The sequence below is a fragment of the Sparus aurata genome, chromosome 5 (genome assembly GCF_900880675.1).
Source record: "Sparus aurata chromosome 5, fSpaAur1.1, whole genome shotgun sequence".
In the NCBI taxonomy this organism is placed as follows: Eukaryota; Metazoa; Chordata; class Actinopteri; order Spariformes; family Sparidae; genus Sparus; species Sparus aurata.
This window is the reverse complement of record NC_044191.1, coordinates 30912910-30964714: the sequence shown is the minus strand read 5'-3', so window position 1 is coordinate 30964714 and position 51805 is coordinate 30912910. Positions and strand designations below refer to the sequence as shown.

Sequence of the window (51805 nt, the reverse complement as noted above, 5' to 3'; positions counted from 1 at the left end):
AACGCTGAAGCAAAAAATCAAAATTAAAAACAAACCGATCCATTTTGTAGCCTATTTTTCCGCCGTTTCCTACTCCAGCTCTGACCGTTACAATGTTGCCATGGAGATGGATACACAGACTTGGCGGAGTAATATTTTGAGTAATGAGTCAGGCGTGCTGTCATGCTGATTTGAGCACGGTCTAAATTTCTTGTTGACCAATCAGATTGCTTGGTCGGAACTACTTGTTGTGTAATTTCCCTATTCATTCCAGTCAGATCTGCTGCATACAGAATCACAGGTAGGAGGAAGTTTTTAACATGTTCTGTTGTTCAGGTAAACCAGAGTTAAAAAAAAAAAAAGTTTGTGTATCTTTATTTGATTTTTGCCAAAATAGTCTTGACTCCATTAAATTGCTAGATTTGTCTTGACCTCAAGCGAAGGTATTTAAGTATCTTGTGTGTACTTGATGTTAAAACAGAGCCCGACACAGAGAGGCAGATGAGGGCAGTGTACCAGAACGGTGTGGTGAAGAGGGAGTTAGGAAACAACGACTTTGCTCTGCGTTTCCTGAAAGATTAGAGATCACATTTCTTTTTTAAAGTCAGTGCTGCTCTCATCAGTTTGTGTACGCACTCAAAATGGATGAAGTTATTTTGAGAAAGAAGGGAAGGGACTGCTGACTGCAAAATGGACAGGAAGTTAACTGAAAGGAAAAGATTGCTTACAGTTGCTTTTAAAAACTTAAATGCATAAATTGGATTCTGGACGGAAAGATCTGGGAGTCAAAGTCAACATCAGAATAAGACAGAATATTACTGAAATTAACTAATTTTTTTGCAGCTGACCAGGTTTTTTCTTCATCACAAGGACTAAGGTGCTTTTTGGACAATTTCCTTTCTATGAGGGTTAAATGATGACCAGATAAACCAGTGATCATATCTAAGTTTTAAAAATACTCTGATTTATCGTATTTTTGTCCCAGTGAACAGTTACAGTTGTCACATGCCTAAAAAATACATATTGTAATCAATCAGTCAAATACTCAAAGTGAAAAATGTATCATTCATATTATTATGACCACTCATCCAACATTTACCAATAGACAATATGCAAAGCCATCAAATTATAATGAAAGAAGATGATTTAATACGGAAGCCCTAAACGGCCATGCATTCATACATTTTATTTCCTCCGTTTTCCCGAGATCATTTTCTCGAGATCTCGAGGTAACGAAACTTTGTTTTCTCGTGATAACGTGTTAATTTCATTTGTTTTCCCGAGATATCTGGATAATTTTGGTCGAGATCTCGAGATAACGAAACTTTGTTTTCCCGAGATAACGATATAATGTGTGTGTGTATGTGTGTGTGTGTGTGTGTGTGTGTGAATGAGTCATTCAGTTAGTCTAACGACTGTAAAAGACCTTTAATGTGATAACTGTAAGAACATCTTGTTTTCATTTAGTTAACTGATATTCTTTGAAGCCAGGTTATTATTTCATCAATTAATTAGACACTAAATGCGGGACTTTTATTTTGAAAGCGTCTCGCTGTTAACCGAGAACATCTGTGTTCCTGTGAATCGTTTGTGTGCGTGTTTGAAGTGTGCCTGCATGATTTTTGCTGAATGTGGTGAAATTATTTACTGTGCACCTGGCTGATAAAGGGTACAAGCTCTTACGGTGTGTCCGAAGGTGTGTACAAGGTTCCTGTAATAAACACTTTGCACCATCAGTTAGAGAGTCTGACCATCATTCAGCGGGGACACTACAACGACATCAGGCCCACTTAGATTGCGCCACCGATTTAGCTGAAGCCTTGCTAAACGTCTTCTTAGATTATGCACATCAATGTGAATATTATCTATAATAGCAGGGCATAATGCAATGTCAGCCTGTGTTAGGCCTTGATTGAAATATATGTGACGCAGTGATCGATATGCTCCTGCTCCTCTGACATTGCTACACTGAATGATGTTTCCTGCAATGATATGTAATATACTACACTATCGTTTTGTTTTCTGGAGATCTCGATTTGATTATATCTCGGGAAACAAAGTTTCCTTATCATGAGATCTCAAGAAAATGATCCCGTTATCTTGGGAAAACGGAGGAAATTAACTCGTTATCACGGGAAAACGGAGGAAATAAATATATGAATGCATGGCCGTTTAGGGCTTCCGTAGTAGACACAACCTTAAATGTGTAAAAAAAAAAAAAAAGAAAAAAAGTTTAATTTTGAGTTTAAGGACATCATTCCCATCAACAAACCAAGCTTCACAGTCTATCTACTGGTACACACATTTAAATGGTGCATTCTGTAAGAATTTTAGTTTCAAACATTACCTACAATTATCAACAGAATCTAATGAAATAACTGTTTAAACTAGTGTTGCATGGTAAACCGATACTAGAAAATTACGGCTGTACCCAGCCGTTAAAAAAAATACTTTTTCACTTTTTATTAGTATCGGTACTTTATAAACTTAGTGCGACAGCGGGGCAGTGTGTCTGTGCAGCTTCTCTCTGCTTCCTCACTGCCTGCAGCCAGAGTGGGCGTGGTTTTCACAGTATTTCCATATTTCGCGCCATGCGTCTGCTTTTTCAACAAGCTAGGACGGTCGGCAGGAGCACTCATGCCACTTTCAGCTGACAGACATGCAGACTTGTTCAAAGAGTTCAAAGAGCTGCAGGTTAGCGATAGATAACATAAACATCCCCCGGATGGAAGTCAAGCGAGGTTTTTGTTGTGACAAGCGAACTATTTTCACCATCAGAGGTGCAGGAGGCCAGTGGTGGTCCTAGCTTTCATTACGCCCTGGGCGATCCTCACCTCCCCACTAACCAATGACTTCCTGAAGTACTGATGGTGGCAACTTCTTCCATCACTGTCGTTTCTAGGGAATACAAAGTCAGATGTTACCTGACTTGGTCTCCTGGAAACCAGTTGTGTCTGAATTCTCACAGTCAGAACTGAAGGCCAGTTAGCAGGTCAGTGCACAGAGGCTCATCCTCAAGAGACGATTCTGCTCCAGGCGTTTCTAATGGAGAGCACAAGGGCATTAGTATAACATTATTCACAGCGTTTATAGTGCAGAACATGACAATAACATTAAAACTGTAAAATGCTTTGCAGGGATGCACACACACACACACACACACACACACACACACACACACACAGACAGACATGTGTGCACACAAACTCACCTGAGTTTTGCTGGGGAGAAGTAGAGGTAAATGGGTCTTCATCCTCAGGATCAGACAGCATTTGTGGAGACGTGTGTGGCTGCGGAGGTAGATGGCTCCTCATCCCGGCTAGTGGCAGAGGGTGCTCCAAAATATTTAAAAAGTCCCCTGGATTTGCATTAAAATACAAATTATGATCAATGCAGGAATAGCACAATTAAATAAACCTGTTATTAAGCATAATGTATCCAACTTTTAGAATAGGAAACAAATGAATAGAATACAAAACACAACCACCTTGGTTGATGGCTTATTATATACATGACACTCCAAATGACTCAAAAAGTCTTTTGAATTAGCTTACAGAATTGATAATTCATTTTACTGAGCAGCACAGGACCTAACGTGATGTTGTGAACAATATGTGAGCTAGTCGTGTTGTGTTTCATACACATTATCAGGGTGAAAATAATTAGATATAATGTTTGCTAGTCAGTTGGACTGAAAACGGATGCTGTCGTCATCTACTATTATGGCCCGCAGTGTAGCAAGAGGCTAACAAACATACGAGTTAGCCTAACTTATACTAATTAACGTCATTTCATCTCATTACATGCATGGTCACACTTATGAAGAGTAATTGACATGGCTCCATACCTTTATCTTTTGCTCGTTTCTCCTCTTATTCTTTTCTCTTTTTCCTGAACTGAGCACCTGATGGCTGTGTCCTCTTCTTATCCATTTGTTTATTTGACACACTTGACCCCTCCCAACACCGTCAACCAAGAGTTAAGACTAAACCAATTCACCTCGTTTTGTAATATATTTCATTATTTGATCAAACCCCCAAAACATATGTGAAACTATAGGCTTTTATTCACAATATTATTATGACTGAAATGTCCTTAATGTGGAAGAAATTCGTGATGTGATTGACTTTATCCTACTAACTGCATTAGTTATGCACTATTAGATGAATTCCCCGCTCCCCCCCCCCAGTAGGTGAGCCTGTCCCCGCCCCGCTACCTTCCCCACAGACTCTGTGTGAGACTCTCAAGAAGCAGCTGCACCTTGATAAAACAGAGGGCGGCCAGCCTGCTCCCCACACTGCGTCATGACATCATTGACTTGACTGTAAATTAGCAATACAAAAACCGGAGGACATGAATGCAAACAAAAATAATAAACAAGTATAATGTATTATTATTATTATTATTTATTTATTTATTTGCAACGCTCATGCCGCACCTCCACGAATGCCGCCCTGGGCGGCTGCCCTGCCCATATGAAAAACCGCCCCTGCAGGAGGCAGTCAGAGGTAAAGCAAACTGTTTAACAGTCCGATGTGGTTCCACACATCTCTGTATGCAAACACAGCGTTCACACTGGTAAAATGAACTTTACCAGAACATGCGCTGGAGTTCACAAGTATGCTAATCAACAACGCCACTTATAATTTATCTATTTTAAGTCAATCAGTACTAGTAATATGATCATAGCATGTACATTTTTTATCGATAATTTGTAATAAATATTGTAATTTATATTATTAGAAAATGGTCTGATTAGAGCACAGACCTTCACCAGGTCTGGGTCATTTGTATTGTACTTTAGTGCACTAATGTAGTTTGCAGGCTATTAATCCAGGGTTTGAATTTTATCAACATGAAATGCAAATTGCAAATTTCCCCTTTGTGGATGAATATAAGTATACAAGAATTATCTTATTTTATGAATTGCCAGACTTACAGTTATGTCATTTATGTTCATTATTTTTATGCTGAATAAAATTGTAGTTAATGTGCTGATAATTTTTTTCTACTACAAGCACTGAGCTTTTAATGAAAAATCAGGTTATTTAATAATCTCTGAGAGCAAAAAAGACAAATGAACAAAACAAGAAGACACTTGTCTTCTTGGATACAGATACAGATAATTTTAAGTTCCACATTCTGTCAACTAAAATTTATGCTATTACTTTTGATGATGTTTTAGTTTTCCGCCGTGGTATTGTTTCAGTATCGGTATCGAAATATTTTAGGCAGGTATCGTACCGAAGTCATAATTTTGGTATCGTGACAACACTAGTTTAAACATTATGTCAAACACGTCTATGGATTGTATTAAAGATTCTTGTAATGATGGCAGCATGCTAACCAGCGAGCTCCCGGCTTGAAAACCCCTCACAAAGGCTGGAAACATGACTAGTTTATATTTCACGGCTGCCTAGATGGCCCTTGTATGAAACTGTGCTTTCTTTGCAAGTAGAAATAAGTTACTATTTTTTAAATTGGTGCTCAGGAACATTAAAAAAACTGACTCAGATGTGTCAATTTATTTAAAAGGTAGAAAGACTACAACAACCAGAATGCACTGTCCCCAGTGGACTAATAGACCAAATCACAAAATTGCGATGTCCTGGGAAAATCCTGGGATGTGGGAAGGATAGCAGCGATGCATCCTCCAAAAAGAGGTAAAAGAAGGCTGCATTTTGGAGAAGCCTTCAAATTAGGACAGCCTTTGTGCGGCGTTGTGATGTAATTGGCCTTCAAAAAGCGGCATCCCTGAAGTGAGGACACAGCAATAGACTGGGAGTGACCTTCATCACTCCCCTAAGACCAATTGGCAGAGCCGTAATGCAGCGGACACGTATCTTGTGGAATTTCGGTGTTAGTGTTGATGTCCCGTTGTGTTGGTCAGTAATGTAACGCCTGACTCTGGTGTAGATGGCGTGCTCCCTTGCTCTTTGTATCAGCTTCTGGGATTAAAACATGGTCAAGTGTGCCAAAAAAACTTTGGTCTGATATGTAAACTAATTTATTTTCATATGATACGAAAAAACAACACCTCTCAAAATAAACACCAACTTCAGGTCTCATGATCAAACACCATAAACCGTCAGTGTGCGACAAAACCTGTTACAATAGGTCAACGCTTAAGTTAGACTATCATGATTCCACACCGTGCCACCCTGGTCATCAATTAAAATGTTCCAACACTGTTTTCACTCATGAGTGTTTTGTAACAGAACGGCTAAAATCTGGTCTATATGCAGTTAAAATGGAGAGAAAGTTTTCCAATTTTCATCTGCAGCACTAAATACAAAAACTGGTTGAAAATGGGCAGATTTGCTGTTTAAGTCACACTCTCTACATCGAAATTTGAACTTTGCATTATGATAACCTCTGTATTTTATCGTTGGTTATGTTTTATAGTTTAGTTACAGAATGATGCTTGTATATCACTCTTCTTTTCTTGTTTCCAGAAGCAATAAACATAACTCAACATTGTACAAACATCTCAGTTGAAATCCTGTCTCAGAGAATGAGGCTAGTGAAAACGACGCTTCCTGAAGTTGTTGCTGCTCAGTGTTTGTACTGGGCTCACTATGGATGCTTCGGGTCAGTCGCCCCAAAATGAGCTGGAATCCGAGCTACATTATGGGATATAGCTGGTTTGGAGTACACAAATGATGATGGGGGCCCAGAGAAAGTGTGTAACTGTTCTGCTATCCTGCTGGGAGAGACGGGAGCACTTGAGCAGGCCAAACTACTGACCATCACTAAAGACTTCAGAAGAGTGTTTCAGATCCCTGATGAGTATTATATCAATGCAACTCAAGACTGCAGGTGTGTTGCTTTAAACCGTGTCATATTTTATGGAGTAAACATATGTGATTTACAGAGTGTACTCTTTGCAGCTAGTTAGCCTCAGTTAGCAGCTACATATAGCTGGACTAGGATCTTAAAGACTCCACTCTGACTGGGACTAGCACAGCAGCTTTGGACCTCTAGGAGTAGCAAGTTTCAGGCTTGGGGTCCAGTAGGGGAGAGTTGGGTAACATCTGCACAGCCAACTCAGCTAATGGCAGCTACTGTTACAGTAAGCAGTTAGTTTTGCACCCAGTTGAGCTTTTTTGTACATAAGGAAACTCCATAAATCACAGAGTTTAGGCAGATCTGACAAAATTGAGGAAGAATGTGGATTTCAACATGACAAAACTATATAGATAACAGAAAATAAAGAAAGCATAATAGGTCCCCTTAATGTGCTGAATCTAACTGAAATCTTGGCAGAATACATTCCCTGTAATATTTCTTCAATATTTGTATTTGCAGTCAATTCAAGATAAGCAGGAAATACTTACCATACCCATTGAGCCCGGAGGAAGAGGAACTTCCCTCTGGCTTAGTCTATGGTTGTCCATCATAAGGTATGCAAATTCTAAAGCCCAAATCTGAATTCAAATCAACATTTAAATCTGCTTGGGTTTTGGATGAATAAATTAGAAAGCCTGCATTTCTGAATGCAGTTTGTTTGCAGTTTGAAAGAAGCATTTTGGAGGCAGGCTAGTCTATCGAAAGTTGCCGGAGAGCCCCTTTAAATATTTCCAAAAATAAAACTAACTCATGTAACATATACAAAAAAGATTTTAACTCATTGTTTTTTTCATACATTCTAGGTGCAGAACTTTGGAGCGACTGCTTCGAGCCATCTATTCACCTCAAAATATTTATTGTGGCCATGTGACAAAAAATCAGACATCTCAGTTTTCTCTGCTATCATGGGCATTACTTCCTGTTTCCCAAATGTCTTCATGGTCAGCAAGTCTGTGAGCGTGGTCTATGCTGCCTGGCCACGAGTCCAGGCTGACCTTAACTGTATGGCTGATCTTTATAACGCCAGCAACAACATGGAAATACTTCATCAACCTTTGTGGTCAGGATTTCCCACTGAAAACCAACTTGGAGATTGTACGGATGTTGCGTTCATTGAGAGGGCGGGGTAACAGCTTGGAGTCAGAGCAGATAGGAGGAAAGAAGTGGAGGGTGACAAATGCTTACCAGATAGTTGATGGACAAATCCAGGTTCTTCCTTTTGGAGATTTTCATAATTTTGCTACATTTGCACAGTAATTTTGTCACTGCAAAAACCTTGTTTTGAGATTGACATTAATGTCTGTCACCATCATATTAATTAGTTCTTTTCAACTGTGTCAGGCATCAGGAAAGGTGAAGGACCCACCTCCATTCAACCTGCCTATTATGTCAGGAAATGCCTACATTGTGGTGAGCAGAGGCTACGTCCACAGCGTGCTGGAGGACAACCGAATACAGGCTCTAATTGAGTGGTTCAAAGATACCTACAGTCCTGATGAGTTTCTCTGGGCAACTATTCAACGGATCCCTGGTGTCCCTGGATCAACTTGGCCCAACTCCAAATATGACATGACAGACATGAATGCTATTGCACGGCTGGTGAAGTGGTGGTTGCATGAGGGGTCACAGGGGACACTGGAGGCAGTGTACCCAGAGTGTCATGGCAACCATGTCAGGGAGATATGTGTGTATGGTGCTGGAGACCTACCGTGGCTGCTTGAGCAACATCATCTCTTTGCCAATAAGTTTGACATAGACACAGATCCCATTGCTGTCTACTGCTTGGAGAAGTACCTGAGACAAAAGGCACTGGCTGAGTTACATTGGATTTATGATTAATCTGCTTATAATGCTTAAAATAATTTAAACAGATCTATGTATACATTATCTTACTGTTATGCATATTTGCAGTGTAATAAAAGCCTATTGCTGTTAATCCAGCAGTACAATCTGTTACTTCATTGTTTTTTATCAATAAGTCAATTCAATCAATCTGTTAAAAAAGCTATGCTCCTTTGAGTTTTTCCTGTGAAAATGGCTTCTTGTCAGCCCTCTTTAGTTTTTTTTTAGCAAAATCCAGGAAAAGCATGTAGCAAAACTAACTGCAGTGAGCAGGAGAGCTGTGAAGATATTCAACCCCAAACATAAAGCAAAAAAACACACAGGAAGGACTTCAAACTATCAGTGTCAGTCATACCAACCATTCTGCAAAAAGCCATGTGGGGCGAGGGTTAAAGCTGTTGATACTGTGCTTTTATATGTGATTACATTGTATTCACCTTGACATCAAAGGGCGGTGTCTTCTATAAGTAATCAGTGTAAAAAAAAAGAAAGAAAAAAGATTCTACATTTGGTAGTGCATAACATATGCATCCTGGTGTGATGAAAAATGTCCTCTTGATCATAGCGGATTCATGCAGGTGAGTGAAATTAAAATGACCCAGTGCAGCCTCTCCAATCGTCAAAGCAGAGCAGCTTTAACCTGCAGGCTGAGTGGTAAAGTGAAACTAGCAGCAACATTTGAATTTATGGAAATTTTAGGTACATGCTGTCTATAACTACTTGATTAAAAGATTACAGTAGCTTACCACGTGATCTTACCATTAAGTTTGTTGTACACGTTCTGTTGTTCAGACACCTGCATGCTGAATGGTGCACAGGTGCAAATATGCCTCACCTGGAGGGACCGAGCCTTTATAATGAAGACAAGGAAGACACATTTGATAAGATGTGGGACCCAGTACTGCAACTGTTTCAAGGAAAGGACTAATGTGTGGATCACTGTGAAACACCTTGCTGTGTGTATCTCTCACCTTACCCTTCGCTTTGCACATTTAAATTTTTTTTAAATCTGTATGTTTATCTTATTGTCATGACTGTGGCTCCTGTTGTTAATATTACTATTATGTCTTACTTATGATGTGCTGATCCTGTTCAAGTTTTGAGGTGGGGGGAGGGAAGGTCATTTTTTTGTTTTCTGTTTTTTTTTCCTCATTCTAAAAAGCAATAAACATATCTTTTAAAAAAAACAAAAAAAACATTTGGGCAGACTACCTTTTGGTCATTGTAGCAGCCCCTTGGATTCATTGATCAAGATGCAGAGAGTGTCAAGCAGGTGTTGATTTATTTCTTCCTGTCAACGAGCACCATAAGCAGAAGAAATATTAAATGGCTCTCTGTAGTTTGACAAATAATTCACACACAAATCATGTTCACATATTAATCATGTTTACACCCAATACAAATCAATGTATCCAACTAATAACGATGAAATATTAAATATTTGTAATATTTCAATATACGCTCTATTATGACAAGTGCATCACATGCTTCTTTTAAATGAAATACAATATATTGTAATTGTTCACAGAAAGAATATATTGCTGATGACATGTGCGATTAACTCATAAACAAATGAAGTAATGACATTCTCCTTTTTCTTTAACAATCCCATCTGATAATAATACACACTCCACATACTCGACACACACCTCACAGTTCGGTGCTCTTAGAAATAAAAGGCACGAACAATACAAAAATAATAAAAAGAGGTAAATCACAATGTAAACTCTTCACTTGCAGAAACAAAACAGATGAACATGATAAATAACTAGTGTGTTTACAAGTTGTTACCGTTCCTCCATGCGTGAGCAGAACATTGTAAAGAGAGAGTAGCAGGAAGTTCAGCGTCACAAAAAACATCAGAAGAAGAAAATGGCGCATTTCAAAATAAAAGCAGAAAAGATCACAAGGTGGCACTGTAGGACTACAATGTCCTGTTAACACCAAAAAAACATACTGTGTAGGAGAATATCAATGCAATTTATCAGACATTTACAGTCATATCAAGCTGTGCCTGTATTTCAAGTGTATGAGTGTGGTTCCAGTCAGATCTGCTGCTTGTAAGGTCACAGCTAGGCCGAATTTTTACAGGTTAACCAGAGTTAAAAAGATGCAGAACAAACAAAATAAAACCCCCAAACAACTTAACTAAAAACGAGTTTCCTCTGTGTTTCCTAAAAGATCATAAATCTAATTTTTAGACAGTTTACAGTTACAGGGACTTTTCACATTTCTGTGCTGCAGAGCTGCATCAGTGCTGCTCTCATCAGTTTGTTTACGTGATCTCTTAACCGTGGGGCCAGATTTAGTTTTCCTTTAAGCTGCACTAAGTTATATTTTTGTTTTAATGCAGTAATGCTGATGCCGTAAAAGAGAAAATAAATTCCCTGCCCACTTTATTCAATGAGGGCAGAGAACTCCAGAAAGAGGTAGCCCTCTCTGCTCATGACGGCTCACGGAGCAGGAAATCCTCTGTCTGCTGCTGTCTGGCAATAACCTCTGCACATTCATGGGTGCTGTAGAAGAAGGGAGGGGGTTGCTGACTGCAAACAGGGGGTGGTCGTGCCGTTGGGAAATCTGACAAGATTGAGGAAGAATGGGATTCAACATGACAAAACTATATAGATAACTGTTGGGACCCTAGATGTCATAAATGTTTGCATTGTTTGCCTGTTTTTAATACCCTCTTTTACCTGAGTGAGAGTATGAGTGTGTGTAAGATTGGTTTGCAGGTGTGTTTTGATTGCAGGCTGTTCCTGGGAGCTGATTGGTTCCTGCCTGACAGACAAGCGTTTAAAAGGCCAGCTCTTCCCAGTTCCCTGCGGGCTCTCTCCTCCATTGACCAGACTGCCAGCATGCATGATTAATTGATTGTTGAAATTGTGTTTGTTTTGAATAAAACTATTTAAAAATGGTATTGGTGCTTGGAGGATGGGGGAAGGGGGAGAGTCTCACACACTTGTTGCACCAGGGTTTCCCCTAGGCCCTGGTCGGAACAATGACCCAAAGTAAGTGTGTCGCTATCTATAGGGTCTATATGCAAACATTTTACAGATGTTATCACAGAGCAACACTGACACATTTGTGGCTGTTTCAATCACTTCTTCTGGACTTCTTTTATTGCACAGAGAAGTCAACAAGTTACAGAGCGCAGGTGCCACCTACTGGTGACTATTCCCAAGTTTCATGGACAAAACACAATATTGGGCCCTTAAACCCAGATACCAAAATTGTTGAAGCCACAGATCTGGCCTACATCAGACACGTCCTCATACTTTGTTTTTTTTATATTACATTTCATATATCCTTTTTTTGTGTTTTTTGTACTGTTTTTATTCTATATCCTGTGATGTTGCACCAAATAGAGTGGCTCTCTTAATTCTGTGTATGCTGAGTTTACAATGACAATAAAGCCATTCTGTATACTGTAATATGGCCACATGTCAGCCAAAGATGAATGAGTGAGTGAAATCTTTTATTCGAGCATGTACTTGTTTTTAGTCCATAAACAAAAAAAAACAGAAGTGCATATGAAAAAGCCAATTCTAATTACATTTTGGAAAAGTAGTGGGAGGAATGTGAATTTATCTATTCATCCCCCCTTTCATTAGTCTGTGGTGAATTATTCATCATAGGTTTCCTTATCTAATCATAAACTTATGCTTATGTGTACATAAAAAAGTACATTTGTAATATATGTACATCATATAAACATATAAACCTATATTTGTAATTTATCACCAAATATGTCAAAATATAATTCAATTCATCAACCCATTCTGAGTATTAAAGCCAATATACTGTTTTCTTTTGTCTTATATAAACTTAATGATCCCATAATTAATTACATATGTTATAACTCAAGTAAGTTTGTATCCTCAAAGTCCTAATGTGTCATGTGGCTCCAAGCAGGTAAAGATCTCACAGAAAGGAGCTACTGTAACAGCCTGAGTGGGTTTCATTGGTGAAATATGCTGATAGATCAGATCAACCCCACCCAGCAGGTTTAGACACGCCAGGCAGCAGTTAGAGACCATTCAGATCTGATCTGACGCTGGTAAAATCACAGTATGCTGTAAACTGAACTTTACTATTTAGAGAAGAGCTAGTGATATAGGCGAAAATAGTGAATGGCCAACTGGTGCATATTTGGGTCGGGTTTGTGTTTTGAAAATGGAAGATAACGGTTCATTAACAGACATTAAAGAGAATTCAAAGGGAACAAGGAGTGAATATATTCGTAGTGCTCTTTTTCCCACAATAAATTAACATATCATGAGTTATTTTAGTAGTAATAGAGTAATAGATTACTCTTTACACTACTTTTTTACTTACAAAAGAAATGCCCAAACAATGTATATAGAATGACTTCTCATCAGTCCATTTCTATGATTCAGGTGTGAAAATCACTCATCTTTCAGCGAAATTCGCAGTTTTGAAACCAAAATAGGTGAACCCATGTGAATCGTGTAGATCCGATGAGATTTTTTTTTTTTCTGGGGGGGTTATGGACAGGACATGAAGGTGTACCAGGGATTATCAGTGAACTGCAATATTTTTGTCATTTTCCGTGGTAAAAATATATATTTTTGCTTTCTTCTTGCATCTCGGGGAGTGATGTCACGTACCGAAAAGTCACGTTTTCATCATGAGGACAACTCACGTGTAACACCACACAGCGACACAGACACAAACAACAATGGAGGGAGGAGAGATGCGTTTTCTAGCTGGAAATACAGTCATTGTTTTGAGTTAAAAAAAAACACAAATGCTTGATCACTTGTCATTTGACGGCCCGGCCTGAGGATTGTGGCGGGAAATATCGACCCAACAGTCCAGGTCGGGTTGGGCTCGGGCTCCGGCAGAGAATCTAAACTCTAGGGGACTGATTGGAGGCTGAAGGTAAAGTTGGAGCAAATAACGACGTTAGCTCTTCGTGCAAGCTAGCTTTTCGAGACTGAATAGCTTGCTACCTTTAACATTGGGCTAAACTAGAAGTTAACCCTAACATTTACATTGTTTTTCCAGAATGAGTGAGGAGAGAAAGATGCTGTGTGGTTGTCAGGGATCAATTGCAGCTGGAACTGGTCTTGGCTCAAACTAGAAGGCAAAGTCACAGTAAAGGACAAGAGCTATCATTCCATCTAGCAGATGTGTTCAGGAAGATCAGTAAGCAGGGATTTGCATGTTGCATTCTCTGTCAGAAAAACATTAACTATGCAAACAAGGGCAGCCATGCACTGCTGGCCACACTGTCAAACAGAAGTTCACAAGAAGAAGGTGCAGCATAAGTGTGACCATGTATAGATAGATGCTTTATTATACATTCATTGTGTCTTGTAATTCTGCATGATTTTTTTCTCAAAATGCGTCAGATTGATGCTTTTAGATATGAAATATTTAAAATTTTCTTCCAGGGGACCATGTCCCCTGACCCGCTGAGGGGGGTTTGGTGTCCTTCTCACCTTTTTCACCGCTGACCCGTTTTCATGCCTGATGATTATCACGACAATTGTCACATTGTTGTTTCTTGTTTAGACGCTTATTATTATAAATCATCAGAACATGAGGAGTGCTTACTGAACAGTGGAACATTTGCCAATATAAAAATATCACAATTATATAGTTATTAGTTATTATCATCAGCAAAATATGCATAAAAATCACTTAACAAAAGAGTCATAGAAAAACTCCACCCTCTTCGGTTTAAGTCATGTATATCCCAAAGCTGGACATGAGTTTGACTCGCGGCAAACTCCTCATCTCTGCTGTCACTCATACATTTGTTTCTCCATCACCCTGATCATTTTACGGGACACTCTCTCATGGCGTGCCCGTTTGCTGGTAACTCATTCCCGCATGTTTATCTCAAGCTCCTCGCTCGCTCCCCAGCCTGGCCTGTTGCTGTCCTCCTTGGACAAACGCTGAAGCAAATAAATCAAATTAAAAACAAACCGATCCATTTTGTAGCCTATTTTTCCGCCCGTTTCCTACTCCAGCTCTGACCGTTACAATGTTGCCATGGAGATGGATACACAGACTTGGCGGAGTAATATTTTGAGTAATGAGTCAGGCGTGCTGTCATGCTGATTTGAGCACGGTCTAAATTTCTTGTTGACCAATCAGATTGCTTGGTCGGAACTACTTGTTGTGTAATTTCCCTATTAGATGTGAGGAGATGAGGAAATATCATTCCAGTCAGATCTGCTGCATACAGAATCACAGGTAGGAGGAAGTTTTTAACATGTTCTGTTGTTCAGGTCAACCAGAGTTAAAAAAAAAAAAAGTTTGTGTATCTTTATTTGATTTTGCCAAAATAGTCCTTGACTCCATTAATTGCTAGATTTGTCTTGACCTCAAGCGAAGGTATTTAAGTATCTTGTGTGTACTTGATGTTAAAACGAGCCCGACACAGAGAGGCAGATGAGGGCAGTGTACCAGAACGTGTGGTGAAGAGGGAGTTAGGAAAACAACGACTTTGCTCTGCGTTCCTGAAAAGATTAGAGATCACATTTCTTTTTTAAAGTCAGTGCTGCTCTCATCAGTTTGTGTACGCACTCAAGTAATGGATGAAGTTATTTTTGAGAAAGAAGGGAAGGGACTGCTGACTGCAAAATGGACAGGAAGTTAACTGAAAGGAAAAGATTGCTTACAGTTGCTTTTAAAAACTTAAATGCATAAATTGGATTCTGGACGGAAAGATCTGGGAGTCAAGTCAACATCAGAATAAGACAGAATATTACTGAAATTAACTAATTTTTTTTGCAGCTGACCAGGTTTTTTCTTCATCACAAGGACTAAGGTGCTTTTTGGACAATTTCCTTTCTATGAGGGTTAAATGATGACCAGATAACCAGTGATCATATCTAAGTTTTAAAAATACTCTGATTTATCGTATTTTTGTCCCAGTGAACAGTTACAGTTGTCACATGCCTAAAAAATACATATTGTAATCAATCAGTCAAATACTCAAAGTGAAAAATGTATCATTCATATTATTATGACCACTCATCCAACATTTACCAATAGACAATATGCAAAGCCATCAAATTATAATGAAAGAAGATGATTTAATACGGAAGCCCTAAACGGCCATGCATTCATACATTTTATTTCCTCCGTTTTCCCGAGATCATTTTCTCGAGATCTCGAGGTAACGAAACTTTGTTTTCTCGTGATAACGTGTTAATTTCATTTGTTTTCCCGAGATATCTGGATAATTTTGGTCGAGATCTCGAGATAACGAAACTTTGTTTTCCCGAGATAACGATATAATGTGTGTGTGTATGTGTGGTGTGTGGTGTGTGTGTGTGTGAATGAGTCATTCAGTTAGTCTAACGACTGTAAAAGACCTTTAATGTGATAACTGTAAGAACATCTTGTTTTCATTTAGTTAACTGATATTCTTTGAAGCCAGGTTATTATTTCATCAATTAATTAGACACTAATGCGGGACTTTTATTTTGAAAGCGTCTCGCTGTTAACCGAGAACATCTGTGTTCCTGTGAATCGTTTGTGTGCGTGTTTGAAGTGTGCCTGCATGATTTTTGCTGAATGTGGTGAAATTATTTACTGTGCACCTGGCTGATAAAGGGTACAAGCTCTTACGGTGTGTCCGAAGGTGTGTACAAGGTTCCTGTAATAAACACTTTGCACATCAGTTAGAGAGTCTGACCATCATCAGCGGGGACACTACAACGACATCAGGCCCACTTAGATTGCGCCACCGATTTAGCTGAAGCCTTGCTAAACGTCTTCTTAGATTATGCACATCAATGTGAATATTATCTATAATAGCAGGGCATATGCAATGTCAGCCTGTGTTAGGCCTTGATTGAAAAATAATGTGACGCAGTGATCGATATGCTCCTGCTCCTCTGACATTGCTACACTGAATGATGTTTCCTGCAATGATATGTAATATACTACACTATCGTTTTGTTTTCTGGAGATCTCGATTTGATTATATCTCGGGAAAACAAAGTTTCCTTATCATGAGATCTCAAGAAAATGATCCCGTTATCTTGGGAAAAACGGAGGAAATTAACTCGTTATCACGGGAAAACGGAGGAAATAAAATATATGAATGCATGGCCGTTTAGGGCTTCCGTAGTAGACACAACCTTAAATGTGTAAAAAAAAAAAAAAAAAGAAAAAAAGTTTAATTTTGAGTTTAAGGACATCATTCCCATCAACAAACCAAGCTTCACAGTCTATCTACTGGTACACACATTTAAATGGTGCATTCTGTAAGAATTTTAGTTTCAAACATTACCTACAATTAATCAACAGAATCTATGAAATAACTGTTTAAACTAGTGTTGCATGGTAAACCGATACTAGAAAAATTACGGCTGTACCCAGCCGTTAAAAAAAATACTTTTTCACTTTTTATTAGTATCGGTACTTTATAAACTTAGTGCGACAGCGGGGCAGTGTGTCTGCGTGCAGCTTCTCTCTGCTTCCTCACTGCCTGCAGCCAGAGTGGGCGTGGTTTTCACAGTATTTCCATATTTCGCGCCATGCGTCTGCTTTTTCAACAAGCTAGGACGGTCGGCAGGAGCACTCATGCCACTTTCAGCTGACAGACATGCAGACTTGTTCAAAGAGTTCAAGAGCTGCAGGTTAGCGATAGATAACATAAACATCCCCCGGATGGAAGTCAAGCGAGGTTTTTGTTGTGACAAGCGAACTATTTTCACCATCAGAGGTGCAGGAGGCCAGTGGTGGTCCTAGCTTTCATTACGCCCTGGGCGATCCTCACCTCCCCACTAACCAATGACTTCCTGAAGTACTGATGGTGGCAACTTCTTCCATCACTGTCGTTTCTAGGGAATACAAAGTCAGATGTTACCTGACTTGGTCTCCTGGAAACCAGTTGTGTCTGAATTCTCACAGTCAGAACTGAAGGCCAGTTAGCAGGTCAGTGCACAGAGGCTCATCCTCAAGAGACGATTCTGCTCCAGGCGTTTCTAATGGAGAGCACAAGGGCATTAGTATACATACATTATTCACAGCGTTTATAGTGCAGAACATGACAATAACATTAAAACTGTAAAATGCTTTGCAGGGATGCACACACACACACACACACACACACACACACACACACACACACACACAGACAGACATGTGTGCACACAAACTCACCTGAGTTTTGCTGGGGAGAAGTAGAGGTAAATGGGTCTTCATCCTCAGGATCAGACAGCATTTGTGGAGACGTGTGTGGCTGCGGAGGTAGATGGCTCCTCATCCCGGCTAGTGGCAGAGGGTGCTCCAAAATATTTAAAAAGTCCCCTGGATTTGCATTAAAATACAAATTATGATCAATGCAGGAATAGCACAATTAAATAAACCTGTTATTAAGCATAATGTATCCAACTTTTAGAATAGGAAACAAATGAATAGAATACAAAACACAACCACCTTGGTTGATGGCTTATTATATACATGACACTCCAAATGACTCAAAAAGTCTTTTGAATTAGCTTACAGAATTGATAATTCATTTTACTGAGCAGCACAGGACCTAACGTGATGTTGTGAACAATATGTGAGCTAGTCGTGTTGTGTTTCATACACATTATCAGGGTGAAAATAATTAGATATAATGTTTGCTAGTCAGTTGGACTGAAAACGGATGCTGTCGTCATCTACTATTATGGCCCGCAGTGTAGCAAGAGGCTAACAAACATACGAGTTAGCCTAACTTATACTAATTAACGTCATTTCATCTCATTACATGCATGGTCACACTTATGAAGAGTAATTGACATGGCTCCATACCTTTATCTTTTGCTCGTTTCTCCTCTTATTCTTTTCTCTTTTTCCTGAACTGAGCACCTGATGGCTGTGTCCTCTTCTTATCCATTTGTTTATTTGACACCACTTGACCCCCTCCCAACACCGTCAACCAAGAGTTAAGACTAAACCAATTCACCTCGTTTTGTAATATATTTCATTATTTGATCAAACCCCCAAAACATATGTGAAACTATAGGCTTTTATTCACAATATTATTATGACTGAAATGTCCTTAATGTGGAAGAAATTCGTGATGTGATTGACTTTATCCTACTAACTGCATTAGTTATGCACTATTAGATGAATTCCCCGCTCCCCCGCCCCAGTAGGTGAGCCTGTCCCCGCCCCGCTACCTTCCCCACAGACTCTGTGTGAGACTCTCAGCAGAAGCAGCTGCACCTTGATAAAACAGAGGGCGGCCAGCCTGCTCCCCACACTGCGTCATGACATCATTGACTTGACTGTAAATTAGCAATACAAAAACCGGAGGACATGAATGCAAACAAAAATAATAAACAAGTATAATGTATTATTATTATTATTATTTATTTATTTATTTGCAACGCTCATGCCGCACCTCCACGAATGCCGCCCTGGGCGGCTGCCCTGCCCATATGAAAAACCGCCCCTGCAGGAGGCAGTCAGAGGTAAAGCAAACTGTTTAACAGTCCGATGTGGTTCCACACATCTCTGTATGCAAACACAGCGTTCACACTGGTAAAATGAACTTTACCAGAACATGCGCTGGAGTTCACAAGTATGCTAATCAACAACGCCACTTATAATTTATCTATTTTAAGTCAATCAGTACTAGTAATATGATCATAGCATGTACATTTTTTATCGATAATTTGTAATAAATATTGTAATTTATATTATTAGAAAATGGTCTGATTAGAGCACAGACCTTCACCAGGTCTGGGTCATTTGTATTGTACTTTAGTGCACTAATGTAGTTTGCAGGCTATTAATCCAGGGTTTGAATTTTATCAACATGAAATGCAAATTGCAAATTTCCCCTTTGTGGATGAATATAAGTATACAAGAATTATCTTATTTTATGAATTGCCAGACTTACAGTTATGTCATTTATGTTCATTATTTTTATGCTGAATAAAATTGTAGTTAATGTGCTGATAATTTTTTTCTACTACAAGCACTGAGCTTTTAATGAAAAATCAGGTTATTTAATAATCTCTGAGAGCAAAAAAGACAAATGAACAAAACAAGAAGACACTTGTCTTCTTGGATACAGATACAGATAATTTTAAGTTCCACATTCTGTCAACTAAAATTTATGCTATACTTTTGATGATGTTTTAGTTTTCCGCCGTGGTATTGTTTCAGTATCGGTATCGAAATATTTTAGGCAGGTATCGTACCGAAGTCATAATTTTGGTATCGTGACAACACTAGTTTAAACATTATGTCAAACACGTCTATGGATTGTATTAAAGATTCTTGTAATGATGGCAGCATGCTAACCAGCGAGCTCCCGGCTTGAAAACCCCTCACAAAGGCTGGAAACATGACTAGTTTATGTATTTCACGGCTGCCTAGATGGCCCTTGTATGAAACTGGGCTTTCTTTGCAAGTAGAAATAAGTTACTATTTTTTAAATTGGTGCTCAGGAACATTAAAAAAACTGACTCAGATGTGTCAATTTATTTAAAAGGTAGAAAGACTACAACAACCAGAATGCACTGTCCCACAGTGGACTAATAGACCAAATCACAAAATTGCGATGTCCTGGGAAAATCCTGGGATGTGGGAAGGATAGCAGCGGTGCATCCTCCAAAAAGAGGTAAAAGAAGGCTGTAATTGTGGGCTGCATTTGAAGGACCCTTCAAGTTGGGACAGCCTTCGTGCGGCGTTGTGAAGTAATTGGCCTTCAAAAGCGGCATCCCTGAATTGAGACACAGCAATAGACTGGAGTGAAACCTATCAGCTCCACTGGCGTGGCAGAGCCGTAATGCAGCGGACACGTATCTTGTGGAATTTCGGTGTTAGTGTTGATGTCCCGTTTGTTTGGTCAGTAATGTACACCTGACTCTGGTGTAGATGGCGTGCTCCCTTGCTCTTTGTATCAGCTTCTGGGATTAAAACATGGTCAAGTTGCCAAAAAACTTTGGTCTGATATGTAAATTAATTTATTTCACATTATACGAAAAAAACAACACCTCTCAAAATAAACACCAACTTCAGCGTCTCATGATCAAATACCATAAACCCTCAGTGTACGACAACACCTGTTACAATAGGTGCAACGCTTAAGTAGACTACCATGATTCCACACAGTGCCACCCTGGTCATCAATAAAATGATTCCAACACTGTTTTCACTCATGATGTGTTTTGTAACAGAACGGCTAAAATCTGGTCTATATGCAGTTAAAATGGAGAGAAATTTACCAAATTTCATCTGCAGCTCTAAATACAAAACTGGTTGAAAATGGGCAGATTTGCTGTTTAAGTCAACACTCTCTACATGGAAATTTTAACTTTGCATTTTGATAACCTCTGTAGTCTATCTTTGGTTATGTTTTATAGTTTAGTTACAGAATGGATGCTTGTATATCACTCTTCTTTTCTTGTTTCCAGAGGCAATAACAGAGCTAACATTGTATAAACATCTCAGTTGAAATCCCGTCTCAGAGAATGAGGCTAGTGAAACGACGCTTCCTGAAGTTGTTGCTGCTCAGTGTTGTACTGTGCTCACTATGGATGCTTCGGGCCAGTCGCCCCAAAATGAGCTGGAATCCGAGCTACATTATGGGATATAGCTGGTTGGAGTACACAAATGATGATGGGGGCCCAGAGAAAGTGTGTAACTGTTCTGCTATCCTGCGGGGAGAGACGGGAGCACTTGAGCAGGCCAAACTACTGACCATCACTAAAGACTTCAAGAAGAGTGTTCAGATCCCTGATGAGTATTATGTCAACGCAACTCAAGACTGCAGGTGTGTTGCTTTAAACCACGTCATATTTTATGGAGTAAACATATGTGATTTACAGAGTTACTCTTTGCAGCTAGTTAGCTCAGTTAGCAGCTACATATAGCTGGAATAGGATCTTAAAGACTCCACTCTGACTGGGACTAGCACAGCAGCTTTGGACCTCTAGGAGTATCAAGTTTTCAGGCTTGGGGTCCAGTGGGGAGAGTTGGGTAAAATCTGCACAGCCAACTCAGCTAATGGCAGCTACTGTTACAGTAAGCAGTTAGTTTTGCACCCAGTTGAGCTTTTTGTACATAAGGAAACTCCATAAATCACAGAGTTTAGGCAGATCTGACAAAATTGAGGAAGAATGTGGATTCAACATGACAAAACTATATAGATGACAGAAAATAAGGAAAGCATAATAGGTCCCCTTAATGTGCTGAATCTAACTGAAATCTTTGGCAGAATACATTCACTGTAATATTTCTTCAATATTTTGCATTTACAGTCAATTCAAGATAAGCAGGAAATACTTACCATACCCATTGAGCCAGGAGGAAGAGGACTTCCCTCTGGCTTATTCTATGGTTGTCCATCATAAGGTATGCAAATTCTAAAGCCTAAATTTGAATTCAAATTCAAAAATTTAATTTAGCTTGGTCTTAGATGAATGAATTAGAAAGCCTGCATTTCAAACTGAATGTTTGCAGTTTGAAAGAAGCATTTTGGAGGCAGGCAGTCTATTGAAAGTTGCTGGAGAGCCCCTTTAAATATTTCCAAAAATAAAACTAACTCATGCAACATATACAAAAAAGATTTAACTCATTGTTTCTTTCATATATTCTAGGTGCAGAACTTTGAGCGACTGCTTCGAGCCATCTATTCACCTCAAAATATTTATTGTGTCCATGTTGACAAAATATCAGACATCTCAGTCTTCTCTGCCATCATGGGCATTACTTCCTGTTTCCCAAATGTCTTCATGGTCAGCAAGTCTGTGAGCGTGGTCTATGCTGCCTGGCCACGAGTCCAGGCTGACCTTAACTGTATGGCTGATCTTTATAACGCCAGCACAACATGGAAATACTTCATCAACCTTTGTGGTCAAGATTTCCCACTGAAAACCAACTTGGAGATTGTACGGATGTTGCGTTCATTGAGGGGCGGTAACAGCTTGGAGTCGGAACAGATAGGAGGAGGAAAGAAGTGGAGGGTGACAAATGCTTACCAGATAGTTGATGGACAAATCCAGGTACTTCTTTTTGGAGATTTTACAATGTGGTTGGTTCAGATTGACCTTAATGACTGTCAAAAACATTAACTTACTCTCTCAACTGTGTCAGGCATCAGGAAAGGTGAAGGACCCACCTCCATTCAACCTGCCTATTATGTCAGGAAATGCCTACATTGCGGTGAGCAGAGGCTACGTCTGCAGTGTGCTGGAGGACAACCGAATACAGGCTCTAATCGAGTGGGCCAAAGATACCTACAGTCCTGATGAGTTCCTCTGGGCAACTATTCAACGGATCCCTGGTGTCCCTGGATCAACTTGGCCCAACTCCAAATATGACATGACAGACATCAATGCTATTACACGGCTGGTGAAGTGGGCGTGGCATGAGGGGTCACAGGGGTCACTGGAGGCAGTGTACCCAGAGTGTCATGGCAACCATGTCAGATCAATATGTGTGTATGGTGCTGGAGACCTCCAGTGGCTGCTTAAACAACATCACCTCTTTGCCAATAAGTTTGACACTAGACACAGATCCCATTCGCTGTCTACTGCTTGGAGAAGTACCTGAGACAAAAGGCACTGGCTGAGTTACATTGGATTTATGATTAATCTGCTTATAATGCTTAAAATAATTTAAATATTTCTATGTATACATTATCTTACTGTTATGCATATTTGCAGTGTAATAAAAGCCTAGTGCTGCTAATCCAGCAGTACAATCTGTTACTTACATTGTTTTTTATCAATAAGTCAATTCAATCAATCTGTTAAAAAAGCTATGCTCCTTTGAGTTTTTCCTGTGAAAATGGCTTCTTGTCAGCCCTCTTTAGTTTTTTTTTCAGCAAAATCCAGGAAAAGCATGTAGCAAAACTAACTGTAGTGAGCAGGAGAGCTGTGAAGATATTCAACCCCAAACATAAAGCAAAAAAAACACACAGGAATGACTTCAAACTATCAGTGTCAGTCATACCAACCATTCTGCAAAAAGCCATGTGGGGCGAGGGTTAAAGCTGTTGATACTGTGCTTTTATATGTGATCACATTGTATTCATCTTGACATCAAAGGGCGGTGTCTTCTATAAGTGATCAGTGTAAAAAAAAGAAGAAAGAAAAACAGATTCTACATTTGGTAGTGCATAACATATGCATCCTGGTGTGACAAAAAATGTCCTCCTGATCATAGCAGATTCATGCAGGTGAGTGAAATTAAAATGACCCAGTGCAGCCTCTCCAATCGTCAAAGCAGAGCAGCTTTAACCTGCAGGCTGAGTGGTAAAGTGAAACTAGCAGCAACATTTGAATTTATGGAAATTTTAGGTACATGCTGTCTATAACTACCTGATTAAAAGATTACAGTAGCTTACCACGTGATCTTACCATTAAGTTTGTTGTACACGTTCTGTTGTTCAGACACCTGCATGCTGAATGGTGCACAGGTGCAAATATGCCTCACCTGGAGGGACCGAGACTTTATAATGAAGACAAGGACGACACATTTGATAAGATATGGGACCCAGTACTGCAACTGTTTCAAGGAAAGGACTAATGTGTGGATCACTGTGAAACACCTTGCTGTGTGTATCTCTCACCTTACCCTTCGCTTTGCACATTTAAATTTTTTTTAAATCTGTATGTTTATCTTATTGTCATGACTGTGGCTCCTGTTGTTATATTACTATTATGTCTTACTTATGATGTGCTGATCCTGTTCAAGTCTTGAGGTGGGGGGAGGGAAGGTCATTTTTTTGTTTTCTGTTTTTTTTTCTCATTCTAAAAAGCAATAAACATATCTTTTAAAAAAAACAAAAAAAACGTTTTGGCAGACTACCTTTTGGTCATTGTAGCAGCCCCTTGGAATGATTGATCAAGATGCAGAGAGTGTCAAGCAGGTGTTGATTTATTTCTTCCTGTCAACGAGCACCATAAGCAGAAGAAATATAAAATGCTTCTCTGTAGTTTGACAAATAATTCACACACAAATCATGTTCACATATTAATCATGTTTACACCCAATACAAATCAATGTATCCAACTAATAACGATGAAATATTAAATATTTGTAATATTTCAATATACGCTCTATCATGACAAGTGCATCACATGCTTCTTTTAAATGAAATACAATATATTGTAATTGTTCACAGAAAGAATATATTGCTGATGACATGTGCGATTAACTCATAAACAAATGAAGTAATGACATTCTCCTTTTTCTTTAACGAATCCCATCTGATAATAATACACACTCCACATACTCGACACACACCTCACAGTTCGGTGCTCTTAGAAATAAAAGGCACGAACAATACAAAAATAACAAAAAGAGGTAAATCACAATGTAAACTCTTCACTTGCAGAATCAAAACAGATGAACATGATAAATAACTAGTGTGTTTACAAGTTGTTACCGTTCCTCCATGCGTGAGCCGAACACTGTAAAGAGAGAGTAGCAGGAAGTTCAGCGTCACAAAAAACATCAGAAGAAGAAAACGGCGCATTTCAAAATAAAAGCAGAACAGATGACAAGGTGGCACTGTAGGACTCCAATGTCCTGTTAACACCTAAAAAAATATTGTGTAGGAGAATGTCAATGCAATTTATCAGATATTTACAGTCATATCAAGCTGTGCCTGTATTTCAAGTGTATGAGTGTGGTTCCAGTCAGATCTGCTGCTTGTAAGGTCACAGCTAGGCCGAATTTTTACAGGTTAACCAGAGTTAAAAAGATGCAGAACAAACAAAATAAAACCCCCAAACAACTAAACTAAAAATGAGTTTCCTCTGTGTTTCCTAAAAGATTATAAATCAAATTTTTAGACAGTTTACAGTTACAGGGACTTTTCACATTTCTGTGCTGCAGAGCTGCATCAGTGCTGCTCTCATCAGTTTGTTTACGTGATCTCTTAACCGTGAAGGGGCCAGATTTAGTTTTCCTTTAAGCTGCACCAAGTTATATAATTTGCTTTAATGCAGTAATGCTGATGCCGTAAAAGAGAAAATAAATTCCCTGCCCACTTTATCCAATGAGGGCAGAGAACTCCAGAAAGAGGTAGCCCTCTCTGCTCATGACGGCTCACGGAGCAGGAATCCTTCTGTCTGCTGCTGTCTGGCAATAACCTCTGCACATTCATGGGGTGCTGTAGAAAGAAGGGTGGTCGTGCAGTTGGGAAATCTGACAAGATTGAGGAAGAATGTGGATTCAACATGACAAAACTATATAGATGACTGTTACGGCCCTAGAGGTGATAAATGTTTGCATTGTCTGTTTTTAATATCCCTCTTTTACCTGAGTGAGAGTATGAGTGTGTGTAAGATTGGTTGCAGGTATGTTTGATTGCAGGCTGTCCCTGGGAGCTGATTGGTTCCTGCCTGACAGACAAGGTGTTACGATCAGTCCAAGATTATAGTTCTCCCGTTATGGTCTTGTGTATTTACATCTCCTCTCATTTCAGATCCACCCCCCCCGCTCGTATGGTTTCCCACTGATTGCTTTCCCCGCCCTGATTACGTTCACCTGGGTTCCCTGTGTGTGCTTTTAGTTCCGAGGGTCCCCCTGTCTGTTGCCAGTTCGTATTTTGTCGTTGTACATAGCGTTCCAGCCTTTTCGATTCCTAGTCTTTTTCTAGCCTCTCTGGTTTTGGACTTTTCTGTGAGCCTTCCGACTTCGCCTCTGCCTGACCCTTGCCGGATTTGTTTGCCCCGCTGACTGCCTTCCCGTGCACCGACCCGCCTCCCTACTCCTTGCCGGATTTGTTTGCCCTGTTGCTTGACCCTCTGTGTACCGAACCCTGACTTAGGTAAACTTTATTACTTGATCTATCCTGTCTCAGTCGTGAGATAGATAGATCACCAAATATGTCCTGCAAAATATAATTAAATTCATCGACCCTTTTATGTATTAAAGCCAATATACTGTTTTCTTTTGTCTTCTATAAACTTAATATTCTCATAATTGATTACATATTTTATAATAACTCAAGTTAGTTTGTATCCTCAAGGTCCTAATTTGTCACGTGGCTCCAAGCAGGTAAAGATCTTACAGAGAGGAGCTATTGTAACAGCCTGAGTAGGTTTCATTGGTGAAACATGCTGATAGAACAGATGAACCCCACCCAGCAGGTTTAGAGACGTCAGGTAGCAGTTGGAGACCATTCAGATCTGATGCTGGTAAAATCACAGTATGCTGTAAACTGAACTTTACTATTTAGAGAAGAACTAGTGATAGAGGCGAAAATAGTGAATGGCCAACTGGTGCGTTTTTGGGTTGGGTTTGTGTTTGAAAATGAAAGATAACAGTTAAATACAGACATTAGAGAATTCAAATGGAACAAGGACTGAATATATTTGAAGGGCTCTTTTTTCCCAAAACAAATGACATATGAGTTATGCTAGTAGTGTCAGGTTGGGGTAAAGGAAAGACTATGGATAAGGGAAGGTGGACCCAAATGCAGTTAAGCACGGGAGGCAAGGATACGGGGAAACAAAAGGCGAGCTTTATTTCAAAGCTGAACACAAAAATAGCCGCAGACAAAACAGGGGCAAGAGGCAAAGTAGCAACAAAAACTGTAAGGCAAAGTAGCAACTAAAAGGCAAGACAAAGTACAAAGAAAAAGGCAAAGTTCAAATCAAACATGGAACAATACAAAACTCAAATCCAAAAACACATACCGTGGGGGAACAAGGAACAGACTGGAGCATGGACAAAGACGGACACTGACAAGAACAATGACCAGACAAGGAGTGAAGGGAACACAGAGACTAAATACACAAACACTGATGACAAGACGAGGAACAGGTGAGGTGGACCAACAGGTGAGATAACGAAGGGGAGGAGCACATGAGAACATGAAGGGACCAGGGCAATGGACAGAGGGAGCCAGAGGGAACATAGGAAAAAACACAGGAGAACTTAAAGGACACATGAGGGCATGGGAAAAACAAGACACAAGACAAGATACATAGACAGAAATCAAAAACAAGAAACTACAAGACAAAACCAGACACAACAACCAAGAATCTACAGTCATGACAAGTAGTAATTGAGTAAAAGATTACTAATTACACTCCTTTTTGGTAACTTACAAAAGAAATACCCAAACAATGTATATAGAACAACGTCACATCAGTCAATTTCTATGATTATCACAACAAATTTCACATCGTGTTTCTTGTTTAGAGGCTTTTTATTATAAACCATTGGAACATGAGAAGAACTTACTGAACAGTGGAACATTTGTAAATTCAAAACAATTACAATTATATAGCCTTTTTATCATCATCAAAATTTGCATAAAAATCTGTCCCTGTTTTCTCAACAAAAAGAGTCATAGAAAACTCCACCCCCATTTGGTTTAAGTCATGTATATTGTTCCCAATGCTGGGCCTGCATTTCAGGTTTAGAGTCCAAAAGAGGGGGTGATGAGGAACTAGGAATTCCAGTCAGATGTGCTGCATACAGAGTCACAGGTAGGAGGAAGTTTTTTACATGTTCTGTTGTTCAGGTCAACCAGAGTTAAAAGTTAAGTTTGTGTATCTTTATTTATTGCTAGATTTGTCTTGACTCTAGTAAAGGTATTTAAGTATCTTGTGCTCTTGATGTTAAAACAGAGCGTGTCATGGCAGTGTACCAAAACGTTGTGGTGAAGAGGGAGTTAGGAAAACAACAACTTTGCTCTGCGTTTCCTGAAAGATTAGAGATCACATTTCTTTTTTTTCAAAGTTTAGAGTTACAGGGATTTTAAAATTGACATTTCTGTGCTGCAGAGCTGCATCAGTGCTGCTCTCATCAGTTTGTGTACATAATCACTTAATGGAAGGTGTAGCTCCTCTAAGTAGTAAAGCATGAGGCCCGAGATCGTTAAAAACAGGGTTTATTCACAGTCACCGAACGACCCGTGAGAACTGAAGAAAAAGAGAGTAAACAATCACATAAATATGCTAATGCAGAATTCGTAGCTTAATGTAATTACACAAATACACCAATAAAACACACCTCGTAGGCTGCGCACTACCAAAAAGGGCTGAATCTTGTCTTTTCTTCTCTCTTCGTCTTCTTTGTTTACATTTAATGTTGTAACTCTTTATCTTTACTCAACTTTACCGAGTGTGGAGACAACCAACCATGTGGTTTCTCCCTTGCCATGCTCTGCAAGGCGGTGTTTCTTTAAAGTGGTAACGTGTAGAAACAAAAACAATCAATGAGCCCACCTCAACTGAAAGGTAGGTAGGAACCAAAAAATAAATAAATGAGAATGCCTTAAACTGACATGTGGGGCAGTTACAGAAGGTGTTTTTTGTAGAAAGAAGGGAGGGGATTGCTGAGTGCAAAACGGACATGAAGTTAACTAAAAGGAAAACATTGCTTACAGCAGCTTTTAGAAATGTATCAAGCATAACATGGATTGTGGACAGAAAGATCTGAGAGTCAGAGTCAACATCAGAATAAGACAGAATATTACTGAAATTAACTTATTTATTTGGAGCTGACCAGGAGTTTTCTTTATCACAAGGACTAAGGTGCTTTTTGGAGAGTTTCCTTGCTATGAGGGTTAAATGATGACCAGAAAAAACAGGTGCTCATATATATAAGTATTAAAAATACTCTGATTTATCGTATTTTTGTCCCAGTGAACAGGTACAGTTTATCGCATGCCTAAAAAATACATAACGTAATCAATCAGTCAAATACTAAGTGAAAAATGTATCATTTATACAATTGTGACCGCTCATCCAACATTCACCAACTGACAAAAAGATCAAATTATAATGTGAGAAGATGATTTAATACATAGACACATATTCAGATGTGTGAAAAAAGAAAAAAAAGAAAAAAAAAGTTTAGTTTAGAGTTTAAGGAGAACATTGCCATCAACCAACCAAGCTTCAAAGTCTGAGTAGGATGCCTTAAACACTACCAACATGTATCTACTGGTAAACAACATTAAACATTTAAAAGGTGCATTCTGTAAGATTCTTGTAATGATGGCAGCATGCTAACCAGCTAGCTCTCGGCTTGAAAACCTCTCACAAAAGCTGGAAACATAACTAGTTTACATATTTCACTGCTGCCTTAGAAGGCGACTGTATAAATCTAGCCTGTCTATGCAAGTAGAAATAAGCAACTATTTTTTAAATTGGTGCTTGGTAACATTAAAAAACTGACTGAGATATCTCAATTTCTTTAAAAGGTAGAAAGACTACAACAACCAGAATGCACTGTCCCACACTGGACCAATAGACCAAATCACAATGTTTGCTTACAATAACTTTTGTTACCACTTGCATAAAATTTAATTATCCTTTTTCATAATTTCGTTTCAAAGTGTATAAAACTAATCCATTTAATAGAGATGTTTGATGCTTAGGATCTAATTTATAATGCTTTCACTGATGTTGGGTTGTAGACCTAATTAACTCTTTCAGCCACAAAAATTACAAACTTTAACCAAACTAGCAGTAAACATAAGATGTTGGTCTGCGTGTCTATATATAACACATCTGTTGATGTGTGACGTTCTGCAAGTTGAGCGACGCTTAGTGTTGACTAGGGATGTCCCGATCAGGTTTTTTTTACCCCGATCCCGATCCGAGTCCTTTAATATTTAGTATCTGCCGATACCGAGTCCCAATCCGATACTTGGCCTTAACTAATATTTTCCTAGATAATACAGCTGTATTAAGAAAAAAAGTACCTGCATCCAAGCTGTTCCTTAATAGGTTTTTATTATTTTGTTGAAACAAAGTATATACTTTAATATAGCTCTTAATTATTCTGCATATGCTATTACAACATTGGCCTCCACCTTCCTCGTGTTAGCAGGTGAGTGTGTGATGCTGCATTGTGACAGCAGACCCTCGTGTACAGACAGCTGAAGTGTGTGTGAGACGCAGCTCACGCTTGGTACCTCCATATAATCCTTTGCTAATTTCATGTACTTTACGTTGTCACATAAAATGACGTGGACACGTTGCTTGTCTATTAACGCGTTCAGCATCTCCTGGATTGCCTGCTTTACATGCTCTGCTGTATGAGACCCACGAAACTAGTGCGCATATACCGGCATGTTGTAACTCGAAAGTGGAATAAATGTAATGCAGAGATGGTAGGGCATACCGGGGATTCAAAAACTCCAGGTGACGAAGAAAACCCTGATCCCCTATTACGGAGATGAGCTGGTTTTCCAGAGCGATTAATTTGATGACCCTCTCTGTATTACTTGTGGACATGTCGCTGAAGATATTTCTCATAACTGAAAGTATCCGCGACTGTTTGCTGCTTTGGTCTCCTTGCCTGTACTCTCGAGTGAACACGTTGTATTCTTTGAGTTTTTGTTTTGTATATGCTGTATCAAATGAGTAGTACAATGCAGCTCCGCGAAACGGCCGTATAGCAGATGTTACATGTCGCCGTTGGACTGCTTTCGCTTTCTAATTGACGTTATTTCCACACGGCAGACACTTTATTCACAGGTTTTCACAGAGTAACACCACGCGCGCGTCTGTGTTCCGCCACAAATTGTGCTCTGACGTAAAAAAAAAAAAAAGAAAAAGAAAAAAAAAAATCGGGCTTGGGTCCACGTTCAAAACTGCCGATTCCGATCAGCGGAAAAATGCCCAGATCGGCTCCGATCCCGATCCTACAGATCGGATCGGGACATCCCTAGTGTTGACGCACCGTTTGTTTGGTCAGTAATGTACGCCTGACTCTGGTGTAGATGGCGTGCTTCCTGGCTCTTTGTATCAGCTGCTGGGATTAAAACGTGGTCAAGTTGCCAAAAAACTATGATCTGATATGTATATTCATTTATTTCACATTTGCCAAAAAGACAACAACACATAAATGAACAGAAACGTCATCGGCTTACGATCAAAAACTATAAACCCTCAGTGTGCGACAACACCTGTTACAATTAGTCCAACACTTAAGTAGACTACCATGATTCCACACAGCGCCATCCTGGTCATCATTAAAATGGTTCCAACACTTTTCACTCATGATGTGTTTTGTAACAGGAACCAGTAGAATCTGGACTATGTGCAGGTGAAATGGAGCAAAAGTTTTCCAATTTTCATCAGCAGAACATAATACAAAACTAGTTGAAAACAGGCAGATTTGATGTTTCTCATTCTGCATTATGATAGCCTCTGAATTCTATTGTTGGTTATGTTTTATAATTTAGTTACAGAATGGATGCTTGTATATCACTATTCTTTTCTTGTTTCCAGGGTCAATAACAGAACTCACATTGTACAAACATCTCAGTTGAAATCCTGTCTCAGAGAATGAGGCTAGTGAAACGACGCTTCCTGAAGTTGTTGCTGCTCAGTGTTGTACTGGGCTCACTATGGATGCTTCGGGTCAGTCGCCCCAAAATGAGCTGGAATCCGAGCTACATTATGGGATATAGCTGGTTGGAGTACACAAATGATGATGGCGGCCCAGAGAAAGTGTGTAACTGTTCTGCTATCCTGCGGGGAGAGACGGGAGCACTTGAGCAGGCCAAACTACTGACCATCACTAAAGACTTCAAGAAGAGTGTTCAGATCCCTGATGAGTATTATATCAATGCAACTCAAGACTGCAGGTGTGTTGCTTTAAACCATGTCATATTTTATGGAGTAAACATACGTGATTTACAGAGTTCTTTGTTGCAGCTAGTCAGCTCAGTTAGCAGCTACATATAGCTGGACCAGGATCCTAAAGACTCCACTCTGACTGGGACTAGCACAGCAGCTTTGGACCTCTAGAAGTATCAAGTTTTCAGGCTTGGGGTCCAGAGGGGAGAGTTGGGTAAAATCTGCACAGCCAACTCAGCTAATGGCAGCTAGTGTTACAGTAAGCAGTTAGTTTTGCACCCAGTTGAGCTTTTTGTACATAAGGAAACTCCATAAATCACAGAGTTTAGGCAGATCTGACAAAATTGAGGAAGAATGTGGATTCAACATGACAAAACTATATAGATAACAGAAAATAAGGAAAGCATAATAGGTCTCCTTAATGTGCTGAATCTAACTGAAATCTTTGGCAGAATACGTTCCCTGTGATAGTTCTTCAATATTTTGTATTTGCAGTCAATTCAAGATAAGCAGGAAATACTTACCATACCCATTGAGCCAGGAGGAAGAGGACTTCCCTTTGGCTTATTCTATGGTTGTCCATCATAAGGTATGCTATAGTAGTTTAAAACCCCACTTTCATCATTACATAAAGGGTTTCTCCACTGATTTTAAACAATATGTTCATTTAAATTTCACAAGGAGTCAATCTGGGAAAACTGCTGTATAATTTCTTCTGTGCCTCTGGAGGAAGCTTTCCTAAGTCTGAAAAAGAGAACCGATAAGCACAACTCAATTTGGTCTTAGATGAATAAATTGGAAAGCCTGCATTTCAAACTGTATGTTTGCAGTTTGAAAGAAGCTATTGAAAGTTGCTGGAGAGCTTTCCAAAAATAAAACTAACTTGTGCGACATATACAAAAAAGATTTAATTCATTGTTTTTTTTTCATATATTCTAGGTGCAGAACTTTGAGCGACTGCTTCGAGCCATCTATTCACCTCAAAATATTTATTGTGTCCATGTTGACAAAAAATCAGACATCTCAGTCTTCTCCGCAATCATGGGCATTACTTCCTGTTTCCCAAATGTCTTCATGGTCAGCAAGTCTGTGAGCGTGGTCTATGCTGCCTGGCCACGAGTCCAGGCTGACCTTAACTGTATGGCTGATCTTTATAAAGCCAGCACAACATGGAAATACTTCATCAACCTTTGTGGTCAGGATTTCCCACTGAAAACCAACTTGGAGATTGTACAGATGTTGCGTTCATTGAGGGGCGGTAACAGCTTGGAGTCGGAACAAATAGGAGAAAAGAAGCTGAGGGTGACAAATGCTTTCCAGATAGTTGATGGACAAATCCAGGTACTTTTTTTTGAAGATTTTCATAATTTGCTAAATTTGCACAGTAATTTTGTCATTGCAAAAACCCTTGTTTTGAGATTGACATTAATGTCTGTCACCATTATATTAATTGATTTTTTTCAACTGTCTCAGGCATCAGGAAAGGTGAAGGACCCACCTCCATTCAACCTGCCTATTATGTCAGGAAATGCCTACATTGTGGTGAGCAGAGGCTACATCCGCAGTGTGCTGGAGGACAACCGAATACAGGCTCTTATGGAGTGGTTCAAAGATACCTACAGTCCTGATGAGTTCCTCTGGGCAACTATTCAACGGATCCCTGGTGTCCCTGGATCAACTTGGCCCAACTCTAAATATGACATGACAGACATCAATGCTATTGCACGGCTGGTGAAGTGGTGGTCGCATGAGGGGTCACAGGGGTCACTGGATGCAGTGTACCCAGAGTGTCATGGCAACCATGTCCGGCTATCATGTGTGTATGGTGCTGGAGACCTACAGTGGCTGCTTGAGCAACATCATCTCTTTGCCAATAAGTTTGACACAGACACAGATCCCATTGCTGTCTACTGCTTGGAGAAGTACCTGAGACAAAAGGCACTGGCTGAGATACATTAGATTTATTGAAGAGTTGTTTTTTTTTAAATGGATAATTAAAAGAAAAGAATTTGATAGGAATCAGACAATGCACATCTGTAACACTTCAGGTCTGCAAATGTCATGCTGAGTAGGTGGTAATTACCAAGTAACATATTTAAAATTTCTTTAAACCTACCCTCAAAATGTATTGATCATTGCTCCAATATTATTTGATAAGAATGCTATTCTGTTTTCCAAGAGGCAGTAAATAGTTGGTCATTCCTTTAATACATTTCTAGGGAAACTTTCAAATGGTTTCAGTTAACTTCTGCTGATTATTCAGTTTTATTTACATTCTTAAATTAAATATGTTCATAGTAAAAGAAACTTGGACATTGAGCTTCAAAAGCACACTTCGAGTTAGTGGCCTAGTGAAGGCAAGTAAGACAGAAAAAGTAGCCATTATAATGGAATGATTAACAGGTATTTTTCAGAAACTATTGGAAATGAAGCTGCAAGTATTTACTTCAATTTAGTGTTCCACTGAGGGCAAGTTAGACAGAGAGATCAAATGTGTGTCTAAACAAAAAAAAAAGGTAATTATTGTGGCAATTTGTGGAGAATACCAAAGAAATGTCAAATATGTTGATGTATAATTACCACCGGGGCGGCTGTAGCTAAACGGGTAGAACAGGTCGGCTAATGATCAGAAGGTCACTGGTTAAAATTTCCTGCTCCAGGCTGAGCTGAGCTGCATGTCAAAGTGCCCTTGAGCAAGATACTGAACCCCAAATTGCTCCTGAAGTGCAGTTGACACCTTGCATGGCGGCTTCTGTCATCAGCGAGGGCCCTGTGATAAGCTGGCTTAGTTGTCCAGGGAGTACCCTGCCCTCGCCCAGAGACAGCTGTGATTGGCTCCAGCAAAACCCCCGCGATCCCATAAAAGGGATGAAGCGGTTACAGACAATGGATGGATGGATGGATAATTACCACCTCTAGCATACCCTGCTATCTCTCTTTATATTTAACTCTGAAGGGAACCATGATGCGCAAAATGATCGTCATTTGTAGACTTGAAACCAGTGACTGACACGTATACTCATTTGCAAAATGTTTACTGAGGAAATAAATTAAGTGTTAAAGAATTCATTCAGTCATTTTTCTCATAAGCTTAAATTCAATTGGATTTATGTTTGCAACCAATGGAGTTGCCCCCTGATGGCCACAAGACCTGGAAATTCTGTTCACCTATAGTGTCTCTGTTTATTACAGATGTGGGCTGGTTGGTTCAGCTGCACAACCCACGTAAAGATAATAACATGATCGCAGTGACATTTCAACGGCTCTGTGAATTGGGGGCAGTTATTTGCTAGGGTTAACATCAGCTACATATAAAGTGTTGGCTAAAGCTGTTACAATATCCTTCAGGGAGGGTTCGAAAGATAGAGTTTGGATATATTAAATTATATGTATGAAATGATGCAATGTGAGCAGTTTTGCTGTTATGTCGCCTTAGAGCATCAAATCTAAAGCCAAACATACAGAGCATTAACTTCTAAGCAACAATGTCAATTTGAGTGTCCAAAATTACTCTCATAGTTCCTTAAAGAAGAACGGGAAGACGTGAAGTATCCAAATGTGTGGCTGAGTTTGAAGATGCGTGTGGCCACAGTCATGGATCCCAACATGAACAATGCCTGGTGTTTTTTTTCTCTATAAAGGGTTTCAAAAAAGGATTAATTCATTCTCTTTGATTCAATGTTAAATAAATCCACTTAAATCAGTGAAGTCGGTCAACTGATGTCAACTTTTAATTATTATGCAGTGTGCAACATATACATTGTTGTGTATGGTATATATTTTGGTGCGGGGGGAACACATCTTTAATGAGGTAAAACATTTGACATATTTTAGAACCAATGAATTCCTTGCAAGCAACAAAGAAATGTGTACAAATATATAAGAAAAAGCTACTAAAAGTAGACACAGCCCAACCTGCACAGTGGGGAGTCTTTATACTGTACCTCTCAAACCATCAGGCAACATGTATATTATCTTCATCGCTTCCAAACAGTCTCTCTCTTCACCTCTCTCTTACACTCACACTCACACACACTCGCACACTCACACACTCCTAATAACCATCACAAAAATTACCAATTTTGGGTGCGTAATCGTTCCATTTCGGAGCAATCTCAAACGGTAGCGACTGAGAGCATGCGACACATTACTGCAGCTACAGATAACTGCTATTTTTGCTACCTTCTTTATGATATGATGTTTCACAGTGATATACAGTGTTAGTAGAACAGCCTACAGACAGCCTTTTAAAGATTGAATGAGATTTTTTTTTTGAATGAGACAGTGACATAATGTAAAAGGAGCAGCCTTCAACATTGTAAACATTTCAAAAACCAGCTGAGACATTCTGTTTCATGCCATTACGAAGTGACGAGGTTACAGGTTACTGTACAATAACTATTTCGGGTGTGGATCAAATTCAGGTAAACATTGACTCCCCCAAATTAAATAATGTGTCCTTTTCATAACGCAGTCTATTGTCAGAGTTAGGGTGTAGCAACATCCCTTGTGGGCTGTGATACGACTTCTGTTGACATGTATTTGGTTATAAGGTCAAAGAGTCACAAGCTTATGGCTTCAGAGACTCCATACTTACCATAGGTTACAAAAGGTACAGATGGCAACTGACAGGGTGGATTAATACATGAATGTAACACAGTGAGTAATTCCTCCAATGTGAATTACATAAAAAAAACAAAGTATTGTTCAACTTAAAAATGAAGTCAAAGAAATCAAATGATACCATTCAGAATGGGGAAGACAATCAAGTGCTGTATAACATATGGTAGTAAAGGATAAAGCATCTTCCCTTCAGCACAGTGACAGTCTCCGCACTGTAAATACAGTATTATGTTCGGCACCCTCGTGTCGGTTCTTTCCTCAATGAACAAGCAACTGCCTGAGCATCTTCCTCTCTAATCCATTTCCAGTTGTCGGCGTAACAACTATGTGCCATACACATCATGCTACAGGCTGGCTTATATTCAGGTATGTTGTGGTAGAGTACAGCCAGATGCTGTAAGGGGAGGAGATTGGCAGCAGTCAGGTATCTTGTGAGTGTCAAACGACGGAGCCCCCCGTCTTGTCGGCTCTGAGTGGGAGAGAGGACAAAGAGAAGGAATTGTTGTCAGATTTTTCAGTAAATGGCAATCATCGAGCGAACACGTGCAGATGCAGACACAGTTGCAGATGATGTCAGGACATGAAATGTGCCTACTGACATTCCAAGTACACAATATGTTTTTTTCTTTAACTGAAACCAGGCAAAATCAGCATTTGTTTGATGTTTCAGTTTGTACCACAGTCATGGACAGCATTGCCACTGTTTTTGCACAGCAGTTATGTGTAAACTGTGTCTTGATCTCTGCGGTGTCAGCATGCAGTTCATTGTCAATACTCAGCTCTCATTTCTGCCTTTGTCTCTGTTAAGACCACTCACAGAGAGGAAACTATAACCCACTACTTACTTAGCTGCCGTGTCTTGCAATTCTGTATCCAGTCTGGTTTAGCATTGGGTCAGAAGGCAAAGAGCAAAAGTTAGTGAGTAAGTTAAACAAGTGAAGTGGGGATGACCATATTGTCAGTACACATGCAGCTGCTGGGGATTAGTAGCCTGTATCCACATTGCCAAACGATGGTGAATGGGAGGAAAGGAAAACAAGCATCTCTGAAGTGGGGTGTGCTCAAGGTCAAAGGAGTAAGGGCATAGATGCACTGCAATGCATAGGGTGAAATCATATTCCGACAATAAACCATTCAGAAGAGTCAATATTTTAGCCATAAACACTCAGCTTCACACCTTACTTTTTGTTTATAAGCACTGGGTCGATGCCAATGTTAAGTTTTGAGGCATGGCACAAAGCATCTCAACATGGCCCCTTGGATAAAGGATAGGGTTAAAGCTTTAATATATCCACAGTCTCTTCTCCACTCGATTTCCACTGAAGCATGAGCGAGTACGTAATTACGCTGCAAACAGACCCTTTTTCCTTCTTACACCGTAAATCTGGATAGAAATGTCTAACAAGGAATCGAATTGTTATTAGAGACTGAACAACTACAGTCACTTCCGGGTAGAAAACAGCCGATTAATTAACATTGTGGAGATATAAACTTGTGTATTTCTGTTTTAACTTGTAACATTTAAATATATGTGGTTCAACACTGTGGTCCAACCTATCTGGTGCCTCCTATGCTTACTTCCTGTATTATATAGTTTTGCTCGTGACTTTAATTGTGACACAGCAGTGACATCTTACTGCTAGTTTTGGGTAATTTCAAACTGTCACTTTCTGTAGCGGGTAAATTATGTCTCCAAACTGAGATATGACTGCATTAAACATACATTTTAGATGAAATAACATCACACAAAACACAATCAAATTGCATGTACGGTAATATGTGATGCATATGTGATAACCCGGAAGTTACTGTAACATTGTCACATTGTGATTTGGTCTAGAGCGACGCAAAAAGTCTCAGGGACATCAGAGTCTGGAGTTTGTGTCCCATCTTGAACAAGTGCTCATAGTTGTTTTCTTTTTGCCATGGAGTCTATCTTAATTCTAACCCTTCACTAACTCAGTTAACTTTCCCTAAACAAAAATATAGACTTCCTATTAGACCATACCCCAAACACCCACCAATGGGCACTTTGTTTTCCTTCACGACCTTGTGATCTTGAGACAACGCCATTAGAGTAAGTGTGTCCTGATGTAAACAGTATGTAACACTGTGATCCTACCTTCTCACTGAGGTTATACTGTATAGTGCAGAAACAAGGGATAGAGAAGCAGAGTGGATGTGACAGAGACACCATTCACTCAACTACAAGACACTGTAATGTTGTTTAACAGGTCATCACGGGCTCCCGCACATCTCTCTGGAAGTCTTTGGTAGCCAGCTGTAGTTTGAATACTGTACCGCATATTCTTTCACACTGTCCACTGAAACTCCTTGCAACTGTTCTTGCAACTGAAAAAACTGGTGTTTTCCATACTTTGCATTACACTTAAATCCCAAAGTAGCAAATGATCAGACCAGCTGAGTATTGGGAGTGACTGCATTTATATCTGCTTGTTCATGCAAGCTACCGCAGGGCGTTTATTGAGCTTCCACTAAAATGTCACATGTGATAGATGAAATGAACCAGTTTACAGGGACGGCCACGTCACAGACTGAAGTTAGATAATTGGTATCAGGCTTATTTTGTGTTGGGTAAGGAGACAGCCAAAGGTCAGACAAAGGTTAGTCCCAGCATGAGGAAGTTCACAGCAGCTTTGAGGGATTTTTCTGGGAAGAGTCTATACAACCAACTGATCAACACAGGCAGATTAGGTGAGTTACCTCATGCATGCAAATTTGTGTATACCCCTCTCCTCGTCATACCTTAGGGCACAGTGAGAGATGTAATATAAGCATGTCTAATTGAGGTACTAGAATAAAAGTTTGCAATGTGATTCTTCCTAAGCCATACAGTGTGCATTTCATGACTAATCTGCTTAAAAAAAAACATTTGATTCTATGACACGATTACATCACAAACTACAGTATTTGTCATCGAGCACGTTTGAATAAAACACACAAAAATATCTAAAGACAGTTGCGGTTCCAGATATAACATCAGTCATGCTTCATGCCTGTGCGTATACAACATTTACATGGATATGAACAGCTGCTGGAAATAGAAGACTCTGTTCATCTACAGACTTAAAAAACAGGTTTTTCCTTTCACTGGCAAAGACGCATTTGCATAAAACAAATACAAACAACAGAGTGGAGGAGGGGGAGAAAGCATTTTTTTATCGGTAACACAAGTCGCTCTATGCTGACAACGATGGCAGGCCATTTCCTAAAATAAATAAAAAGGGCAAAGACACCCGACATACTGTATTAATTTGATTATTTTGAAAGCTTACAATATGTCACTGTGCAGGTAGTATTGTTTCCACCTTGCGTGGTGACCAAAAAATGAAAGTGCGAGCTCTATATTAAATATAAATACAGGCTGACTCACTTTACGATGCTGGGTGGAATGTGGACATATTCCATTGGGATGATTTCTCCGAGCTCCCGCAGACTATTCACATACTTGATCTTGCTGCTGAACTTGGAGCTGTAGAAAACAGAAATTACAAACGTTCGTCTCAGTAATGTGTTGATTCAAGGTGTTTGGTGGATTTTTGGTGGTGTCAAGTGTCAAGATAGATCAGTAAGTATGCTCGTAGAAAGGGGATAGTGAAATACTGTATCCTGGGAAAAATGTGCCAGTGTTGTGAGATTTTCTGGCAGCATGGATATTATTATTATTATTATTATGATTATGATTAAAAAAGTCATTTCTGAAATTGATGTGTGTAATGTTGAGTCTCTCTCTTGAGACCTTATGAAGGGTCGGGTGATTCCCAGCAAAGTCCGTATGAACCAGGAGGGATGGACAATGATGAACATCTTCAGGTTTTTCTTTAGTCTGTGGGACAAGAGGAGAAGAGAAAGAGAGGAGAATATTAAGAGCTTAATTAATAACTGTGACCTATTAATCTATTTTCACATAAATATTATCGACCATAACTGCTTGCGGATATAAAGTACACTTAAGAATAGGAGTAGATATGACACACACAGCTTGTTGTTCTTCACACACAACTTCTGTGTGAAAAAAGGTTTATGCTTATCTTAGTCAGTTGATAAAAAAGAAAGTATGCCCCCTACTGGCCCACCTATGAAACTGTATATGAATGTTAACAAGAGAAACATACGGATTAAATAAACAATTTCCTGAGTTATATTTATTTCTTGCATCACAGTGAAAACCTACTGATACAAACAAATGATCAAGTTAAAATCTTTGCGGTGAACAATGCCTGATTTTAAAACATATACGTGTTTTTAATTTAATCAAATGTTTCTGACACCCCTTCAGCAGATACAGAAGGGGTCAAACAAAATTGTGTTTTAGGGGAATTCAGATTGGAGAGTTTAACTTTATTTTTTTTTGTTACACCCCACATTAAAAACAGATTGCTGGAGATGCGATCTGATGAATGCCAATCACTCACATATTCTGACCCTTACTTCCTACAGGATTCCCAGATACCCAGGACGGTGGCTGGACATTTTACAAGAAATATACTCCATGACTAATTATCTATGGTCTAAGGAAAATGGACCGCACACAAGAAAAGAAGTTGGTCAGGTGTACAGCTGGATCAAAGGTTGTAAAGAAAATGTGCAATACACCCCTTTCATTTGATTTCATAGTTATCATAACTGTATTTCCTTTTATTTCTTTATTAACAATTCTGTTTTGTTATGGCTTTTGTTCAGTGTGCAACAGAAAATAAAATAACACTAACATGATTATTAGAGGGATTTCTACACTTTTTAACGTAAATGATTATGTTGCTTATAAAAAAAAAAAGGTGGCATGTGTTGCTCAGTGGTCGATCATCGATCTTAATCTGTGTTTGTGTTTATCATGTAAGATTAGACATCACAGTTGCTGTGCGCTTCCTCATGTGAATATCACCTTCTGTCTATCATTTGGTAGCACTTCTTCATCCACGTAAAGCCAGGCATCCTCCGGCGGGGTGTGGCACCATTCAGGTAAACTATCATGTAATCCTCTGCCACCATTAGTTCCAAGGTGCTAATTACATACCTACACACAAACACACACACACACGAGCAATAGAAAACACTGTAAGATTGATATACAGTGTGTTATCATACAAGAACTGTAACAAAAGAAACACAAGCAATGCTCTTGTTAACTTAAAGATATAAAAGTAATGAGTAAGGACACTTTTGATTGTGTGGTTTTGGTCTGAGGCTGTTTTTCATGTTACATATAGAAGGGGGTAATTCTTGTCTGGTGTGGAGGAACTTGACTGGCTTGACTTTAAAACCCATCTGACTGCTTTAGGTTGGACTGGAACCCTGAACGTGAGCCAGACGTTATTGCCCGACATCAGTGGCTGACATTATTCTGGCATTATATCAGTTTCAGAATGACATGTTTCAGTTTCACAATTTGGCGTAGTGTTCAGCTTTCCACATGACCTGTTTACATTCACACATATCATTAGTAGCATGTACTGTAGCTTCACTTACAGGAAAAGGTTTTCCATTACATAATTGTAATTTTCACAGTTGCTGTCTGGTAGGAAGCAGGCGGCAAACACGATGATGGCATTCTGTTCAGCGTAATAGCCTGAAAACACAAAACATAAAGAGAAATGACACTCACAATGGGTCTCACCTACAGCGCGTACGCACAGACCTGAGCTGTTCCTGTATGAAACCGTTTTCTCAAGAACATCTAGTCTAGTTAGTCATTCTGAGCTACTAATTCAAGTTTGCACCATTGTTAATATGGCAGGCGCTACTCTTGGTCATGATTAGCTGAATTGGGGGCTTATGTGGGAAAGTGGAAGGCAGAGCTGTCAGCTGTGTCCTCTTAATTTTAAAGGTACAGTTCAACATCCAAATAAAAAATGCACATGCAACAAAATAATCTATATGGATTAATGGCACAGAAGGGAAGAGGTTTCAGAGATATCAGCCGTAGAGAAGTCTGCCTTCTTTTGAATAGAATGGGACTAGATGCATTTAGCTGAATTTTCTTCGTATTACTAAAAATGAGGTTCAAAGCACACAATCATCAAGTAAATATATGACTCTACAAAACAAGGGAGAACATCAAGATGCGGCTGCATGGAAAGAATAACATTGGAGGTAATCAGCAGTGTGATCAAAAACTTTGAAACGTAGAGGAGTATCTAGTCAGCATTCATTCATAGCATTTTATGTTTGCATACCTCCGTGTGAAATGACTCTTTTGTATGGCTCAATGCACTTCATATCAATGCGATGCTCCTGCTCTCCAATCACCACGCTCCTCCACAGCCTGCCGTCCCTGCTCTCCTCTGCTGCTCTGTGTCCTGCGATGGCATCACTCGATGCTGCTCCTGCTCCCTGATCAGACTCCTCTGAGTCTTCTGTTTGTGACACAAAGACGGCGGATATGTCACAATTTTTCAGGATGACATTTCAACAAATGTATATTTTCGCAGCACATTTTTGGGAAAATATACAGACAACATGAGTGTGTTTGTGTTTCTGACTCTCTGGGCTGTGTGCAAATTTAGACATGTTTGTATTGTGTACTCAGGTGTGTGTCTGACCGTGTAAGTCGGCCTCGTCAGGTGTGTCCAGCTCATCTACGTTGACATCCAGCTCGTCACCGGTGTCCAAGGCCTCGTCCTCTGTGTCCAGGGTATCGTCTGAGGGGAGAGACCCCTCACTGCGGTCCAGTGACACATTCATTGGTGGAGCTGCCAGCTTTCTCCTTTGATTGGACCCGCCTGACAGATCTGCAGAGGAGGGTTGATCTGGTCAAAGAGAGGTGATTTAATATTTTTGTCTTAGTTGTAACATGTAACATCCAGAAGTCTTCAGAAGACTAATTGGAAAAACTAGGGCAAGTCAACATTAAATTACATTCCTATAGGTCGTCATGTAAGCGCAGGATGTCAACAGAAGACATAACTTAGAGAAGCAGAAAGTTTGATTAGAAATTAGTACAAAATTACTGCTTGTTAAGCATTTATCACAAAATCCAAGTCAGCCTCCGAAATCTCTCTGATTTTAGATGCCTAAAAGTTTATGAAACAGTCATTACAGTTCGTTAATACTCCAAAAAAACCCACACAATTAAAACGGTTAACCATCTTATAATTTACCCTGAAGGCTGTACCTCTAATTTTTTACCTATAAGGTTCAACAAAAATATCCAAATAGTTTAAATAAAAGCAGAAAAAATGACATTTACCGTCTCTGTTATCCATCTCCTCAGCAGCTTCCTCACTGGAGGCCATCTTCATCATCATCCCTGCTGCACCTTCTCCCTTCTGGGAGTGTCTGCTCAGAGGCACAGAAAGACAATAATGAGCCACGACATAAATTATCATGGCTATCATCACTGCCACCATCGGCACAGCTACGCATAGTATTGGGCCAAATAGGACTATCATCTACAAAGAAAGAGAATCTAACTTTTCCCATGACACTGTGTGAGGAAGAGTGTAAAATCTGTTCATTTGACTCCAAAAGATTACAGAAGTGACAAAGCAGACGGAGAGAACAGGAACTCACTGCTTCATTCCCAGGCTGCACGTGTGGGCTGAGGAAACAATACTAAGCAGTGTTGCTACCTCCCCCCCCAACCAAAGCCCCTCTAACAGACTCTGATTACCATAAATCCTAACAATAGAGAGAAGCAGTACAGACAAACCGGCACACATGCACACAGGCGCAAAGACACACTCATACACATCTCCGTCTTTGGATACCTACCTTTCCCTCATTCTTTCTTCTCCCAGCGTGAGTGACTGAAAACACTCTTTCCTCTATCAAGTCACATGACCACTTGAATATGGAAAGATCTGCTGTGTATGTACGCAAACACACATACACGCGCACACACACACACACATAGTAACAGGCAGGGGAGGGTATCCCAAAGAGGGGGCGGGTCATCAGAATTACAAAGTGGGGCAAAATGAGTGCCATGGTACAACTGCTGATGAGGAACAATTAAACTGCAGTGTATACACACACCCACAGACATATGCAATGTGTCTTGTACTAAGTATTGATGCCAAAACATGACTTTCGATTTGGACTCCTGATTGAGAGAAAATGACATCTTGGTTGAGACTTACTGTAAAAAATGGCTGCTTATTTACTGTAAGATATCTAAAGGATTGATCACAGTGTTAAATTGATCTCTACTGCCCCTTTGTGGGTACAAGACAGTAGTGCAGCGCTTCAGCTTTGGAAAACATCTACAGATCCGCTGTGGATCTCGTTCTCTTTTACAGGCTTGAAATAGACAGAAATCCCTTATAATCATGTTTCAGCTTTTAAGACAGGGCACCAGTATCTGAAATTCAATTTTCCTGCAAAGGAGATGGGTCTATCAGTAGAGCATGGAGAGTATTATTTCGATACCAGAAAGCACCAAGATGTTAGTGCTGAGCTTGCTGAACTTACAGTACTGAGGGGCAAAATTGAAACCTCACCTTTCCAGGAGAAAGTGAACATATTCCTCTTGCACATACCGTGCATGATCTTCCCTTTCGGGCTGGACGGCAGATTGGTAGAACGATTGTCCATCAAACTGGTAATGAGCGTGGTCAGACTCATACTGACTTTGACCATCAGCTTGATACTGAGAGCACTGGAGTTCAGAGGTGTGCACGGAGTCCGAGTCATCTCCATACAGGCCCTTCGTTAGATATTGAAACTTGGAACCTGAATCGTGCAAGCTGTACTCGGCACTGACTCCGGGTTCATAATAGCTTCCAGCCTGCCCGGAGCCGTACTGCATGGCTGTGGCATCAGTTGTAAACTCAGCATAGACGTCTGCAGTGTTTTGCTGGCTGTTGGATTTTGTATCCACACAGGCCGGGTGGGGACTCTGGTTTTCAGTTCTTTGGTCAATGTGGTGGTAGTTGTAGCCGTACTGGGTTTGACCCTGAGTTAAATTCTGACTTCCTGTCCACTCGTATGCAGCGTTCTCGTTGGGTGGCTGGGCGGAAAATTGTGATGTCACATCTTGTTGGTGTCTTCTTTGAAGGGAACAGGGGATGGGGGATTGGTGAAGAGAGGGGAAATTCAGAAAGAATTGTAAATAAAAATGGTATGCAGTGAAACTCCTCTATCTGCGTCCAGCCTATGTATATATATATATTTTTTACTTTTAAGATTACTTCTAAAATGAATATATAAAAACACACTCAAACAGCCAAATAAACTCTTATTACAACTTAATGGCCTGCAAGAGTTTCATTCGACACATTCTGTTTGTTAGCTCGTTCAATAGTTTGGTGACTTTGGGTAGAAATTAAAAGATACCCGGTGGAGTTTCTGACCACAAGTAGCACCATGCAACATTATTATCATAAGCTGCTGCCTGTTTAATTTCTTCTTGTGAGTCCTCATGAGAAGTTCACAGGTTTTGAAATTAACATTCCTGCCATTATTCTACTGATGAAAAGATGAGGATGCTTTAAGAAATTGCTACAGCAAAAGCAGAGAAGATGAGGACCAAAACCAAAGAAAACATGGATGCAAACAATGCAAGTTTTACACGATTACAACAAATTGGCTTCGCAAGTGTTTTCTGAGGAGGGAAGTGCATTCAACACATTTGTTAAGCCTCGAGGACACACACAATGTGGTTTGGTGAGTAATACTGAGCGTAAGCAGTTTGTTTACATGAAAACTCCCCAGGGTACAAAGTTGTAAGCCACCAAAATGGAGCAACACAAGATTCTGCTTTACAACTCAAAAAACATGCCATTCATCCATATGAAACCATATCTTTTGATATGTGCCATAGTGTTGGCAAAAGCATTGCAACATTGATACATTATATTTAAATACTGAATATTTAAAATTGTTTTCAATACAAATTCTCCAGTACTAATGCTGTTTTTCTTGCTCTCCTCTCCAACAGCATGTTGACACATGCACCGCTGTAGCGCCCAATTAGTCCCACCTCCTCCAGAAGTAAATTAACATAGACTTTGTTTTGTTTCACCCACGGCGCACAAGCCTTGTTATATTTATCTTATGAAATCTTATGCCCCCCCAATTTTTTTGTAAATTTTTCCAGTACAGTATTGAATATCGATATTTTTCAAGGTATTGTATTCAGGTAAAAAAGTCCAGTATCGTGACAACCGTGTGTGCCATAATAAAGATAGCCGTAAACAGTCTGCTTCACATACAGTATAACAAACAAATAACACATTTATAAATATGACGTGATCTCTTCTAATGTAAAGTTAAAGCTACATGGGCAAACCTTTAATGTCTGATATACTGGGTAGTACCTATGCACACACTCACACACCGGCTTGCTCGCGTTACACTCACACCCACACCTTGTAAGAGCGCTAGGGGAGCTGTTTCCATTAGCTGTTGTGGGGCTCCAGCTGTAATGAGGCAGGTAATGCATATTTAATGAGGCGTAAACAGATTTATAAACGCACACACACAGAGCAGCAGATCAACACTCGCTGCCGAACACATAGAACACATCCACACATACACATGTGCAGTTTGTCCCTAACTCAAACACACACACACACACACACACACACACACACAAATACTTATAATCTGTTTCTGTCACATCACTAATATTTATTCTCACGTCCTGTATGTCAGTCACAGCCTGTCACTCATCCATTCAACGCACACACACACACACACACACACACACACACACACACACACACACACACACACACACACACACACACACAGATCATCAGACTCAATTCCAGGAGGGCCTTGTAGCTCGATTTCGCCCGTCTGTTCAGCGATGCTAATATTCCTCTGATGTACAGACTCCATTGAGAAAGCTTTAGAGAGTCAAAAACCCAGTGGAGAACTATGGGAGAGTGAGGGGAGGGGCGGTTGGCATGTGCGTGGGTGTGTGTGCAGGACAGGCAGATGTGAGCACAGGCATTTGTTATTCACTGGCTGTTAGCAGCATGAGAAAGGAAAGTCTATTGTGAATAATAGCAAGAATGCCGGACAGATACTTCTAAATCCTTAACTTGTAGCCTATCAGCACAATGCAACTTCACTTCACTTCCACTCTGTTGCGGTGGAGGCAGAAATCTCAGAGAAGGTGAACCGATATTCTCTGCATGGCTAGATGTAAAGGAGAAAATATGTTTTCTTTTATACTCTCTTTATTTTTGAAAAGATAATTAATTGCATGTTGTTGCGTGACTTTTGAATGACTGTAAACGTGACAGAATTAGGATAACACCACCCTTAAGAAATAAACAAACGCTTTAAGGCCACTAGTCTCAAACTGTACGACTAAGTGTGCAAGCTCCCTGTAGTGGTAAATCCCAGAAATGTTTTTGGAAAATGTTATTAATTTAGTTTCAGCCTGCTACGTGGTCACGCTCAGTCACGTTGCACGTATATATCATCCATGATTAGTTAAAAACTAAACTCAAACTGTGATGGTAAGATGAGGGTAAAATGAAAGGTTAAAAAACACTACAACTTGGCTCTAAATGGAAATCTTCGGGAAGCGAAGAATACATTTTGAGCAGATGAAATTGAAGTTGACAACAGCGATCGGAGCACAAATGCTAGTGACTAGCAGCGCCTCTTAAGCGTCCACAGCACTTGTTATGTTAGCAGCAAACTGTGCAAAACATTAATTACTTGGAGAGCCTACATTTCTTTCTAGGCTACAACAAGATGCACAAACTTTGATAAACACTGCTTTAAGGTGTGTTGCTTACCTTAAAATGGGTGAATAGCTATCTCGAGAAGCTGCATGGTCTCCGATCTGTTGTTGAGTTGACCATTTATCACGATCATCAGTTCTTCCAGGCTGTTCATCGTAGTAATCCAGTGTACTCTGTAGGAATCTGTCCCTCTTTGGCTCCACTGTTTTTAAATGTGTTTGTTGACTTGAAAACCCTCCAGTCAGCTCCTCAGTGAAACTTAGCAGATCGGAAGAACCTAACTGTTGTCTTTCTTCCGTCTCACTCCATTTTGGTATATCAGAGTGCTCCGTATCAGTTTCCCTATGCTCTTCCTCGTCATTCTCCTCTTCCATTAAATCTCCAGAAAAAGGTAACCCAAGTCCTCTGTCGGTAGAAATACCTGATTCACTCAGTGGGGTCCCAATAAAAGAGCTGGATTGGGAGACTGAACTGTTGGTACAGACAGGTGATTGCGGTTCAGAAGTGGTTCTAGGTGTGTCCTGTCCCCCTCCAGACTTTAAAATTCCCCCAAAGACGTCGGACATGGTGGAGGTGCAGAGGGTGACTGCCCACCCTCATCTGAATCTTCCATTGAGATCTGTGAATGAACATAAACTTCCTCTCTGGTTTTCAAGAATGGTCCGATGGGTATCTTAATGATGGAGACATGCTTCTGGCCACAATGCTTGATTTATCGTCATCGTTTCCGTCTTCTGCCTGTGTTTGACTGCAACTTGTTGGTCTCGAATCTGACAGACGAGGAGCTTCAGAGTTAATTGTTGATTGGCTGGGAAGTGATCATTTCTGGCACCATGCAATGCTCAGTGGCATGATCAAGACTTGCTTGGTAATGAGTAGATAAAACAGCTGGATCTTTCTCTGTATCTGTACTAAGTGGACTGTCAGTACTCCTGATCATTTGGTTTGCCTACTTGTTCTGCGTCCCCTGTTGTTCTCTTGTGAAGCTTGGGCCTGGGATTGCAGTACTGTGGCAGCGTAGGAAAGCATGCTAAATGTCTCCATGGATCTTCTTGTTCCTTTTGATTGTCTGTTACCATGTTTAGGCCGATCGCGCCACTCTCTCTCAGCTTCTTTCACTGTGCCAGACACGATGATGTAGTCCATTTCTAGGCCCGACGATGAATCTCCGTCAGAATTGGACCGGAGTTCATCTCGACTACCTGGGAGAAGGCCGTCGGGGCTATACTTCATGGCGTCTCTCTCCCCCCCAGAGCTTGAGCTCAGAGACATGGTTTCTGTTGTTTTAAACTCCTTTCCAATGCTCTCATTATTCAGACCACCTTGGCTTTTTGTGGCAAGCCCATCATTGTACGCCGTGGTGACCGGCAGATCATGTGATGATGACGTTGATTCAGAGCTATCATGTTTCTTGGAAACAAAATGGTCCCAATCAACAAGGCCTGGGGATAATGACTGGTCAGTCTGAATTTGAGTCTTGGCATCTTCTCCTGGACATGAATGAAGACTGGCTGAAGTGTCCTGAATGACAGTCGACGTATCAACCAGAACAAAGGGTGAATGATCACTGTGTTGCTCTATCCAGTCAGTTTCCTCTGATCCTCCTCTACTTTTGTTGTCGTTCTTGCTCCCAACTGAACTTCGCCCACTCGTGATCATGTGACCCAACTCACTAGTTCCCTCAAAAAGGAACACCTGGTTGGCTGGTTGTTCTTCATCTGAAATTACTGTTCTGTATTCAGTCTTTCCCAGAGGATCAGACATAGGTTGTGTCACAGCTACAAAAGGGCTAGACTGCCCCTCTAGCTGTACCATGTCTACTATGGGGCTAGCATAGGCATCAGGGGAGGATGTCAGGCTCCAAGTGCCAGCTCCGACATTGTCATATTCTGAAGTGGAGGTGACCATGCCAGGCACAGGTAGGTCCCACATGTCAGTACCTTGGTAAGAGGAAGTCCCATCTTCTGAATGATCAGATACCAAGTTCTGGTTGTCATCGTCACCTGTTTCCTCACCCATCGTTTCACTTTCAGCCGCCTCTATGACTATTTTAACATTGTGTTCGTTACCTCTCCACCTCACTTCGTCGACAGTCTCACTAAGCACTTTGTGTATACCGCTCTCCTCCTCTATAGTCTTCTCTTCTTCCACCTGTTTGCTTGCATGTGTCCCAGGAGAATCACCACCATCCAACGATCCCGTGTGACTAAGGTCCTTTTGATTTTCAGCTCCCTCAGGGCTTGTTATCGTGGAAGAGCTGTCTTCCCGTATGGTGGTGTTCCACATCACCATTCCACCTTCAGAGTATCCGAGTGGACTTTCCACAGATGTGCCTGCCCCAACATTGGAGTTCGTCCTACAGAAAGAACCTGAGGTTTCAGACAAGTTGTCAGGGGTCGTGAGAGGTGATAGACTGTCATCTCTAATTGTCATATTCCACATATCCAGTGATTCCGGGTAAGATGTGGTGGTTCCGCTGTCTGATTTGAGAAATCCCTTCTGTGCAGAGTACGTCCAAAAGTCTAGGATCTCCATCTTTCTGTCTCCTTTTTTTCCTTGTACCCCTTCATCCTCTTCTTTCGATGTGTCCGGTGTCAAAGTGTTTAGGATTGCTTTCTTTCTCGACATTGAGGATACTTTTTCTTTCACTCCAATGATGGCAGCCCTCCATTTTCCAGCTACGTCCTCCTCTGGTGGTGTCAATTGCAGACATGCCAAGGAAACAGGGTTCCATTCATCTTTAAGTGCACTATCTAGGTTCCAGTTGTCGTATGATTCAGCCTGCTCAGTGATCAGACTAAGCTGGGGTTCAAGGACTTTTCCTTTCTGGTGGACCTTCTCCGACTGTATAGTTTCTTCTCTGCCTTCTTCTCCTGTCATATCATCAACTGACTCTTTCCCGCTAACATCTTCCAGAATATTCAGTGGACTCTCAGATCCCTTGATCCTATTCCAGACAATATTATCACTTGAGGTTGATGCTCCTTGTGTGTCAAAGCCAAGATCATCCCAGGTCTCTGACAATGACGATGACACACTGTCTTTATGCTGCAGCCCATTGATCCTTTCAACATCTTCTGGAAAGAATCTGACCCCGCAACTGCTAGGTGGACGACTGCCTACCACACTATTGACTGGGGTTGGAGGAACCACGGTATCAATCATGTATTTCCCATGAATTTGACCATGATTATCAATTGAAGAATCTCTACTTTCAAACCCGCCCAGTGAATTTGGACCGGAGAAATCTAACAAGCTCAGCTCTTCAAGTTCGGAAAAGCTGGAGCTCCTGCT

At 40.1% G+C, this 51805-nt stretch overlaps 4 protein-coding genes across 10 annotated transcripts; 3 read left to right on the top strand and 1 right to left on the bottom strand.

Annotated features, from left to right (window-relative positions):
• The first annotated feature begins 7364 nt into the window (after positions 1 to 7364).
• Positions 7365 to 8784, top strand: LOC115581734 (beta-1,3-galactosyl-O-glycosyl-glycoprotein beta-1,6-N-acetylglucosaminyltransferase-like). The gene is given in 4 exon segments (XM_030417052.1): positions 7365 to 7382; positions 7632 to 7856; positions 7858 to 8037; positions 8170 to 8784. Coding segments are annotated over 4 exon segments (921 nt in total). The 3' UTR covers positions 8668 to 8784.
• Positions 8785 to 14873: 6089 nt separating this feature from the next.
• Positions 14874 to 24126, top strand: LOC115581104 (beta-1,3-galactosyl-O-glycosyl-glycoprotein beta-1,6-N-acetylglucosaminyltransferase-like). The gene is made up of 5 exons (XM_030415961.1): positions 14874 to 14895; positions 21075 to 21433; positions 21921 to 22014; positions 22260 to 22664; positions 22756 to 24126. Exons 2-5 carry the CDS (start codon positions 21132 to 21134, stop codon positions 23212 to 23214), a joined length of 1260 nt encoding a protein of 419 aa, XP_030271821.1. The 5' UTR covers positions 14874 to 14895; positions 21075 to 21131; the 3' UTR covers positions 23215 to 24126.
• Positions 24127 to 31828: 7702 nt separating this feature from the next.
• LOC115581103 (beta-1,3-galactosyl-O-glycosyl-glycoprotein beta-1,6-N-acetylglucosaminyltransferase-like) lies at positions 31829 to 34181 on the top strand. Its single transcript, XM_030415960.1, has 4 exons — positions 31829 to 32230; positions 32718 to 32811; positions 33162 to 33563; positions 33696 to 34181. The coding sequence occupies exons 1-4, from the start codon at positions 31929 to 31931 to the stop codon at positions 34179 to 34181; spliced, it is 1284 nt and encodes a 427-aa protein (XP_030271820.1). The 5' UTR covers positions 31829 to 31928.
• Positions 34182 to 35930: 1749 nt separating this feature from the next.
• Positions 35931 to 49034, bottom strand: LOC115581466 (protein prune homolog 2-like). Of its 7 annotated transcripts, none has more exons than XM_030416562.1 (12): positions 48566 to 49034; positions 45308 to 45856; positions 44056 to 44144; positions 43409 to 43615; positions 43043 to 43222; positions 42336 to 42435; positions 41752 to 41883; positions 40606 to 40692; positions 40240 to 40338; positions 39570 to 39611; positions 37691 to 37723; positions 35931 to 37314 (listed from the first exon to the last, which is right to left on the bottom strand). In XM_030416562.1, exons 1-12 carry the CDS (start codon positions 48883 to 48885, stop codon positions 37284 to 37286), a joined length of 1869 nt encoding a protein of 622 aa, XP_030272422.1. In that variant the 5' UTR covers positions 48886 to 49034; the 3' UTR covers positions 35931 to 37283. The 7 variants fall into 7 exon arrangements, with proteins under 7 accessions (XP_030272422.1, XP_030272424.1, XP_030272423.1 ...); XM_030416564.1 differs by having other exon boundaries at positions 43409 to 43597; XM_030416563.1 differs by having other exon boundaries at positions 45308 to 45853.
• Positions 49035 to 51805: the final 2771 nt, after the last annotated feature.

Bases quoted from the DNA above. Each gene is read 5' to 3' on its own strand.
- LOC115581104 (XM_030415961.1), top strand. From the start codon at position 21,132: ATGAGGCTAGTGAAACGACGCTTCCTGAAGTTGTTGCTGCTCAGTGTT. The intron at 21,434-21,920 runs GTGTGTTGCTTT...TTGCATTTACAG, and splicing joins AACGCAACTCAAGACTGCAG to TCAATTCAAGATAAGCAGGA. The intron at 22,665-22,755 runs GTACTTCTTTTT...CAACTGTGTCAG, and splicing joins TAGTTGATGGACAAATCCAG to GCATCAGGAAAGGTGAAGGA.
- LOC115581103 (XM_030415960.1), top strand. From the start codon at position 31,929: ATGAGGCTAGTGAAACGACGCTTCCTGAAGTTGTTGCTGCTCAGTGTT. The intron at 32,812-33,161 runs GTATGCTATAGT...CATATATTCTAG, and splicing joins CTATGGTTGTCCATCATAAG to GTGCAGAACTTTGAGCGACT. The intron at 33,564-33,695 runs GTACTTTTTTTT...CAACTGTCTCAG, and splicing joins TAGTTGATGGACAAATCCAG to GCATCAGGAAAGGTGAAGGA.
- LOC115581466 (XM_030416562.1), bottom strand. From the start codon at position 48,885: ATGGAAGAGGAGAATGACGAGGAAGAGCATAGGGAAACTGATACGGAG. The intron at 44,145-45,307 runs GTGAGGTTTCAA...GCCTCTGAGCAG, and splicing joins GTTCACTTTCTCCTGGAAAG to ACACTCCCAGAAGGGAGAAG. The intron at 39,612-40,239 runs GTGAGTCAGCCT...CTGTGCCCTAAG, and splicing joins ATTCCACCCAGCATCGTAAA to GTATGACGAGGAGAGGGGTA.